We start from the raw sequence: 72,089 nt of genomic DNA, 5'->3' as shown, positions 1-72,089 counted from the left end.
CGATTACGCTAATCGTTGATACGAATATGATGAATTTTAATAGAACTTTATTGCAAACTGCAGTAAGTGTTGGGCGATATCTATGAGTGAATCAGGGAGAGAAATAAATTCCGATACTCGCTTGGATTTTAAATTGATCAATTGAATGTGTAAGTAGGCTGTTTATGTTTTCTTTATGTAAGTTTGCTGTTTATGTTTTTTATTGGCAACGTTACATAGCACTCTATATGAAAATCACTGGCTGTGCTGTGTGCAGTATGTGGCTAGTTTGCATTGTTGCCTGCCATTGTTGTCATGAACTGCTATAGCTGGATGCGAACAGCGCGTAGCGCTGGGCAGTTGGAGGTGAGCCGCCAGCAGTGGTGGACGTGGGGAGAGAGATGGCCGAGTTTTGATAATCTGTAAGACTGGATGTCAATTATGAATATTAAGGTAAATACATTGTTTGTTCTCTATTAATATCTTTCATTTGCTAACTATCCCTATCAGTAGTTAGTACCTTCAGTAGTTTGAATCTTTTATTTAGCTGGCAGTAAAAATCTTCGCTGCTCGAACTACTGCAATACAGCGAGTGCCACTACTGCCAGCTAAATAAAAGATTCAAACTACTGAAGGCACTAACTACTGATAGGGATAGTTAGCAAATGAAAGATTTTAATAGAGAACAAACACTGTATTTACCTTAATATTCATAATTCACATCCAGTATTACAAAACTCCGCCATCTCTCTCCCCACATCCACCACTGAAGTTGCTGCTGTTTTCCAGGCATAGTGTTACTGAATTTGACTTTGTGTTACTCTTCTAAGCTAGTTTTTCTTGTTTCCTGCATTGCCTTATATTAGTTGTAATATTGCACTTGCTTTGCTAATTTATGCTGCTTGCTTTGCCATTTCTATATTTTGTCATTGATGTTTGTGTTAATTATTTTTTTTTTTGCTGCATTGCCTCGTCCCTTGGTATATATATCTGAGCTCAGTAGATTTAAGTTAGCTTAAGAGGGGGTAGACTATATAAGAAACTGACTATGGAGAATAGGTAAAGAATGCATTGCGAAGAAAGATTTGGGCCCCAATGAGTATTGTACAATCAGAAATAATTATTTTGAAAGAAATATGAATGGAATACAGGAAGGAGGTATAGGTAGGATTATCTTGGAAATAGATGATGAGGTAAGATAATGGAAAATAAATAATGAGGTAAGAAATATGTGAACATATAAATACAGAAAGCATGCTTGGATAGGATTTTTTTGGTGGAAGCAAAGGTTGAAATAAGACGAACGATCTATGGAATGAAGGGAGATCTCCAAGCAAAATACTGCAGTAAAACAAACCCTGTCCTTTCCTCTTTGCTGCTTTTTCCAAATATGTAATTGTGTGTTGTCCTTTCCTTTTGGTGTTATCCCACTATGTGTTTGTGTACCCTTGTGTATTTGTGTTTTTCCTGTCTTTATGTGTTTAGCTGATGAGAGCTATGCTGTAGAATTTTTCTAATACTCTGTTATTTTCTTTGTAAAGATGCTTAGACATTATTTATTCTGTGTTGTTTTCATGCTCATGTGTGAAGTTGACGTTTCAAAAGTGATTCTGATCTTTTATTTTTGTACTCATGTCATCATTCCTGTAACACTGATGTATATGTTTATTTCTATTCTTTTGTAAAGCCCCTATTACTACAAATATTATCTGTATTGTCATGTTTTTAATGATTTTTTTTGTACCTTTGTTATTGTATTCTTATGTTATATAATTGTAATTGACGCCAGTTAATCAAATTAAGTAACTTGTAAGCATTCATTTCACTGCACACATTCTGTTGGTCATAGTATATGGACAATATGTGAGAAATAGGGACTGATAATGTTTGCACGTGTGTTAATAATTCAGCAAGGGACTGGATAACAGCATTGCTGGTTCTAAGGAAAATTCCAAAAACTTTGTGAGTGCACAAGTGGTGGTTATGGACTTGCTCTATTATCCGCAAGACTCTTCAATGGTGATTGTGCACCTGCACAGTCGCAACAGATGGCTGCTGGCCATCTCTACAAGGACTACAGTGGGTCTGCATCTCTGGTGGCCCACCAATACTCTCTACCAGGACTGCAGTGGGTCTGCTCTGTGATGACCTACCTACCAATATTCGTCAGAACTTCGAATGACGCTGCTGTGGGTTTGCTCTGTTGTGGCCCATTACCTGTCAGCATGTCAAGAGTCAGCACTGTCTTTCTGTTAGAAGGACAACACTACTTCTTCAAGACTGCATGGACATCCACTACTTCCGTGTGCATTGTCTTTTATTGCTCAGACTTTGATAAAAGAAACGGTAGTTTTACTGTGGTGAATGATCAGGACTGTCTTTATTGACTGTGAGAAAATTTTAGCTTTTGACCAACATTGTATCAATAAGTGTGTGCATTTGATATCTTTGTTATTGTAATTATGAAAAATTTTATCAAATCTTTATTGGCCACTGCCCAAAAATATTTTGTAAAATTTTTTGTGGGGAGCATGGGGGCTATGTAAGTAGGCTGTTTATGTTTTCTTTATGTAAGTTTGCTGTTTATGTTTTTTATTGGCAACGTTACATAGCACTCTATATGAAAATCACTGGCTGTGCTGTGTGCAGTATGTGGCTAGTTTGCATTGTTGCCTGCCATTGTTGTCATGAACTGCTATAGCTGGATGCGAACAGCGCGTAGCGCTGGGCAGTTGGAGGTGAGCCGCCAGCAGTGGTGGACGTGGGGAGAGAGATGGCCGAGTTTTGATAATCTGTAAGACTGGATGTCAATTATGAATATTAAGGTAAATACATTGTTTGTTCTCTATTAATATCTTTCATTTGCTAACTATCCCTATCAGTAGTTAGTACCTTCAGTAGTTTGAATCTTTTATTTAGCTGGCAGTAGTGGCGCTCGCTGTTTTGCAGTAGCTTGAGTAGCGAAGATTTTTGTGAGGTAAGTGATTTGTAAAAGGTATAGGTTAAAGTTAGTCAGGGCCATTGCTTTGTAGGGGTTATTGAAAGTCAGATTGCGTTGCGCTAAATAATATTGTGTGTCAGGTTAAGCACAGGCTTGTATAATTGTTCTAAGTGGACGTTTCACATGTAAAATTGTTCTAAGGGGACGTTTCAAATGTACTAATCGTTCAAGATCCTCCGCACTGATTTAGTAGTAAATAAGACAGCTACGCTACCCATATTGTGTCTCGTATTTCAGGGAGTCTCACCATTAGAAATATATTATCGTGGTAAGCAACATGGCTGATATTTGGAAAATTCAGACCTTGAAATTAATGGGAAATGTAATAATAACATTCATCTACTACACTTTCAATATAGTTTCCTGTATTCTGTGTCTTTAGAAGCCACAGCAACATCATCAGAGCTTCACTTTCTATATAAGGACGATGCCAACAGTCTAGAAAATCGTATCTGTTAAATTTGTAGATTTTATTTTTATGTGGCGTCACAAGTAACTGCCACAGATTGTTTACAAGCGTTATATGCGTTACACGCGCATACATAACAACTGAGACCTCATTATGAAGCTGTGATTTCGAAATGTACAGTGGCATATTGGGAAAGCTATTAAATTCTAAGCTATTAAATTCCGACTAACCACCGTTTCTAAGGGCAACCTCCACGTGAGACGTCAGTGGAAGGAACAATAAATTGGTCATAGTTATTAATACAATATTACTCATAGTTTTTAAATAATGCTGCTATGTCAAAACAGTTGATTGATTTCACGCAAATCTGTATTTCCTATTTAGTCATCTTTTGTCATCAGCCACAAGTTGTTAATTTTCAGAAAAAGCATCGCGACCGGTTGAAATAAAATCTGAGGTTTACCTCTGTAACTGAAATAAAAAAATTGTCACGACTTGTGACTCTGCAGGAAATGAAATAAATCTGTACACAGTTGTTTCGATATCATGGATGAAAGACTAGACACTATATTCTAGAAGAAACTAACTAACCGCGAGCATCACAGATCTGCATGTCCGCCTGACCCTTCATCTTATACGTAATTGGGAAGAATATCTGTTTTAATTATACATATATCAATGCATCATATATTCATTTATGGGAGAAGACCGTCATTTATTGTTATCAATAATTTTTATATATTCAAGCGTTATGCAGAAAAGATGTATTTATAATGTGGCGTACACTGAAAGGACTATGTTAATGTAATGCGAGAGAAAGTAAGTAATTAGTGCCCAAACATGTCCATTCTCGCAGAATAACTGAACTACAGGTAAGCAAAGATCCTGCGAATTTACGGGTGGAAATTCAAAGCTTGTCATCGCCATTATTTATTCACTGAAATAACTATCTGTATCATTACACACGGTTATCATTCTGCCCTATATAATTATTTCACACATTTTTTCCCTCACGCTGCACTGCCACCCGAACTTTCAAGCAGCACACGTGACTTGACTAGGGCTTCCTAATAACTGCGCTGGTGTTGCGGTATAGCAATGACAAAAGCACGGCTATAATTGATATTTTCTCGATGCAAGTGTGTAAACATAAAAGGGCAAATGTTTCTTATTGTAGCAGAAGATAATTACGTTTAAAGTTAAATATTTACGGACATTAATTCAATATGTTAAACGCCAAGGACGTTTGTCTTCCTAATCATTTGAACTGTTGATTAGATATAATCGAAATTGGCTTGCGGTAGCGGCTCCGTTTAGGTTACGAAAAAGTGGTACAACCATCGTAGAATTGTTAGACCTTCATATTCGTTCAGTTCTCCGTCGTTCATAGACCAGCGAAGACAAATATCTGGAAATGAAAACGTCAGTCTAGGTGCGTTAAATCAATTGTAATGAAACTATTTGCCTTAAAAACCACTTAGAATGTTATCAAAGAAAGAGGAAGAGAGTGTTGAAGAATGGCATTATCTGAGAGGCTAACAGCTGAGCCTTATAGCCTTAGCAGTTCTTCTTGGTTAAGAACTGAAAGTTTGATCAGTTGTAGTTATGAACTTGTGCTGGAAAAAAATTGTTCGATGAAATCTCCGAACAAACAAGTTTACACGCATAGCAGCAATGAGAAGATGGATATACACATTGCTTGGGTAAATGGAAAATGACAAATAAAACGTTTTTTGGGCAAATTTTATGGATGAAGTTAGTTAGACCACCATTGTTGCATTTATATTGTTCCCACGATCCTGCATACACGTGAAAGTTTCCGAAAAATCCTGCCCAAAAAAAATTTATGTGTTATTGGACAGTGATACATTTGAAATTTCATGAGAAGGCAGCATGTAGAACATGTTGGACTACAATCTAAAACAGAAATATAGAAACCTGATCGTATGAAAGTCATGTTTTAAGAGAAGTTCTTTAATCCTGCACTTGAACAGGACACAGTTTCGTGGGAGGACTAAGGACAGGCCATGGACATTTTAAGAAACACCCACACACAATGGATGTACAGAGAGCAGACACTAAATGTTGTCTGTGTAGTGATGGTGAAGCAACCGTACCACACCTACTAGTCCAGTGCTATGCATTGAAGATCAAAAGACTGAGAATATTCGGGTCATCAAGTTCTTAAAAATTGTGTGAAACAAGGAACTAGCAAAGAGCCTCCAACTACTTTTCAGAGGTGCTTGTTGGTTTTACTAGAAACGCCGAGAGTAAACTTCACAATAAACCCTGTGTCGGTGCGAGCAATAGTGGGCCAAGACTGCTGTTACATTCATTTCCCTGTCCAAATCAAATTAAACCAAACATCTTGCATTTTGCATACAACAGAATCTTTTATCCAAAAGGCAACAACTTTTAGGTAATTTGGAAGTAGTTTTGAAAAAATTTTACAGTGCAACAGAAAATACAAGTGCTGATGAATCTCTGATTCTGTTTCAAGGTAGCATTATATTTAAATAACAGTACGACATACATTGAAGTAACATAATTTACTTGTGCTGCCGATCTAATTATGCATATGCGCATCGAGTATGTACAAGAAAACTCGGGAAAGGGAAAACTTCAGGTACACGAAAATCGTAAGACTTTGACGACGACTACCGCCCCAGACGCCATAACACATCAATTACTGACAACTTTGTGAAATAAGTAAATAGTACTGGAAAATCGCCGATTCTCCATCAGAGATGTTGCCGGTGATGAGGAAATATCGCTTGGCTACTTCCAAGAGATTTTTTCAGGCGTTTTGACCATGGAAGGTGTAGCAGCAAAGATTGATCTGGTATTGTTGAATTTCGAACAAAAACGACGTCACGTAGACATCTGTCAGGAATCGTTGAATAAGGTCGAAAAGAATCCAAAACATCTAAAATAGGGTATAATAGGTAACTAAACGTGGATATACGGATATGACATTGGAACCCAGGCCAAATCGTCCTAGTGGAAACTGGGTGAAGAGTCAAGATCGAAAAAATTCAAGTTCGATCACGTGTGAGGGCTGTTCTCACTGTTTTCTTCGATTACAATACAATAGAGTATTATGATTTCTTCACCAATTACAACAAATTTAATTTGAAGAAATGAACACATAACAACATGTAGAATCTATTCTAACAAAGGTAACTTGTTCACATCTTCATTTCTTGCCTGTTCCAGTCCATTATTATTGATAGTTACAACAAATTTTAAAATTCGGTTATCTTCTAGACTACTATCTCATAAAATTATCCCACTATCTACTAAAACATCAAAACGTAAAGAAGGGGAAGGAACAAATAGGATGGTGGCTTTAATTCAATTGTAAACGAGCCACTCGTCGGTTCACCTGATGTTGTTCCTAACATTATAACAAACACTCAATATACACTTCTGTTTTCAACTCTTCAACTGAAATTCCTTTTAGTGCCTAATATCTTGCATATGGAAACAATATATAACATCTGTTTTGATTAGCCTTTTTAAGTGTTGTTCCACTACATCGTCTATGACCCTGATAGGAAATCATAATAACCTACAGTTATACATAATTACGAAACACACCCTGTTATGTAAACTTCCTACCCTCCAACAATTCTATCACAATTATAAGAGCAAGATATTACCAGCTCGTTCCATCAAATTTTTGGTGTCCAGCTATGTAAAAAGATGAAAATGTCCCAAAAAACTTAGTCTTTTTCTGCAGCTATGGCAGTTGTCGTCAAAAATATAAGAGAAACTGTTTTCCTATGAACGTTAAGTACAAATGGATTTTATAATTAATACGATCCTGAGGGGTTACATGTCTTCTACTGTGTCCTGTTTCATCAAACTCATGTTCGTGTGTCTGAGTCGAAGCAAGGCCCTGGGAGTAGACAACATTCCATTAGAACTACTGATGGCCTTGGGAGAGCCAGTCCTGACAAAATTCTACCATCTTGTGAGCAAGATTTATGAGTCAGGCGAAATACCCTCAGACTTCAAGAAGAATATAATAATTCTAATACCAAAGAAAACAGATGTCGACATATGTGAAAATTACCGAACTATCAGTTTAATAAGCACCGACTGCAAAATACTAACACGAATTCTTTACAGACGAATGAAAATATTGACAGAAGCCGACCTCGGTGAAGATCAGTTTGGATTCCGTAGAAATGTTGGAACACGTGAGGAAATACTGACCCTACGACTTATCTTAGAAAATAGATTAAGGAAAGGCAAACCTGCGTTTCTAGCATTTGTAGACTTAGAGAAAGCTTTTGACAATATTGACTGGAATACTGTCTTTCAAATTCTGAAGGTGGCAGGGGTAAAATACAGGGAGCGAAAGGCCATTTACAGTTTGTACAGAAACCAGATGGCAGTTATAAGAGTCGAGGCAGTGGTTGGGAAGGAAGTGAGACAGGGTTGTAGCCTATCCTCGATGTTATTCAATCTGTATATTGAGCAAGCAGTAAAGGAAACAAAAGAAAAATTCGGAGTAGGAATTAAAATCCATGGAGAAGAGATAAAAACTTTGAGGTTTGCCGATGACTTTGTAATTCTGTCAGAGACAGCAAAGGATCTGGAAGAGCAGCTGAACAGAATGGACAGTGTCTTGAAAGGAGGATATAAGATGAATATCAACAAAAGCAAAACGAGGGTAATGGACTGTAGTCGAATTAAATGGGCGATGCTGAGGGAATTAGATTAGGAAATGAGAGGCTTAAAGAAGTAAATTAGTTTTGCTATTTGGGGAGCAAAAGAACTGATGATGGTCGAAGTAGAGAGGATATAAAATGTAGAATGGTAGTGGCAAGGGAAGCGCTTCTGAAGAAGAGAAATTTGTTAACATCGAGTACTGATTTAAGTTCCAGGAAGTGGTTTCTGAAAGTACTTGTATGGAGTGTAGCCATGTATGGAAGTGAAATGTGGACGATAAATAGTTTAGACAAGAAGAGAATGGAAGCTTTCGAATTGTGGTGCTACAGAAGAATGCTGAAGATTAGATGGATAGACCACATACCTAATGAGAAGGTATTGAATAGAAGTGGGGAGAAGAGACATTTGTGGCACAACTTGACCAGGAGAAGGGATCGTTTGGTAGGACATATTATGAGGCATCAAGTAATCACCAATTTAGTATTGGAGGGCAGCGTGGAGGGTAAAATCTTAGGGGAAGACAAAGAGATGAATACATTAGACAGATTCAAAAGCATGTAGGTTGCAGTAGGTACTGGGAGATGAAGAAGCGTGCACGGATAGAGTGGCGTGGAGAGCTGCAGCAAGACAGTCTCTGGACTGAAGGCCACAACAACAACAACACGATTTCACCAAATCAGATTGTACCAAACCTAGAAAAATTAAGGCAATCCAAAATTTTCCTTCTCCTACCACTTAGACCCCCTTATAGGCAAATTTAGGTTCGCTTATTTCTTTTGACATTTCGTGCCTAAACAGCTGTTGAATAGCAATCGACTGTTAAACTTATGATACAAGAATACCATCTGCCCAAGAGTTATACTTCAAAGTATAGATGTTGAAAGACCCGACACATATGCAGTATTATAAGATATGCGTAATATGGAGGTGATGCGAGATGCAGACCAGAAATGGAAGACATTGAAGCAACCTCTATATCAGCAGCCACCACATAAACTGGCATGATATTATAAGATGCATGACAATGCCTTGCTTCATAGGCATACTGCAGATTCTAATTTGTGGTTTCTAGGTGTGTGTATTTCAGTTTGTAGTAAAACAATCTTACGTGGTATACGCATTAAGCATGGGGGGCTGACGTTTTGAGTAAAGTAAAAGAAATTTTGCACTGCTTTCCTACCTTCCCAACATACATTGGCATTTACAAACTATTAATTACATACCTGTACTATCTGCTGAAAGGTAAAGCCTTAAATCAGCCTAATAAAATAGAATTACATCCCATTTTACCCAAAAAAATTACATGAAATGTTAATTGTTGGCATATCAGCACAATTCACCAAAGGCCAGAGGAGGCATAACATATCTTGTTACTCTTTATGATCTTTTCTCAAAGTATCGTAGACTGTATGCCACTAATACCACAACAGCCTCTCCAGTAACAAAAGAGTTAGTAAGTAATTATAACCTTGGTTTGATAATCTTGAGGCGATTTTGGTGACACAATCCGACAATGCATCAAATTTCAAAGGTAAAGCATGGAAATCTTTTCTACAGGAACAGGAAATCTGACACATACTAACATCAGAATGTCGTACAGAATCAAGTCCTACTAAAAGAGTTTGTCAAGAAAGTAGCGATTTCAGGAAACATGCAACAGACTCCTATACAGTTTACCCCACACATCCTAACAGCACACTTCAGAGAAGATCATATATGGTGTGGGTTCCTGTAGTCATGTCCTAGTTCATGAACCACGGGCAACGTATGAGTGCCCAAGCAAGTGGTCCCGACAGTCGGGATACAAGTTACTTTGGAATAAGGCTGGGCATCTCAGACATATTCTGAGTCGTGGTCACCTTTGTGCTCATACGGCAAAGACTACCAAATCCACCGGTAAGTCCCTCAACCGTTAGGGGTAAAACTCAATGGGACTCGGGGCAAGTAAGGCTAGCAACCTGCTTCCCTGGTACTTTAAATACGATGCTGGCAACAATGAGAGCAAAATGCCTCGGACCTTTGGAGGTGACGGAGTCCCACCTCTAACTGACAAACCAGGGACTCCTAAGATACGACTTGGCAAACAAATGGTAATGATATGGGGAGCTATTAATATCAATGGGGGCTACTCTGGGAAGAAGGTAGAGCTGGCAGAGGCTGCAAGTAAGATGGGGCTGGACGTTTTAGCTGTTAGTGACATTCGGGTAAGGGGTGAGAAAGAAGAGGAAGTGGGAGAATACAAGGTCTACCTGTCAGGAGTCAAAGCAGGAATAGCACAATGGGGTGCAGGGCTTGACATCAGGAAAGAAATGGAACCCAGCGTAGTTGCAATAGGGTATGTAAACGAACGACTAATGTGGATAGATTTCACAGTGTCTAGCAAGAAAATTAGGATTGTGTCAGTATATTCGCATTGTGAAGGGACAGATCAAGATAAGATGGATAGTTTTTATGATTCACTCAGTGATGTAGTTGTTAGAGTAAAGGACAAGGACAGTGTTCTGCTCATGGGTGATTTTAATGCCAGGATTGGAAATCGAACAGAAGGGTATGAAAAGGTTATGGGTAAATTTGGAGAGGATATGGAGGCCAACAGGAATGGGAAACAACTCATGGATTTCTGTGCCAGTATGGGCTTAGTAATCACAAACTCCCTTTTTAAACATAAGAACATTCACCGGTATACTTGGGAAGGCAGGGGAACCAGATCTGTCATTGAATATATAATAACATATCAGGAATTCAGGAAGGCTGTGAGGGACACATGTGTATTCACGGGTTTCTTTGATGACACTGATCATTATTTAATCTGCAGTTAAATTGGTATTTTGAGGCCGAAAGTGCAGGAGGTCAGGTCCATATGTAGGAGGATAAGAGTGGAGAAACTTCAGGATAAGGAAATCAGGTACAAGTATATAACAGTGATCTCAGAAAGATACCAGTTAGTTGAATGTAGTCAATTACAATCATTGGAAAAGGAATGGTCAAGGTACAGGGACACAGTAATAGAAGTGGCTAAAGAATATCTTGGAACAGTAGTGTGTAAAGGTAGGATGAAGCAAACAGCTTGGTGGAATGACAGAGTCAAGGCAGCCTGTAAAAGGAAAAAGAAGGCGTATCAAAAATGGCTACATACTAGAACTCAGGTAGACAGAGAAAGTTATGTTGAAGAAAGAAACAAAGCCAAGCAGATAATTGCAGCATCCAAGAAGAAATCTTGGGAAGACTTTGGAAACAGGTTGGAGACTTTGGGTCAAGCTGCTGGAAAACCATTTTGGAGTGTAATTATCAGTCTTCGAAACGGAGGTAAGAAGGAAATGACAAGTATTTAGGACAAGTCAGGAAAACTGCTGGTGAATCCTGTGGATTCCTTGGGCAGATGGAGGGAATATTTTGAAGAGTTGCTCAATGTAGGTGAAAATACGATCAGTAATGTGTCAGACTTCGATGTACAATGGGATAGGAATGATGATGGTAATAGGATCACATTTGAGGAAGTGGAGAAAATGGTCAATAGATTGCAGTGCAATAAAGCAGCTGGGGTGGATGAAATTAAGTCGGAACTCATAAAATACAGTGGAATGTCAGGTCTTAAATGGCTACACAGGATAATTGAAATGGCTTGGGAGTCGGGACAGGTTCCTTCAGACTGGACAAAAGCAGTAATCACACCAATCTTTAAACATGGAAACAGAAAAGATTGTAACAACTACAGAGGTATCTCTTTAATCAGCATTGTGGGTAAAATCTTCTCAGGTATTGTTGAAAGGAAAGTGCGAGTATTAGTTGAGGACCAATTGGATGAAAATCAGTGTGGGTTTAGGCCTCTTAGAGGTTGTCAGGACCAGATCTTTAGCTTAAGGCAAATAATGGAGAAGTGTTATGAGTGGAACAGGGAATTGTATCTATGCTTTATAGATCTAGAAAAGGCATATGACCGGGTTCCTAGGAGGAAGTTATTGTCTGTTCTACGAGATTATGGAATAGGAGGCAAACTTTTGCAAGCAATTAAAGTTCTTTACATGGATAGTCAGGCAGCAGTTAGATTTGACAGTAAATTGAGTTCATGGTTCAGAGTAGTTTCAGGGGTAAAACAAGGCTGAAACCTGTCTCCACTGTTGTTCATATTATTTATGGATCATATGTTGGAAACAATAGACTGGCTGGGTGAGATTAAGATATGTGAACACAAAATAAGCAGTCTTTCATATGCGGATGACTTAGTTGTGATGGCAGATTCGATTGAAAGTTTACAAAGTAATATTTCAGAGCTAGATCAGAAATGTTAGGACTATGGTATGAAGATTAGCATCTCCAAAACGAAAGTAATGTCAGTGGGAAAGAGATATAAACGGATTGAGTGCCAAATAGGAGGAACAAAGTTAGAACAGGTGGACGATTTCAAGTACTTAGGATGCATATTCTCACAGGATGGCAACATAGTGAAAGAAGTGGAAGCGAGGTGTAGCAAAGCTAACGCAGTGAGTGCTCAGCTACGATCTGCTCTCTTCTGCAAGAAGGAAGTCAGTACCAAGACTAAGTTATCTGTGCACTGTTCAATCTTTCAATCAACTTCGTTGTATGGGAGCGAAAGCTGGGTGGATTCAGGTTACCTTATCAATGAGGTTCAGGTTACGGATATGAAAGTAGCTAGGATGATTGCAGGTACTAGTAGATGGGAACAATGGCAGGAGGGTGTCCACAATGAGGAAATCAAAGAATAACTTTGAAAGAACTCTATAGATGTAGCAGTCACGGCGAACAGGCTTAGATGGTGGGGTCATGTTATACGCATGGGAGAAGCAAGGTTACCCAAGAGACTCATGGATTCAGCAGTAGAGGGTAGGAGGAGTCGGGGCAGACCAAGGAGAAGGTACCTGGATTCGGTTAAGAATGATTTTGAAGTAATAGGCTCAACATCAGAAGAGGCACCAATGTTAGCACTGAATAGGGGATCATGGAGGAATTTTATAAGGGGGACTATGCTCCAGACTGAACGCTGAAAGGCATAATCAGTCTTAAATGATGATGATGATGATGATGATGATGTGGAAAGAGAAAGAAATTAAACTGTCGATCACCTTCTTCATATGCCAAGTAATGAAGAAACGTGGAAAGATGAAGTTACACAAAATATTGTTTCATTAACAGACACTGTACCTATAAGAAAATTGGCCTACAACAAGAGTTTAAAAAGCATGTGACTGATGAAATATTCTTTGAGATCCAACCAAAACCATCCCTGCTTCAAATAAATAAGAAGTGGCAACTCTTGTACTCTGGGCCATACAGAATAATTAAGAATCATCTCAAGAGAAGTTATTTCCCAGCATGTCCAGAATCTGACAAAATCTATGGCTATATGTCCATAAAGATATAAAGGCGTATGTTGAGTGGTAACAACATCTTAGATATGCTTTTCACTTTTATCTATCATTTCCTCTTCTATATATTTTTAAATATTTATGTTGTATGTTTATGAATTGAATGTCCAGAATCTGACAAAATCTATGGCTATATGTCCATAAAGATATAAAGGCGTATGTTGAGTGGTAACAACATCTTAGATATGCTTTTCACTTTTCTCTGTCATTTCCTCTTCTATATATTTTTAAATATTTATGTTGTATGTTTATGAAATGAACCAACATATTTAGATCTATGTCAGAACTTTTCTTTGTGTGGTCAAAACAAGAAATTCTCTCTCTCTCTCTCTCTCTCTCTCTCTCTCTCTCTCTCTCTCTCTCTCTCTCTCTCTCTCTATATATATATATATATATATATATATATATATATATATATATATATATACATATATATGTGTGTGTGTGTGTGTGTGTGTGTGTGTGTCTGGTTCAGCAGGTCATGAGTTCATAATTGTGAAGGGAATTATATTTCAAAGTGGTCAATTATTTTACAATAGTTGTCGTGGAATTACTGTGACAGTGAGAACTGTTAATTGCAGATTACTAACCTTATGTATGTTCATACTTATATGAATTTATGAAGAACATAGATCCTGTTCTATACTTAAACGTAATGATATGTCACACTGTTTGCACTGTGGAGTACTGAACATTGTGTACTAGAAACAAGTGCACATAGTAAATGTAAGCCACTGAGTGATGAACATTTCTAGTGGAGTAATATTCAGTGCATAAGTAAACATTTTGTAATGTACAAAATTCAATGGACTAAACTGTGTGGTCATGGAACAGAAGTCTTATGCCTGTAGGACCTCTAATGCAAGACATAATTTAAAGGACTTCATTTTAGAATTAAGAGAGTGCACATACTTGTATCTTCTGAATTTGTAGATGAGTTTAATCTTCTGTATTCAGTATTATCTAAGACTCATGATTTATGCCATACACAGTTACTAATGATCATTAGTTTTCTTTTTATTTTGTAGAAGAATCTATATCATGCTTCTACATTCAGTACTGGGCAATGAATTATCTAGTCAATTTTTAACTGTAGTTTTCAGCCACCATTTTCCTTGTGTCCTTGAGTGCAAACGCTTTTTGAGTAATTGCTGACTTTTTCTGTTTTTTGTGTTCTGTTTAACTTGGGGAGATGCTAGCATTCTTGGTTATTAAGTGAGACAATGTTGTGCACAATATCAGTATGAGTGTTTAACAGCTAAAAAAATACTTTTATCTGTGAGTGTCAGGCCATTGTGTTCAATACATAACCCGACACACTGATAGGAATAAGAATTACGAAAGGCTTTGTACATGTGTGAATTTTGTAAAAGTATGCAATGTTACTTTAACCTCTGATTAACAAAAATTTACAATCCATAGTGTAAGGAAAGGCAGTGTTCGATCTCATTTGGAAGTAGATACTAAAGAAATACGCATGTGGAAATGAGTGTTAAGTGAATGCTGCTACATAAAAGTAAATGCGAGATAGGAGCTCATGTGAACTCGGTACTAGAGAACAAATGCTTACATTTACAGAAGCTCATTACACCACACACTCATGAGAGGTCTGTGAGTCAAGCTTGACGACAAAGGGTTGAAAACATAAGAACGCATTTGAAACTACTGTAGGGAAGCAGCCTACTCATGCCATAGAGAATTCATATGCTTTCTGACAGCTATAGTCAGCCTGTAAATAAATATAGATGTGTCAGGAATGTAGCCAGCATTGGATCAGTGTTCCGGCCCAGAAATAATAATTTGGGATTTAAAGGTACCATGACTGTATGCCTTAGGCATAAATTTTTCTTTAGTACGTGATTAACGGCGTATTGAGCCATTTATTTATCAACTTAGTTACAGTAAAGTAGAGAGTTGCGTATACATCCCCATTTCATTGTGACCCTCCGTTAGCTTTCAAGTGAATGGAGTCTGAGGCACTCTTTTGTTTGTTCTACAGGAAAAACCAGATAATGGCAGCCTGGTAGGTGCGTGAAAGCGTTGAGTAACTTGGACACAACTCACAGTGACGCTCCTATTTCCTTCAAGGACGCACACCATAGCAACTTCCTCCCTGTACCCTTGTGAATCGAAATGCAGACCAGGCAAAGTAATATATGTAAAAGTGAATGTGTTATTATTCGTGAAATTGTCTTTCAGGTGTAGAAAAGACTGCCAAGATTTCATTATTTATTTATGTAAAAGAATAACCATGTCATTTTCCTTCTACCTACGTATGTACAAATATCTACAGACAATGTAATAGTTTAAGACTTTCACCTAATTAATTGAAACGTGAGCCAGACTTTTCATAATTTTGCCTGTTTATGTGTTTATGAATTTGAAAAAAAATATGTATGCCAAATTGTTTCATTGATTTTTGAAAGTACTTAAAATTTTGAGTGATTTTGTAGACAGTATCATGCCATCCGTTTAATACCTGTGTCGTGAATAATTTAATATGCAAAGCATTAGTGCCATGAAATTTTCAGACTTGCAGTTTACGTATTTTATATATATTCTTATCAGTATTGCAATTTTGTTTTTGAGGCAGTGAACAGTAACAAGTTTCTTTTAATATTTCTAAATGTTTAAGTTTTAATTTTTTCATTTTTGTAGGAAGTTAAGTGGTACTCTTGCTTCCCCTTTTGTAAATAATTTTTTTTCATTCACGTTCAGAGAAAATTAAGTAGAGGTGATGTAAGGAGGCAGCCTGCTCATGCCATATAGAAGTCATATGCTTTCAATGGTGTGCCAGCCTAGTCCGCTGTAGATAGCTATGATGTCACGAATGTTATGCAATACCTTAAAAGTAAAACAAATAATCTGAAAAGTTAATAGCATGTTAGGAGTGATGCTAAAATGATTTGTTAATTTTAGTTTAGTAACTTTAACAGTTTTCGAAATTTGGACGTTTTACATAAAAATCATCGGCGCAACAGGAAGGAGCTAGAAATTTCAAAATTTATATTCGGATTCCTTTTTCATATTAATTTAATGGAACCAGCATGCTGGATCTCACAAAGTAATATTTTGGTTTAAATTCATGATTTTCTGCTTTTGTGTCCTAAAAGTACGGAAGCAAGATACATTAAGTAAATGATTAGATAAAGCTAGGATGTTTAGATTTAGGTGGAATGGAGATACGCTATAATAACAAAGATGTGGGAAGTTTCCAAAAGGTAGCTATCTATGGCAGTAGCGTCACTCCAAAGGGCAAGTTCGCAGCTCATCTATTGCGTGCAGTGCAACTAAAATAATTCTCTCCCCAAAAGTATTTATCTAGCTACATTAGAGTTTTATTGAAGATACTTACCTGTGTGGTGATTGTACAATTAAATTGAGAGCTTCATCAGCTTTCAGCGAATGAAGCAATTAATTATTTAGTAACTGGAAGTGGTAGCCCCAGCGGCTTGTCAGGAAGGCAAATTTTGTCGGCTGCGCCTTCGGCGGTCCGCACCGCGGCTATTTAAATAAGAGCGCTGCGAGCTGGATTCATGCCCCAGTTCCCTCTAGATTCGTATCAGCACGCACTCCGTGTCGCAGCCGCGTCGCGTCTGTGAAGTTGCAAGGAACAGCCTTGGATGTCGTATTACGTAACTCAGTATGCACGTAACAATGAGTTTGCATTGTGGTAAAGTGTTAATTGCAGAACCACCTCAGTGATTTATTCTCAGTATGCGTATCTCGTATTTTCACGTGTCGCCACAGGACAGACCTTCTACCATTACTAGCGTGGTGTTTGATGAGTATTAACATCAAATTTTCGCGAGCATTCACTTTGAACATTTAGATCGATAACGATTATTGAACAGTTTTGTTATCTAGGGATAATATGATCCTCGCAATATACTCTGAACAGCTCTGATAGTACAAGAGCTGATAGTAGCATTGCTTGGGTAAACATGTGTCTAGAACCTTACGCTTTATCGTTTTCAGAATATAGTTGAAATTGTTATAGTAAACTGCATTTTTTATGAATCACAGACATCATCCTAAATCCTCAGCGAAATGAACTTTATTTCTCCATCAGAGTGGGCACAGTGAACTTTACTTACAGGCATCATATTTTTGCTAATCACTTTCTGGTTGCCGACATTGTAGTTAGAGAGCTTGTGTTGAGAACGGCAACAATAGTATTTTTTTCCACCCGCCGACCCACACTACACTTGCCACAGCCAAATTGCAAATTTAATATCGTGAAGCTAATCCTCGGACATTGGAACACATGAGGGAGGACGCAGTTACTTCAGTCATAATCGAATGACTGTATGGCTACGCACAACACGATGATCACTGTATTATATCTGTTTGTCATCCCATGTTACACTGTACACGTAACTAGTGAAATTTTAAACATTCCATCTTACAACTGTCCAATAACATGACAAAAATATCCTACAAAGGATCTGATTCAGTCGTTGTAGTGCACTTTTATGGAAATGAACTCGTACTGGCGAAGTGTACAATAGAATATGAACTATGAGTGGCAGTTAAACTACTGAAATAATGTGAAAGGTTATCACTCGTAATCAGACTTACCAACTAACAATAAAACTGAGACAAAAGCCCCAGTACATATGGATCACCTTAATATTCTGTAAATAACCAATCATTGTGATGTTATTACCATGTTAACAAGAACTTTATTTCAGGGCAATGAAGAACAGTTCAATTATTAGTCAACTCTGATACTGCCAAATTCACTCTTGGTGAGCTGCCTGAAACGTTCCTGAGAATATCTGCAAACCCAATCTGATGTATCCAACTGCCAGCTGCCCCACCTGTTTTGCTTCAGTGTTCCTGCCACTTCGCAGAGGCGTCTTCTTCCATCGACGTCCTTCAAATCTCATTGCAATGTTCGCCACGCACAAATGTCAATGATGTACTCTTTGTAAATGAAATTATCCAGTAAATGATCTTACAAATCAACCTTTTGTCACACAAGAAAATGGAAAACGTAGCTATCCATAAATCCATAACTCATACTGAATACAGCACATGAATCCGAAATTATAAAAGAAATCCTTTTAACAGTAATTACCATACTATAAAAAATTATATTAAAATATGAATCCACCACTGTCAAAGTAAAATTACGGGGCCAGCTCAACTTTTTTTATTTCTAACACTGTATGAATGTAGGCCATAAATGTCGAGTAATGGAGTTACAGTAGGCACATTTATTTCAAAGGATGATGCAGAATGATTTTCATGGAGAAGATCCCGCGCACACAGAAAATTTTGAGACAGATGCAGAAGCAACTGTAAAAATAAGGCAGAAGGAAGTCATAGCAAACAAGTAGCATTGTTGCTTATGCAGGTGTAGAGAAAACAAGTAAGGGAATTTTAGATCCCACACGTGATGTCAGGGTTCAACTGTGTCAGCCACCAGTCCTGTTTTGTTTCAACATTGGAATCTCCTTGTGGCCTAGATAAGTTTGATAGTCTAGAATAGTGTCTAGGTAAAATGAGAGAACAATCTAAGAAAGATTTACAGGAAATAACATAGGAGTTGAAGAAGCAGCTACAGGAAATCAAACGGTAATTAACAAAGATGACATAAATGCATAAGAAAATTAGAGACGTTTTGGGCAAACAGAAGGAGCAGTTTAAACTGTGTGCGGATTCGGAAAGGGAGGATATTACCTGTGGAGATGTTATTAGGCGAGGTGGAATGAAAGCCAGAACAGATTTTGACGGTAGAGAAAGACATGGACCACATGGGCCAATGAACAGCGGAGCAGCAAAGGCAGATCAATCGAGTCGAGACAGGTTTAGATGTAGCGGAAGAAAATACCAGCAGAATTCCAGAATAAAAACAGAAACTGATGGAGGGAGATGAAAGGCATCCTCTTCGTAACTCAGAAGCAATCAAACAAGAAGTATATATGTGAGAGAGGGCTTGGCAGATATGCAACAGGTTTCTATTGTGTGAACTAAGAAAGTAAGACCCCTTCTTCATTTCGGAAGAATCAGATGATAAACGGCAACGCAAGAACAATACTTTCAAAGCAAAGGTTACTAGGGTGTTTTGCTAGTGGGATAGTGAGAATGCTAGCTATCGTGGAGCTCCAGAGAGAGAAAAGTTAGTGCTTTGACTGTGATATGCAAGTAGAGAGATGCTCCACTATTGACAGTATTCTACTTCTCATCACTTAATGCTGGGAAGTGGATGGAGGGAGAGGAAGTCTTCTTCGCTGCGTCTTATGCTAGGCGTCTTGTACGGTAAACCACTTGGTGTGCAAGAGTGCAGAGGTGCCACACAGTGCTTGCATATGCTATTTGTAAGGTGTGGTGCACTGTGAGGAAAGCTGTTTTTGAGCAATGTTGTCCGGTAACTTTTTGCAGTACTTGCATTGGAGATTTCTGCCAACGAAGGTTTAAACTTGGCTGCAGATCGCTCAGGCATTTTCTCTGGTAATGTACAGTCATTTCATCCGTGCAGCAGGATTGTATTGGATCAATCAATTGGTGGATTCGAAACTTGTAAGGCATACACACCACCTATCGAGATCAAAGCTTATTTAGGTTTTTGATTGGGTCGCCTTGTAACGCAGAAGCTGAATTTGAACCGTTATTTCTTTTTAAATCTGTCTATCAATTCATTAGTAAGCAGTGATTTAAGGCAGTAATTTAAGTGTGTTATCTTAACCTTTTATTGGTTTTAAAACTGGTATAATAACTGCAAATGCATAGGTCAGACTGAAACCTTAAGGGTAACGATTTTTGAAATATTTATCTTATTTATTTTCAATTGATGGTTGGTTAAGAGAGTTTCTTTTGAACTGGATAAAACTAGGTGGTATATGTCTTTTAAGTGACTGCCAGATCTCGTATGTGGAGACTTCTGGAAAGTAAAACTAATTATTATATTAAAACCTTACTCTGCTGGAACCCATGAAATGTGCTCTCTCGATAGAGGAAGTCCTATAGAGGAACAATTCTCCACGTAAGCAACATTAAAAAATGCAAATAATTCTACAATGTCTCATGCATGTTTTATCGCATCAAGAAGGCACACTTCAATGGCAATGGGTTTATGCATTGACCTTATGCGCAAGATTGATATGTTTCGTAATCAGTTATTGGTGATCTGAAAAGAATAAGAGATATCATTAATAGTGCCCATCGCTAAACCACAAAATATTTCTGTCTCAGGCCAGCCCAATTTTGTTGTCTGCCGTCATTGTTCAAGTTGACCGTGAAACTATATAAATTTCTTAACTGATAATATGTCAGAATATAGATGATCATACTTTGATAATGGCAAACATAGGTTCTTTCCCTATTAAGAGAATAGTTAAGGAAAGACAACAGATGAAGCTCATATGGATTGGTCACTGAATAACCCGGATCCAATCATTTTGGTGAAGGCCTCTGAAAAGTTGTACATATAACCCAAAATGCACTTTTTGATTCTTTCCTCTGATGCTATTAAGTAAGGTACATCTGGGTAGTTAACTTTTAAACTGTTAATGTGTACGCAGGCATTACATTACACTTACTTGTTACTTCTACCACGTTCAAGCAGAAAAAATCAAGTAAGTAGTGACAAGATAAATGAACATAAAGCATCGGTTTTTTGAAACAAGGTACAGTAGAAAGTGTGTGACCTTTGTGGCTCGACTTATTCGTAATATACGTACATTGGTACTCAGAGCTCATAAGATCAGTGCTTCTTTTATAGTTTTGAATTTTATTACCAGAAAAAATATGTCTCCCGAATTTCGTTTGTGATTAAAAAGTAATACCAATTCACCTTTTGAATCCTACAAGTTAAGAGCTTCAAAAGCACTCATTTAACGCATTCAGCCACATATATAGGTTTTGTTTAGTGCTAGATTGCCATTTACAGCTTACTTGGCAGGTTCATCAAAGCATTTTAGCACATGATTGGAACTGAAAATGAAGTAGATGTGCATGGACCAATAGACACCCCCATTGCAAGTTTTGCCTTCCCATTCGGGTACGGTTCATGGGAAACCATGCTAAATCCCTAAGATGACCTTCAACTTTGAATATTTTCACTTGTAAAACTGAAACTTTCGATAGACTTAGATACAATAAGGGGTCAAATGGCTAACAAACATAAATGAATTACTTGAATTTATATGATTTTTGCTTTATAAATTTTCCGTAATGTAAATGTAATATAACAATACAGACTGAGAAAGTAGACGACCAAAAGGGAACTAGTGTATGGGTGCAGTAGCACATTAAGCAGAATAAGATTCTAGCAGTATATCGCTAACAGTTCAAACATGTAAGTGCACAATATAGTATGAAACCCACCAAAAACTGCAATGTCGCTACAGCGCTACAGACCAAAGATTCAACAAAGAGTAACACAAGAAAATGTAAAAATTGCAAATAATGTGAAAATGAGTCAGTGCCTTTAAACATGAGACGTATTTTAAGAAAATAATCGTTGGAAGAAACGCAAAATTACGGAGTGAGTTATAATGAAACAAAATATTTTTTTTATATTCCCCCCCCCCCCCCAAAGGAATGTACCCCTGTTCTGTTACCTGTCTACATAACATTATGAAGCCGTATGTAACCATCAACCAGCATTGGCATATTATGCAAGAAGATGGAAAAAAATAAAGGGGAACCACACGTACTACTCACCACAAAGAACTACATGAAACATCGTCTCCTACCACGTGCAATCAGTCACCAAGATAAGTAGACCTATTTATGAAAATTATGTTCACAAACTATTGGAAAAGCTAGATCAATATTGGTTAAGCAAAATATGTTGAATAATTAGCACTGTAAGATCCTTTCTGAAAGAACCAGACCTAACAAAGGTGTATATGCACTATGTGATCAAAAGTATGTGCACACCCACAAAAACATACCTTTTTCATATTAGGTGCATTGTGCGGACACCCTTTATCAGGTACTCCATATCAGCGACCTCACTACTCATTAGACATCATGAGAGAGCAGAAATGGGTGCTCTGCGAAACTCACGGACTTCGAACGTGGTCAGGTGATTGGGTGTCACTTGTGTCATACACGTGTCGTACACGTGATTTCCCCACTCCTGCACTTACCTAGGGCCACTGTTTCCTATGTGGTAGTGAAGTGGAAATGTGAAGGGACACGTACAGCACAAAAGCGTACAGGCCGACCTCATCTTTTGACTGACAGAGACCACCGACACTTGAAGAGGGTTGAAATGTACACTCCTGGAAATGGAAAAAAGAACACATTGACACCGGTGTGTCAGACCCACCATACTTGCTCCGGACACTGCGAGAGGGCTGTACAAGCAATGATCACACGCACGGCACAGCGGACACACCAGGAACCGCGGTGTTGGCCGTCGAATGGCGCTAGCTGCGCAGCATTTGTGCACCGCCGCCGTCAGTGTCAGCCAGTTTGCCGTGGCATACGGAGCTCCATCGCAGTCTTTAACACTGGTAGCATGCCGCAACAGCGTGGACGTGAACCGTATGTGCAGTTGACGGACTTTGAGCGAGGGCGTATAGCGGGCATGCGGGAGGCCGGGTGGACGTACCGCCGAATTGCTCAACACGTGGGGCGTGAGGTCTCCACAGTACATCGATGTTGTCGCCAGTGGTCGGCGGAAGGTGCACGTGCCCGTCGACCTGGGACCGGACCGCAGCGACGCACGGATGCACGCCAAGACCGTAGGATCCTACGCAGTGCCGTAGGGGACCGCACCGCCACTTCCCAGCAAATTAGGGACACTGTTGCTCCTGGGGTATCGGCGAGGACCATTCGCAACCGTCTCCATGAAGCTGGGCTACGGTCCCGCACACCGTTAGGCCTTCTTCCGCTCACGCCCCAACATCGTGCAGCCCGCCTCCAGTGGTGTCGCGACAGGCGTGAATGGAGGGACGAATGGAGACGTGTCGTCTTCAGCGATGAGAGTCGCTTCTGCCTTGGTGCCAATGATGGTCGTATGCGTGTTTGGCGCCGTGCAGGTGAGCGCCACAATCAGGACTGCATACGACCGAGGCACACAGGGCCAACACCCGGCATCATGGTGTGGGGAGCGATCTCCTACACTGGCCGTACACCACTGGTGATCGTCGAGGGGACACTGAATAGTGCACGGTACATCCAAACCGTCATCGAACCCATCGTTCTACCATTCCTAGACCGGCAAGGGAACTTGCTGTTCCAACAGGACAATGCACGTCCGCATGTATCCCGTGCCACCCAACGTGCTCTAGAAGGTGTAAGTCAACTACCCTGGCCAGCAAGATCTCCGGATCTGTCCCCCATTGAGCATGTTTGGGACTGGATGAAGCGTCGTCTCACGCGGTCTGCACGTCCAGCACGAACGCTGGTCCAACTGAGGCGCCAGGTGGAAATGGCATGGCAAGCCGTTCCACAGGACTACATCCAGCATCTCTACGATCGTCTCCATGGGAGAATAGCAGCCTGCATTGCTGCGAAAGGTGAATATACACTGTACTAGTGCCGACATTGTGCATGCTCTGTTGCCTGTGTCTATGTGCCTGTGGTTCTGTCAGTGTGATCATGTGATATATCTGACCCCAGGAATGTGTCAATAAAGTTTCCCCTTCCTGGGACAATGAATTCACGGTGTTCTTATTTCAATTTCCAGGAGTGTATAATAGGTAGACATCTATCCAGACCATCACACAGGAATTCCAAACTGCATCAGTACTGCAAGTACTTTGGCACTTATACGGGAGGTGAGAAAACTTGGATTTCATGGTCGAGCGGCTGCTCATGAGCCACACATCACGTCTGTAAATGCCTAACGACGCATCGGTTGGTTAAGGAGCGTAAACATGGGACAACTGAACAGTGGAAAACCGTTGTGCGGAGTGACGAATCACGGCACACAATGAAGCGATCCAATGGCAGGGTGTGGCTGTGGCGAATGCCCGGTGAAGGTCATCTGCCAGCTTTTGTAGTGCCAACAGTAAAATTTGGAGGCGGTGGTGTTATGATGCGGTCGTGCTTATCATGGAGGGGCTTGCACACCTTGTTGTTTTGCATGGCACTATCACAGCACAGACCTACATTCATGTTTTAAGCACTCTCTTGCTTCCCACTGTTGAAGAACAATTCGAGAATGGCGATTGCGTCTTTCAACACGATTGAGCACCTGTTCATAATGCACGGCCTATGGCGGAGTGGTTACACGACGATAACATAGCAGTAATGAATTCGCCTGCACGAAGTCTTGACCGGAATACTATAGAACACCTTTGGGATGTTTCGGAACCTTGACTTCGTGCCAGGCCTTACAGACCGACATCGATACCTCTCCTCAGTGCAGCAGTCCGTGAAGAATGGGCTGCCATTCTCTAAGAAACCTTCCAGTAACTGATTGAACATATGCCTGTGAGAGTGGAAGCTGTCATCAACGCTAAGGGTGGGTCAACACCAAATTGCATTCCAGCATTACCGATGGAGGGCGCCACGAAATTTAAGTCATTTTCAGCCACGTGTCCGGATACTTTTGATCACATGTGAGGACGTTATCACAAAGAGAAATCATTCAATTTAAGGGATTAAAAATAAGAAAACGTTGGAAATCCCGAAAGGCACCATTTAAACAAACTGATCTCAGAAGAGACTGGAAGGTCTTCAGTTACACCAAACGAGTCTCAGTATTCTAGGTGCCCTGAACACCAGTCGTCAGGCACAGCGCAGTAGAAGAAACTTACACCGGTGGTCTTGCTCCGACAGTCCCAGCAAGAGTAGCCCTTTTTCTTCGTGGTGCATTTCTCCCCCCTCCCCCCGCCCCTCACTCACCGCAACACATACGTCCCGCCGAAACGCAACGTTCACTGCAAAATACGTAACGACGTGCCATCGTCTAAAGCTGCTTGGCCTCTCTGGCCAGTAGTGCCCATGGCTGTTCATAGAGCCAAAGATATCGCGCGAACGTCATTTGAAAACCTGGGTGAGTATGAAAGTTGCTAGGCGACTGCTACCACTACAGTTACTATGTAAAGCGAGAAGGAAAAGGGGTAAACATGACAACGAGCTACTGGTGCCAGCCATTTCTCTTATTATCTCTCTCATTTTGTTCAGTTGAAGCAAAGGCTGATTTCAATATCTGTTGTCTTATATAACTATAATGCTCAGTACTCGGCTGACTCGTTTCGTGTGATCTGGAAGATCTAATGGAAGACCCGATAAAACATGTTAAATAAACACATCCATGCACTTGCGGGCTCGACAGCTCACACACACACACACACACACACACACACACACACACATTGACACGCCAGTAGTACTCTACTACATATGGTTTTCATTAAAGTGTGCAATGGTGGAATGGACTGTGGGTAAGGACACGAGTCAGTACGTCACTTCTGGTTCTAAGTTTTCTCTGCGATGTATTGCCTTCCTAGGATTTTAGCTCTTCGTATTAGAATATTAGATTTCCCTGTAGGGGATGGGAAAATACGGTTCATTTATGGATTTGCGCTGCCAGTTGTTAGCTGTGCCGCCATATTTTGAAAATATAGTATTCCTAACAATAAAAGGGAACTGCTGTTACGATTTTATTACTGCTTGAGACGACATTCTTCAAATTTCTAAACGACTCATACTGGACATACAAAATTAAAACACTTTTTTCGATGTTCTTTAAACGCTAAGATACTCACTATTGTCACACACTAACTTCAGATGACTTTCTCTGTAATGGAATTGTAATTTAACAATAAAGACTGAGAAAGTAGACTACCAGAAGGGAGGTAGTGTGTGGACGCAATACAGCTTCCTTTTCTTGACGGTTTCTCATCATATCAGCTTATCGTAAGTAAGTAATGAACAGTGTTTTTGCAGTAAGTAAAAGATAAGTTTCCCACAACAGTAAAGCAAGAGCCACCCTATCTAGGCTGCTTACATAATAACTGTAACAAAAAATACTTGAAGGATCAGCATTATTCGGAAGTCTTCTGTTGCTGAAAAAAGGTAATATTATGTATATAGAAGAAACAAGCAAAAACTATTAATAAAATGTCGAGGTAAAGAAGTTCTGTGTTTTATTAAAAGAATAAAGCTCCGAAATCTGTTTAGTAGGAAATTTTCTGACGGCGTTATGTTGTTCTTCATCTCTGAGTTTAGTAGCCACTACTTACGTGAATATTAGAAATCAGTTTGTAGATGAGATTTGCATATCAAAATGTGATCTCCGTGATTCTAAAAGCTTAAAATATACATATTCGGTTAAAAATAAAAACATAGATTTCGTAAAGTACAAATTAAAAAAATGTCACAACTATGGTTCTTGAGGTAGCTAACCTATTTGATCAGCCGTCAGGCAGTGCACGGTAGAAGTTATGCAAGAATGAATTCCCAGTCTGCCCTCTGCTGTCGACTGTTCAACCGAGGCAAGCTCTAATACTGGCAAACATCGCAGTGAGATCACAATGGTTACGTATGTTTCTCCACACAGTCGTCACTGCAGCTGCGAGCAGAGATGTCGTGGGCACACCCAGAGTTGAGAGGAGCGCTGAATAGAGCGATGGATGTGGTGGATCGCTGTTCGGACGAGCCTGCTCAGTCAGCGGGCCAATCCGGCCACCCCACTGATGACGACTGGAGATGCTGGCGTGGCACACCGCCGTCCAAAGGAGCATGATCCCCCGGCGGCCCCACCTGACCCACCGCCTAGAACGACCTGGCCACCGTCCAAGGACCTCGACTTGCTTGGACGACGATTCTTGTGAAGACGATGTCATGGTGCATGACGCGACGAGAGGGCGCAAAGGATGAAGGCCATCGCGCTGCGGCGCCCAGACGGCTAGCGGCGCAAACGGCCAACCTCCGCAGCACCAACCGGCGCCAAAAAGACGCCCAAAGACAAGAGGCAGCTTGCTGTCTCAACTACCGGCGGCAGAAGACGCGACATACCAGACGACTGCGTGGGAGGCGCAACATGGACTACCGTCAAATCCCGGCAGGCGGCCAGACACCGGACGACGCCTTACCCGCTGCCCACGGCTACTGCTAACCCGCTACGGCGTGCTAGCAGATGAGGAGAAATCGGAGCAGCCAACAGCACCCAAGCAGACGGAGACCACGGCCGCTACCGACTCTGGTCGCTCGGCAGAAGAAGAAGCTACCGCTTCGCGATCGGACACCACCGCCGGACGGTCGCAGCGACGGTCACCACCCATAGTCTTTAAGGTGGCCAATGACTACAAAAATTTCCTGCAACTCCTGAAGCAGTGGACGACTGCAGACTTCAGGGTGCGAGCTGCAGCAGGAAACCTCTTGTGACTGCAAGTCGCAAATACGGAGGTTTTCATAAAGGTGACGAACGAGGCATCGAACCTAGGCATGCACTGGTACACGCACGCCGCCGTCCCCGAGAGACTTCTGAAAATCGTTGTGTAGGGCTTCCCCAAGGCGGCGGAACCTGAACTACTGAAAGAACAAATGGCGCGGCTTGACTTTGGTGTGCGCAACGTGAGGCGCGTCAAGTCACACATCACGCACAAGGAGTCGCCCTCTCTGCTGGTGATCGCCACCGCCACTCCAGAGAACAAGCGGCTCTCCCAGCTGCAACGGGTGACCAGCACCATGGTCACCGTGGAAAATCTCAAGCAGAAGTGGAGCTTGGTGCAGTGCTTCCGCTACCAGGGGATGGGCCACGTGGCTCACTACTGCTCCTTTCCCGAGGCGTGCGTGAAGCGCGCAGGCACCCATGCAAGCAGAAACTGTCGGCTACCGAGGATGCACGCACTGGAATATGCGAACTGTGGCGGCCCACACGTGGCGAGTTACTGCCGCTGTGAAGTTATTAAAGACGCAGTTTCTCGCCAAAGCGGGCAGCAGACGCAGAAGACTGCCGACCGCTCCCTACGCCGTCAGCTCCCAAATGGACATGCGTCCGGCAAATCCGAGGTCGACGCCGGCGTCCGATGCCGCTACGGAAAACGACGCGCCCGCGTCGGAAAACGTGCTCGGGAGGGCACAACTGAAGATTTGCGTTTCGATCCCCCCCTCCTCCCCCAGGAGTAAAACGTGCAAGGAAGAAGCTACATCGGCGGGAGGCGGCAGGAGTGGCAACACACCAGCCGTCACTTACAGCCTAGCTGCTCACAGCCACAGCGCAGCGTCCGGTGTGCAAGAAGGAAATCTGTCTGCAGTCGTCTCTGCGCTCTCTGCACTAATCGAAAAGGTCTCCCACTTGGCCGAAACACTGCAGAGAGCTGCAGTGGCAGTGCTGACCGCCACCCAGGCGGCTTCCCAGCAGCCGTCGCAGTAGAGCGCTCCCTCCACAATCCGCGCCGGGAGCAAGGAAGAAGGACTGTAATGGGTCGCCACAGCTGCCCGCAATCAAAGAGCTGCTCGCTACCGTCCGGTGAGGAGCTCAGAGATGGCTCACCGTGCTGAACATGACGCTGAAGGGAAGGGTGTGGTGGATTGCCGATCGGGAGAGGTTGCTCTATTGACGGCCCCCCCCCCCCCCCCCCAACTAAGATGGATCGGCTGTGTGGGCAGGAAGTCGAGGTGGCTGATTTCCTGGGACTAGAAGACGAGCGCAGTGGCGGATCGCCGCCCGGCGGAGCTTGCTCCGTAGGCGGCCCAACCTGACCCTCTGCTTACGACGGACCGGCCAATGAAGATCCAAGGGGAGTAAGGAAGGGAGATGAGGCGGCGATATGCGGCCAATGCCTCGGCGGAGGCTGCAAGTAGCGGGGAAAGTCGCCCCCCGGCGGATACGGCCTGGCCGCTACCTACGACGTCTCGCTCCAAGAAGACGACGGAAGATGAAGACACAAAACCAAGAGACAACGCCGATGGATCGGGTAGCTGTTATGCGACTTCGACCTCGGTCGAGGAAACTAGTTGCGGGGGGAATCACCGACCGGTAGGTAACACATTACCGACGGCCACACCCTATGCGCAACCTACAGGAACCCGTTCCCAGAAAGGGAACAAGGAGAAGCAGAAACGCACCATTACTATCGCAGGAGGCATGCCCTCATACGCAGTAACGCGCGCACTCGACGTGGTTGGACCAAAGAATGCCACTGCCAAGATCAAGACACCCGAAACGGTAGCATTGCCCACTGAAGACCCAGTCTGCTGGCCTGAAGTCGGGTCACGAAAGCAGACAACGTTCAACGAACGGCCCAGTTCATGCTGGGGAGCGACGGAGAGGAAGCTGAAGAAACGGACATGGAGGTGGAGGAAAGTCGCACTAAGAAGCGCCCGGCAGAAACGAGTCCGGAAAGCTGCCGGAAACGTGCGACTACCGTCAATTCCACCGACGCTGCAAACGCGAAAAAAAAGCGTCTTCGAAAGTGTGCAAAGCCCCTAAGACGAACACTGATGCGGATGGGTTTCAAAATACCCAAAAGCAAGAAGATTGGAAGAGCTGTACAGATGGCCACTGCTGTAGGCGTGGTCGATAAAAATGGTTCAAATGGCTCTGAGCACTATGGGACTCAACTTCTGAGGTCATCAGTCCCCTAGAACTTAGAACTACTTAAACCTAACTAATCTAAGGACATCACACACATCCATGCCCGAGGCAGGATTCGAACCTGCGACCGTAGTGGTCTCGCGGTTCCAGACTGTAGCGCCTAGAACCGCATAGCAATTCCGGCCTGCCTGGTCGTTAAAAATCGGTTTGCTGAGGTGAAAGGGAAGGAGAAGGCGACAGCAGACCAACAGCAGAGAAGCAAGGGGCCCCCGCTGCCACCGATCATGGTGAAATGGCCGGGCTCCTTTAATGAATTGATCTTCGCTGTCGTCAAGAACAACTTTACTACGAAGACAGCAAGTCACGATATGTACAGAATCGTGACGCAAACCACGGAAGACTACAAAAGCGTTACTAATCTCTATGTCAGCGGTGGTCTAAACTGGTTCACGTACTCGTCGGAACCTACAAAGACGCTCAAAGTAGGCTTCCGACGCCTGCCCTTCGGTATGGATCCCGAATACCTCAAGGAGTTTCTTGAGGTCAAGGGGTACACCATAAGGACAGTATCCCGGATGAAGTCGCCGAAAGACAACGCAGACATACCGCTCTTCCAGGTCATACTGGACAACACATCGGAGCATAAAAGGATCTTCCAAGAAACGAGACTGGGAAGTGTCAGCGCGGTCACAGTTGAAATACTGAGGAGGTGGAGAGGTCTTCTACAATGCTTCAACTGCCAGGGAATCGACCACCTGGCAAAATACTGCAAAATGTTCCCACGCTGCGTAAAGTGTGCTGGGGAGCACCTGAGCTGGGAATGTCCGTTCACGATCGAGGAGACACCCACGAGCTGTAACTGCAATGAAGAACACGTCGCCAACTTCCACGGCTGCAAAGCCTTCAAAAAAGCAGCTGCAAAATGGCGGCAGGCACCAGCGGGGAGAGTTCAGCCGGGAAGAAACTACGCTACTGCAGCAGCAGCGGCGACCGTGGCAATGGTCGCAAGGGATACGCCTGCAATATGGACACTGCAACACGCCGTGCAGTCGTGACAGGCGGAGCGGCCTAACCACGCAGCGGAAGGCGTTTCCCGACCGCCACGAGAGAAGCACGTACCGCCGAGCTGTGCCGGCCGGACTCGTGGGCGCGAAGAAGGGAGGCCGCCACCTACGCCCGCCCCACCACCTCCGACCACTGAAACCACCGAGGCCGCAGAACTATGAGAGATGCTGCCGGAGTTCACACAGCTGCTACTCCAACTACCGCAGATGATCGTATCTGCACTGATTGCGGCCAACGAACACCACAATAGACGCCAACTACATCCATGATGCCTAATCACATGCCTAATCACGTCAATGGTCTCACCGTCTGCGTATGGGATGCAAACAGCATAAGGCAGCAGGGGGGTGAATTTAGGCAGTTTTTACACGACGAGGCCGTGGATGTGTGCCTCGTGTGTGACATGCCTAAAACCCGGCGTAAACGCGAGCACACCTAACTATAGGTTCTACTGCGACGATAGATCAACAGCAGGCGGTCTACGCAACTAGAAGTAACAAGCGTCGCAGTCAGCACCTCAGTAGGTCAAATGACCTTCATCGCCACGTACCGACAGCCTAGAGGACTCCTACGACAATAGGACTTCGAGACGCTGCTGTCAATGCGTGGCAACATCTTTATCGGCGGTGACTTCAACGCCAAGCACCTGGTGTGGAACTCCAGAGTCACCAAACCCAGCTGCAGTAGGCTTTTTAAGGTGGCCACAGATAATGACGCGATGGTGCTGGGGCCTTACGAGGCCGCTCGGATGTCCTGGACATCGCGATTATCAAAGGGGTGACCCACGACGCAGTCCCAACGACTCACGTGGCCCTGTCCTCTGATCACCTGCCAGTGATCTTCGATATGAGCGCGGAAAGGGCCGCACCATCTGAAGGATGCGCAAGACCTATTTCAACACCGACTGGGAACACTTCTGAGTGCACTTGGCAGAGACGTTCGCCGCGGTACCGGATCCTGATGTTGATGGCGTGGACGCCACACTCGCAGCGATGTCACATCTCGCGATCAGAGTGGCTGATGCAGCAACGCATCACAGACCCCAGAAGGCGCCGGACATCCTGCAGATGACCAGGGAGAAGAACCAGCTGGTCCGAGAGTGGCACGTCACTCGCCAGGCGGCGATGAAGAATCAGATCAACCGAATGCGCCGCGCCATACAGTACGCGCTCGTGGAACTCAGGAACAGGGACTGGGCTGGGAGAATAGCGACCCTGAACATCGCAGACGGCACTGCTTGGCGAGAAACCAAGCAGTTCCTTCGCAGGAGGCAACGAATCCCGCCGCTACACATCGGACAGCATGCAGTGGCCGAGCCTGACGCGAAAGCAGGGGTACTGGCCGATACCTTCCCGGCCAACTTCATGCTAGTTGAAGAAGATGTAGACAACGACCACATCCGAATGGTGGAAGATAGGCCCCGTGTATACCTCGCGGCAGAAGACCATATGGACTCCATCGAACCCACAACGGAAGAAGATGTTCAACGGCAGCTACGTCACCTCGAGCCGCGCAAAGCGGGTGGGTGCGATAACGTCGCGGGCACAATCCTGAAGAAGCCCCCAGAGCCTGTGAAACTACTCACGAAGATATTCAACGCCATCCTTAGGAGTGACCAATCCTCCCCCCCCCCCCCCGTTCCCCGTCCCCGCCTGCAAACATAGGGAGGCGGTGGCGATCCCTAAGGATGGCAAAGTGGCAAAGACAACAGGCTAGCGCAAAATTACCGGCCTATCAGCCTGCTACCTTCAGTTTCAAAGGTATTTGAGCGAATATATGTCAGTAGACTGCACCGTCAATGTTATTTGCAATAGCTTACTCTGAATTAGTGTAACAGACCAGTCTTCTGCTACTTTTCGTTATTATATGTTGCGAGAAGGATTGCTTATGTTCCATTTTTACTGATTATTATTTTTGGGTTTCACATCAACAACGTGTTTTTCTTTTCTCTGTCCTCACTTTGCTTGTTCGTGTCTGGAAACCATATCACAGTGAAAATCTCATTCTGGAGGCATATCACAGTGTTTAAGCCCATATTAGGCCGCTTTCAGAGTTCTTTCTCGTATAGCGACAGATTGTCGAGGCTGCATCTGTAGGGACGGTTCTGATAAGCCAGGAGGTGTTAATTATCACAATAACGCATTCACAAGTATGGTCATCCATGTTACCACGAGCCCTCCTTATCATATTTGTTTTCTCTGGGGCCACTCCCTTTCTAATGCGGTTCGTGATCTTCGATGTTTTCCACTTTGTGGTCGAGTCATCAGGGAGCACCCGTGCTGGTGGTTGGTGGTTCTTCATTTTCGTGTTTAAGGATGTTGTATTGGATCTCAGTCACCCAGGCTTGCTCTCAATGCCTAAGAAAGGATGTTGATCAGCGACGGTTTGTCTGTTAATTCGTGAGATATTCCTTGGGAGCTGAGACTCGCAAGAACTGCAGCTCTGTAAAACTTCGGCAGAGGTGTGTGTTTCATACATCTCGTTGTTATTCGACATGTTTCATTGGCCTTATGTCGTCTTTCTTCATGTGTTTTGATCTGATCCGTAAAAGGCAGGTGCATTCAGCCATAGAGAAGCGTAGTGCTTGTTCGTTGGTTCTCAAGAAAGCAGGTTTCGTTCCCCATAGGCTATTTACGAATTTTCACAAAATATTATTTCCGGTGGCCACCTCCTGAAGAATATTTTCACTTTGGTATCTATATGCATGGATAGAACTTCACTGAGACAGGCTGGTTTAGCTGTATTGTTCCAGGAAACTTTAAACTTCCGCTTTGCTAACCTAGATGGAAAGTGGCAAGCGGAAGTGTTTCAAGGATTCAGTTTAACGGAGTTATTTTGGTAGAGTTCTGACATGTCTCTGAGTGCTATCTCCAGCTTCTGCTCTACGTTCTCGAAAATCGTCTCCTAATCTGAGATTGCCAGATCGTCTGCATATAGAAAATGCCTAGTATGATTAGGTGTTGGCTAGTCGACAATATAAAGATTAGAGAGAAATTGGTCTAGGATTCTTCCTTGAGTCAGTCCAATTGTTTGGTTTCTCCATCGCCTATATTCTCCATCGAAAACTACTTAAAATTGTCTATTTAGTAAGAAAGACTCGATGATCTCGACATAGTGGTAATCTCTGGTTCTTGTTATTGAATTTCTGGAAGAGCATCATATAGTTCATTGTATAATGTACTGAGCTGAGGTCGCCCAATCTTTCTAATTCGTATCCTTTTTATATAGGTTTTGTGAGGTACAGAATTTGGCTGGTGCCAGATCTAAAACCAGCTTGCTGAGGGATATATTTCAGGTCAATACAGTCTGCCATAAGGTTCAAAATTATGGTTTCTGCAGGTAACGAAAAAGTGGTATTGGTTGGTAGCTGTTTTGCGAGGCTGGTTTCTTAGCTAGGCTTCAGCAACGCCCCTATCCTTGCCTTCCTTCACATGTTTAGGAACATAGGTTTCGTGGCGGTGGTTGAAGAGCCGCAGGATCCATTTTATGGCGCCCGGGCTGAAGTATTTGATCTGCTCCGTGCACATATCAGCCGCCCCAGCCACTTACCTTTGTCATAGTATTGGGGGGCAGGTAGAGTTCTTCCACCGTAATTGGCACTTGGAGAGTATTGGCTTTTCATTGTAGGTCCTTGCTGATTTCTACTTTTTATTGTTTTGCATTGGGCTTTCCACTCAAGAGTAGCTAATTGGTCACAGCAGCCTTCCTGCGGCCTTTCGGATCACCGTTGAGATTCCCGGATATTTCTTGCTGTGTGTCTCAGTCCATATAGTTTGCCTTGCTTCACTTAGCATTTCCATCAATACTGTACCACATGTTATAGTTTCTTACTTAAAGGGGTCGTTCTGATACAGCTTCTCATATTTAACGAGGACTACTTTAGATCCCTGTGGGAGACTTGGGATGAACAGCTGTCTGCAACCTCGAGCTATGTAATGCATCTAGATTCGTTGAAATATCTTAACGAGAGCGTTGAAATTCTCAGATGTGGGGGTCCAGGTCCACAGTGGCTTTATCAGGTTCCTCCTGGAAAGAAGACTTCCATTTGATTTTCCTAAACTCAAATTTTGTGCAGAACGGAACGATAGTGGTCTCAACAGCGGCATACGCCTGTAACTCAACTGGGCGGTGCTGTGTTCTAGGAATGGGCTGACAAACCACTTTTACACAGCAGACTTCTATTCTAGAGCGGGTGATACCGTTATCGGGGTTGTAGCCACCTTTCAATATTTTGCTCGTAAGGCCAGGGAAATTTTGGGTCACAAAGGACGGAGAGACCATTTGGATCTGCCCGTTCTTCCAGCTGGTGTCTACTCGTATCTGTTTCGTTTTAGCCCCAATTGAAGCTGGGGTAACTGAAATCTCCTACTATGACTTTGGTAGTTTGGTTGCTAAAATGTTTTGGTGGCGAGAAAGAGAATTTTCCTCTTGGATGTTTGTACATGGATGTCAGGATTCCATAATTTGAATAAACAAGATTCTGTGACTGCTAGATTAAATTTGAATCACTGAATAAAAGGGGTTAAGAACTTATCAGAAATTTAGGCATGCCAGGTAACGAACAAATAAAAGCGATAATGTCTGTGTCTACTTAAAGCCAAAAGATAAAAGGTTCTATTAAAACGGATAAAGCCATACCCAAACTTTAATCCAGGTTTTTAAAACTTCTGATTCACGAATGTGCGAGGGTCCATGATAAAATGTATTGGGGTCTAAGGCCATTCTCAAGCTAAAAAATAACTCAGAAAAAACGTGAAAGTGAGAACGTAGTAGGTATTAGAATAATTTATAATAAGAAATAATTAAAATACTTAGCAAAAACGCTACGTTTGTGACATTAAAAGAAGAACAGTTGTTAGTTATGTTACACTTCACCTCCTCCTGGAGAACGAAGCGTTGCTGTTGCCGGCGCCAAATAACCGCTATGTGTAGCGACGCCTCCGCAGAAAGACGCGCATGCGCAGTGTGGCTGGCAGCACCACTGTTCATGTTCTCCAATAAAGAATTCTAACAGTTGCAGCGGTCTTGTTTAGTTCAAATCATGGAATATTCTACTGTGGTTGCCCTACATGTACAGCAGGGTGTTAGGATTCCGCTTTTGTTACTAGTGCAGTGCCATTACTTTTTTATCGTCAGAAGTCAAGATGTTTTATGGTCTAGTGAATATGGCACCGCCATGTTTGGGGTGTGGTGCTCCCACAGCTAGTCACATTCCTTGTATTTCAGGTGTTTTTCCTTGTTCCACTCTATGAGTTTCTTGAATGCAAAATGTATTCCATTTACATGTCTGACAGAGTGTTCTTAAGAGGTCTTGCTTTTTCTCTGTAATTTCCAAGACATTTGCTCTCATAATCGTCATAATTGGCTCTGAGAAGTGCGTTTCGGTTCTGGTTTGTCTTGAAGAAGAGTTTGTGGCAGCAGGGAAGGCTGGCCGTTATCTTGATGGATAAAATTTCCATAGGACGACGGAACTTTCATATTCATTTTCTGTCATCCCACTTCGAGACTGTTCTCTTGGAGGATGCTTCCTTGTAATCCCTCTCCTGAATAAACACTGAAATGTGTGGATGTCGAGTAATCGGATGTACATATGTACCAGTAGTGATCAGCGCGGTTTTTCTTATTTCTTTTGCAGAGTATTGGGAAGTTAAAGGAAATTTGTTGAGACATGGCTTGAGACCTGATGTCACCAAGGACAATGGACGTCTTTTTTTCTAACAGTTTCGACTGGTCAAGAAAGTGAAGTCGTGGAAATTTTCCACTGAACTATCTTCAAAATTTCGTCCAGAACAACAGTCTGCTGACTTGGCGGCTACCTTCAGAAGCTAGAATGCTTCTACGAGACACTATTTCTTGTGATGACATGGTGAATGGACCATGCTTGTCGGACTATGCTTAATATAAGCTTCAGTTATGGTCAAGATCTGTTAAACGTTTTGCCTCTCGATGAAGTAGTCATCGCTTCTACTTACACCATTAAGAAAGAGAATTAACTTTCTTCGGTGTTGTGTGAAGTGCGTATTTATTTAGAATTGTTATTTTCTGTTTTCGAACTATGAGTTCGATCTCTGCACTAAATTATCATCCCAATAACCAATGATTACTTTTATCATCAAGTGTAACGAACGCCTGGATATATATCAAAATTGCCTCTGCCGAATTTTATCAATCTTGATATGTTTTTGGTGGGTTGACTTGAAGTTAGCGTTCATCGACAGTGGGCCGGAGTGGCCGGGAGGTTCTAGGCGCTTCAGTCTGGAAACTTGCGACCGCGACGGTCGCAGGTTCGAATCCTGCCTCAGGCATGGATGTGTGTGATGTCCTTAGGTTAGTTAGGTTTAAGTAGTTCTAAGTTCTAGGGGACTGATGACTTCAGCAGTTAAGTCCCATAGTGCTTAGAGCCAGCTAGTGGGACCATACAGTCGTCCTTCTCAATTTTTTGATGAGTATTCATAACCCAGAGAATAGGCTGAAACGTTGACATCTATTGGAATTACTAGATCTTTAATCAGAATGGTGGACGTAGCTTCTTGTTTTCTTTGAGATACATCTGAAGTGATACAGCATGCTGGTACGCAAATCCTGTGCAAACTCTTGTAGTAGCTTCTCTTTATTTTTGGTTTGTGCAAGTGTTGTGAGTTGCGATGCTCAGAAGTTATCCATATCCTATCATCTTTGAACCATGATCCTTTGCTGATATTGTATGTAACAAATGTTTAAGGAAAGTACACCATCCTGCTGCCGAAGGAAAAACCTGTCTAACTAGTAAATGTTTATTTATTCTTTTCATGGCTATGGGAAGATATCTTCCCACATACTTTAATGTCCTCCAGGGGCCAAGGGACTTGGCATTCCATCGTCGAATTGGTGTTGCCATCCGTAGACGAGAATTAGAAACATGTGAAAATTCCCGCCTCTCTAGAAACAATTGATGGAGTATTATATGTCTCTTGTGCACAATCATATTAACGCACGAAAGAAATTTTCTAATCGATTCTAACACATGAGAAACATGTTATAAACATGTGGGAATATTTGCTCCCGCAGCCCAAGTTGGCCACGCGTCTAGCACTATTTCAAACTTTTAGTGTAGACAATAGGCCTGTTCACTGATGTGTTACTAGGCATATTCATTTAGATTAGGTATTTATCATTGTAGAATTATTTTACCATTTTAGAATATCTCTTCTCACTTCCTGAGAGTGAGTCAGTTTCCGACATTGAACCAGACGATGTTTCAACAGATGAGGAAAGTAATATACTGAGCGTCCACCCACAGTCTCCTGCTACTTTTTAACAACTAGTGCTTTCAGTACGAGACAATGTTTCAGTCCATGGAGTGTTCAGTCTCCGCAGGTTCTCCGACAGATTCGAAAAAAATTCCAGCTTTGAATGATAGTGATGAGAGTGCTGAAACTGAGTGGGATGAAACACTGCCTCAGTGTTTAGACATAGATTCTGTTAGAGTAGGCTTAGCACTGCCAAAGAAAGCGTTCTCTAAAACGAATCGTCCGTATGAGTATTTTCTTGACACCTACAATGAAAATATAATTCTGAATATTGCCGAACAAACAAACTCGTATGAATCCCAAGAGCGACACAATTTTCGTCTGAGCCCTGAACCACCTGTAAGAACAAAGAACTGGGTGGACTCGACATACTCTGAAATAAAAGCGTTGATTGGGTTGCTTATAATTACGGGCATTCACAAATTGCCACGATTAGCAAATTACTGGAGTTCAGATACCCTTCTACATGTTGAATCAGTGTCCAAGGTGATGATTCTAAAACAGATTAAAAAATTTAGAAAACCTTCATCTGAATGATAATTCGAAGGCAGTGGGGAACAGTGTTGATGGACTTGAAACTATTTAAAGTGAGGCTCCTGACTGACGGCCTAAATGCTAATTTCTTAGAGGCATATAATCATTCAGGCAAATTATCTGTTGATGAAGCTATGATACCTTCCAAGGGAAGATAGAGCATAAAAGAATATATGCCCATGAAGTCTATAAGAAGAGGGTACAAGGTCTGGTGCCTGGCTGCTGATAAGACAGGCTATCTACTGAAGTTCCAGATCTATTGTGGAAAAGGTGAAGACAGTATTACCAACATTCCTCTTGGTGAGAGGATTGCACTTGGATTGTGCTCATCTTCGAAAAGCATTAAAGTTATTGTTGCATTTAACAACTATTTCAATTCATAAACCCTAATGAAAAGACTTCTGTATAAGGGATTCATGTAGGTACTGCCAGACTCAACAGAAAAAGTCCTCCAGAAATGATTAAGAAAAATGACAAACTTTCAGTAAGTGAGTTCAAGGCGCAGATAAAAGATACATTCGTTGCGATAAAGTGGCAAGAGACAAGGACAGTAACAGTTTTGTCTACAGTAGCGTCTCCCAATGATGTAACGTTCGTTTCCAGAAAAGGAAGAGATGGTTCCATATGTAGCATTGCTTATTCAAGTGCCGTAAGTCTGTACAACAGTGTAATGGGCGGGGTGGATCTCTTCGACCAGAAGCGAGAACGGTATGGAGATGGGTGGCCATCGCTAAAATGGTGGCGCAGAATTTTTTATTTTCTGGTTGATGCTGCCATTGTGAATGCGTTTCTAATGCACGCAGCACGCACAGGAAATGGAGAGCAGCTAACATTCCATTTACAGTTGGAAAGAGAACTACCGTCCGGATTCTCATCAGGGAAACGACGTGAACCTCCATCTGCATTTATTAAAAAAAATGAGAGAGCATTGGTGTTCCTGATGAACTCAGACTTTCAAATATGGGTGAACATCTATCAAAGAAAATTGTGATGTACCGACGTTGTCGTATGTGTAGTACAAGAAAAGAAGAAAAAAGAATGAGAATAATGTTCTGCAATTGCAGACTGTAACTGAGCTTTTATTGATATTTTGTGAGTAAAATACAATTTAGAAATGATGTAAAATTTTTACTTTGTTTTGCAGTGTCAATATTTACGATAAAAAATTCCTAAAAATTTGATAGTATCATCTCGTAGTCCGTGGGAAGCCATCCTTCCACATAAATTTTCAAAAAAAGTGGGTGCCTAAATTTTTTTTGTTTTTGCATGGTATGGCATAGGTGGTTCATAGCAAGTCACTGCAGCCGGCCGGTGTGGCAGTGCGGTTCTAGGCGCTTCAGTCTGGAACCGCGTGACCGCTACGGTCGCAGGTTCGAATCCTGCCTCGGGCATGGATGTGTGTGATGTCCTTAGGTTCGTTAGGTTTAAGTAGTTCTAAGTTCTAGGGGACTGATGACCACAGATGTTAAGTCCTATAGTGCTCAGAGCCAGAGCAAGTCACTGAACTACAAACTGTCTCCTGTAATAAGCTCAGATAAATGTGTCCACGAATTGGTTATGTAACATAATGCATTCTTTGTTATCCCCTCACCCAACGCCCCTCAATCATTCCACCGTTTTGCAACACCCCCCGTGAGAAAATTGATCGAAGACCTACTTCAGAAATGACTATCAAATGTTTAATAAAATCCGTTCCTATTGTCACTGTAGATAAGAGTCATAGTACTTTTCCGAAATTCCATGGCATATGACAAAAAATGTGACCCAAAATAAAATATTAAAAAGATTCACGAATAGCAGAAGTATTTGAAACAGGATACGGACGCTTTTTGTTTCAGTTGTAATGTATGGACAAGAAACTCACCATCACTCGTTGATCGTTTGTTCGAGTTATAGACTCAACAGCAACGGAGAAAGACTATAGCCCCGTCTTACACGCTTTTTAATCCGAATTTCGTTCTTCGTCCTCCAGCCTTAGTGTTTCCTCTTGGTTCCTATACAAGACGTATATTACTCCTGTTTCCCTATAGCTTACACCTATTTTTGTCAGAATCTCGAACATGTTGCAAAATTTGACATTTTCTAGCGATTTTTCCAGGTAACAAATCCTATGATGTCTCCATTTTTGTTCCATCTTGCTTCCTCTATCAACCGCAACGTCAGAACTGCCTGTTCATTTATCTTCCCCAAAAACAAACAGCTCTTCATTTAACAAATCCTCAACTCTTTCCCTTATTCTCTATATTATGGAAGCTGATTGTGCGATAGTCCTCTCACTTCTCGATGCTTGTTATCTTTGGAATTGTATCAATGATGTTTTTCCAAAAGTCTGATATTATGCAGCCGGATACGTACATTCTACACACCAGCGTGAACAGTCGTTTTGTTGCCATTTCCCCATATGACTACAGAAATTCCAGTGGAATGTTATGTATCCATTCTACCTCATTTGATCTTAAGTCTTCCAAAGCTGTTTTAAATCCCGCATCTAGTACTAGATCCCCTATCTCTTCACTGTAGGCTCCTGTTTTCTCTTCTGTTAAGTCATCAGACACGTCTTCCCCTAGTAAAGATCTGCAATGCACTCTTTCCACTTATCCGCAATCTCCTCTGCACTTAACAATGGTATTTCCATTTCGCTCTTAGCGTTGCTGCCCTTGCTTTTAATTACACTGAAAGTTGTGTGGACTTTTCCGTATGCTGAGTCCACCCTTCCGAAAAAAATTTCTTTTTCTATTTCTTCAAGTTTTTCATTCAGCCATTTCGCATTAGCTCCCTTGCACTTCCTATTTATTTCTTTCATGAGTGATTTGTATTTCTGTATTCCTGACGTTGAATGAAGTTTTGTGAGAATAAACATTATCTCTTTCACATCTCAGTTGAAATGTTCTGCGTAACTACCTCCAGAGCCCCTGTAGAAATGTTGACCTTAGTTAGATCTAGGGCTGGCGCCCATGCAAAGATCTGAAATGGGACAACAGAGAGATTGTTAAAAGCTTATAATATACTGATGGCAAGTGTTACTTCCCTTAGGCATCCGCTATCATTAACAACTTATTGAATTTAGCCATTCTTAAATTTTGATAACCATGGCTGAGAAATGTAGTACTGATGCAATATGTCGTAACGTACGACGTACATCAGAGCTAAGAGGGATGACGTGGGACCAGGATGCTACACACTTTACGACGACCTTATGGAAAATGACATTGCGCAAAACACGCAAACGGAGCTCCTCTTGGATTAAAGTTCTTCATCGAAAGAGGCAAAACACATGTGGGGAAAAATAGCGTGTGCTAAGAAATGTATTTAACGTTTCTATAAGCAACTGTTCTGCCAGCAGTAGTGTCCCATCATGAGTAATAATGAAGAATTAAAAAAGAACAAAGTAGTGTTAAGATTAAGTCGACCAGTCGAGAAGATGCCTGGAAATAAGAGCGCCACACCAGCCTCGGCACTTCTTATACTGAACTGTTCATACATAGCGTCTCAGTGGCTGTTGTTCACTTGGCCAGTGCCGCGCCAGCTGTTTAAGTGCAGTAAAGCTTCCCTTGATCTCTGTGCAGTAGCTCTTGATTACAGTGCCCCCTAGCGATCTTGCCATATCGACGGCATCTTGATCAACTGTACCTGCGCGCTGCAAAGCGCTCACAGCTTAGAGAGAGAGATCTCCTGCCATCCCATCGCCAGTTATCCAGCCGACCTGAATTCCGTACAGGCCCACTACCTCGGAATTGTGGCACAATTTGCTCTTAAATGTGGTCATTAACCTTCAGTATCATCACATGATTACGAAGATCATCCATGCCGCCATCGACATCTTGAACTCTTGATATCATCAATCAGTCAGTTATTGGAAATCTAAAGCCCTCTTCTTGCCTTTTCTCCAGCCAATCATAAAGTAGTATTAAAAATCCAGAATAGCGGAAATAACACACTTGCGTTAATGGGGAAATTAAAAACCCTCTCCCCCTCTCCACCTCCTAATCTACAGACACTCATAGTTCAATATTAAGAGTCCAACACCAATAGTGTGATTTTATATTTATTGTTTGAGTGATCACTCTTCTGGCTGGTTTGGACGGCCGGTGTGCCGAGCGGTTGACGGTCGCAGGTTCGAATCCTGCCTCGGGCATGGATGTGTGCGATGTCCTTAGGTTAGATAGGTTTAAGTAGCTCTAAGTTCTAGGGAACTGATGATCTCAGAGGTTAAGTCCCACAGTGCTCAGAGCCATTTTAACATTTTTTTGACTGGTTTGATACGGACCGCCACGAGTTCCTCTTCTGTGTCAATCTCTTCATCTCAGAGCAGCACTTGCAACTTATGTCCTCAGTTATTTAATGATGAATTCTACTCTCTCCATTTCCCTACAGTTCTTATCCTCTTCAGCTGCTTCTAGTACAACGGAAGTTATTCCGTGATGTATTAACAGATGCCCTATCATCTTGTTTCCTATTATTGTCAGTGATTTTCAAATACTTCTTTATTCGCCAATTCTTTGGAGAATCTCCTCATTCATTATCTTGTCAGTTCAATTAATTTTCAACGTTCTTCTGTAGCACCACATATCAAATGCTTCGATTCTCTTCTATTCCGGATTTCCCGCAGTCCATGTTTCACTACCATATAATGCTTTGCGCCAACTGTACATTGTCAGATATTTCTTGCTGAGATTAAGGCTCATACTTGATACTACCATTCTTCTCTTGGCCAGCAAAGTTCATTTTGCTAGTGCTTGTCTGCTTTTGTAGTCCTTCCTGCACCGTCCATCACGGGTCATTTTACTGCCTAGGTAGCAAAATTCCTTAACATGATCTACGTCAGGACCATCAATCCTGACGTTAAGTTTATCGCTGTTCTCATTTCTGCTACGTATCATTACTTTTGTCTCTCTTCGATTACTTTCAGTCCATATTCTGTACTTAATAGACAGACTGTTCATTCTATTCAGCAGATCCTGTAAATTTTCTTCACATTTACCGAGGATAGCAATGTCATCAGCGAATCGGAACATTGATATCCTTTGAACTAGAATTTTAATTCCATTCTTGAACTTTTCTTTCATTCTCAACAATGCTGCCTCGACGTATACATTCAACAGTAGGAGTGAAATACTACATCCCTATCTTACACCATTTGCAATCCGAGCATTTCTTTCTTGGTCTTCCACTCGTATTACTCCCTTTTGCTCTTGTACATGTTGCAGATTACCCGTCTCTCCCTGTAGCTGACACCTATTTTCCTCAGAATTTCCAACATCTTTCACTATTTTACATTATCGAACGCTTAATCCAGGTCGACAAACCTATTAACTTGTATTGATTTTTCTTTACTCTTGCTTCCATTATCAACTACAACGTCAGCACTACCTTTTTGGTACGTTTACCGTTCCTAAAGCAGAACTGATCGTCTTGTAACAAATACTCAATCGTTTTTTCCGTTCTTCTGTGCATTATTCTTGTTAGCAAATTGGATGCATAAGCTGTTAGGCTGACTGTGCGAAAATTCTCAGACTTGTCAACTTTAGCAGCCTTTGAACTTTGTGAAAGATATTTTTCCAAAAGTCAGATGGTATATCGCCTGACTCACATGACCAATCTCTGCAATATCGACTACTGTTTCTCATTTTATCATTTCATCAGACAATTCCTCCTCCCTCAGAGGTCGTAAATGTACTCTTTCAACCTATCCTATCTCTCCTCTGCATTTAACAGCGGAACTACCACTGCACTCTTAATGTTGCTACCCTTGCTTTTAATTTCACCGAAGGTTGTCAGACTTTTGTATATGCTGAACCAGTTCTCCCTACAATCATTTCTTTTTTTGATATCTTCACATTTTTCATGCAGCCATTTCACTTTAGCTTCTTTACGCTTCCCACTTATTTCGTTCCTAACGACATGTATTTCCCTATATCTGCACATCCCCGAACATTTTTATACTTTCGTCTTTCATCGATCAACTGAAGTATTTCATGCGTTATACGTGGTTTCCTCAAAGTCACATTGCTTCTATCTACGCTTTCCTATCCAACTTCTGTAGTTGTCTGAACTTTCTACTGAGCTATTTCTTATCGCAGTATCTATAGCCGAGAACTTCAAACGCATTTCTCCATCCATAAATATTTCCGTTATCCACTTCTTTGTGCATTGATTCTTCCTGGCTAGCTTCTTAAGCTTCAGTCTACTCTTCTTCACTACTAATCTGCTATATGAGGGTATAAATTTATTCCTGGAGACGCCTTACAATCCTGTATCTGATTTCGGAATCTCTGTCCGACCATGATGTACTCTAACTGAAATCTTCCCGTATCACTTGGACTTTACCAAGTATACCTACTTCTCTTGCGATTTTTGAACAGAATATTCGCTACTACAAGCTGAAATTTGTTGCTGAACTCAATTAGTCTTTGTCCTTTCTCATTTCTTGTCCCAAGATCGTATTCTCCTGTAAACCTTTCATCCACTCCTTCCCCTACAACTGTCCAGGCTCCTGTGTAGTTTCGTTGATACTTCCCCAATGATTTCATAAATTCTGATGTAATATATTTCTAGCCCTTCTGCTTTATTTGAGATTAAGTTTTCTAGAGCTCTTCTATATTCCGATTCTAACAGTGGATGACCAATCTCTGCAATATCGACTACGCTCAATATCCACATACATGTCCTGTATCTTTTCATCTTCAGCCTGTGATGTATACTTGAATTATTGTTTCGGGTGTCGGTTTGCTGTCGATTCTAATGATACCAACCCTATCACTGAACAGTTCATAGTAACACACTCTCTGCCCTACCTTCCTATTCATAACGAATCCTACTCCCGTTATACTACTTTCTGCTGCTGTTAATATTACCCTGTAGTCATCTGACCGGAAATTCTTGTCTTCTTTCCATTTCACTTCACTGACCCCATTATATCTAGATTGAGCCTTTGTGCTTCCGTTTTCAAATTTATTACCTTTACTGCTACGTTCAAACATCTCACATTCCACACTCCGACTCGTAAAACGTTATCTTCTCATTGATTATTGTATCTTTTTCTCACGGTCACCTCCCTCTGGGCGGTCCCCCACCCATAAATCTGAATGAATGTCTATTCCGGAATCATTTGCTAATGGAGCGATCAACATGTCACTTTTTCAATTACAGCTCACATGTCGATACACATTATGTATCTTTAATTCAGAGGTTTCCGTTGCCTTCTGCATCAACATACCAATGATCACTGCTGATCCTTCTGTCTTTAAGGGCAGTTTCCCACCACAAGGTAACAGAATGCTCTGAACCTCTATCTGCTCCTCCGCCCTTTTTGACAAGACCGTTCGCAGATGGAGGGTAATTTCTTATGCTGGAAGTCTTCGCCGCAAAAGCTGACGATTTTTGTTCAAAATGTAAGGAGTAGCGGGGTTCTAACTCGGGACATAGGACATTTTCATTACTAATCAAAGATACTACCCCTAGTCTGCGGGTGCTTTACGTAGCTTCTATCCAGTCAGACGATAATGTTAGGAAAGAGCTCAATTATGCTCCTGGTAAATTCAAAGTATTCCCCTTCCCCACCCCTCGCCTTCCCTATCTTCAAACCATGAAAAAATTCCAAGATTATGGTAATAAACCAATCATGCTTTATACAACATGTCCCCTCCTATCTATTTGCAACCAATCTGAGTGCTGCATTAATAAGTAACTCAACAGCATTAATGGCCCATTAAACACCATCTCTCCCCCATTTACTCTTGATCATATCAAATAAATCATAGTGCAGTATTAAGCATCCGAGACTTCGGAAACAGCCCGACGGAGTTAGGGGGCAAATTAAAATCCGCAATAGTCAGTGTTTAGTAAAAACAATGTGTAAAAGTGGTATCAGATTACGTTATTTCTCATGTGCACATCAAGTCACACTCTTCTCTGTCCTCCCCCCTTCCTCCTTGTCACCTGCCAATGAAAAGTCCATGATGATGGGAACAGAGATGATGGAAACAGCACAGTTACGTGCTTTACACTCCATTTCCCTCCTCCTTCCAACCACGATGTATATTTTTAAATGGTATGTGGGAAAATATGTAGCAAAAATTACACAACTCTTAGTTTAGAGACGAAGATATTCATTATTTCCGTGAAAGTCGTATTCTTTTGATTTATTATCCAAGTGGAGCTAATGTCAAACTTTAGCTTTATTTACCTACACATACCTACCAGTGGTAAAATATTATACGGATTTCAAGCTCAAAGATGGGCGTAGCATAAGCACACATTCATCTATCTGTATACAATACGTCAAATTCTGTGACCTCCAGTAATTATTTCACTCTGTATTTCATACGTCTTATTCTATACTCCTTACAAACACGTAATCTCTAGTAATCATTCACAAAATGGTAAAAGCGGGCAGTAAACGCTAAACGCTAAAGGAAAACGCTAAACAGTAAATGATAGTTGCTACGTACTAAACACTGCACGCTACACGCTGTAGTGATATCTGTATGAGATTTTATGACGCATAGAAATGGTGTCACAATAATTTCTGTGGCAGTCACAGATGACTGCGTCCATAAACATACCTCTGGCGTAATATACATAAATGACTTAGTTGACAACATCGGTAGCTCCGTGAGGCTATTTGCAGATGACACGGTTGTCTACAAGAAAGTAGCAACATCAGAAGACTCGTACGTACTCCAGGAAGACCTGCAGAGGATTAATGCATGGTGCGACAGCTGGCAGCTTTCCCTAAACGTAGATAAATGTAATATAATGCGCATACATAGGGGCAGAAATCCATTCCAGTACGATTATGCCATAGGTGGTAAATCATTGGAAGCGGTAACGACCGTAAAATACTTAGGAGTTACTATCCGGAGCGATCTAAAGTGGAATGATCACATAAAACAAATAGTGGGAAAAGCAGGCGCCAGGTTGAGATTCATAGGAAGAATTCTAAGAAAATGTGACTCATCGACGAAAGAAGTAGCTTACAAAACGCTTGTTCGTCCGATTCTTGAGTATTGCTCATCAGTATGGGACCCTTACCAGGTTGGATTAATAGAAGAGATAGACATGATCCAGCGAAAAGCAGCGCGATTCGTCATGGGGACATTTAGTCAGCGCGAGAGCGTTACGGAGATGCTGAACAAGCTCCAGTGGCGGACACTTCAAGAAAGGCGTTACGCAATACGGAGAGGTTTATTATCGAAATTACGAGAGAGCACATTCCGGGAAGAGATGGGCAACATATTACTACCGCCCACATATATCTCGCGTAATGATCACAACGAAAAGATCCGAGAAATTAGAGCAAATACGGAGACTTACAAGCAGTCGTTCTTCCCACGCACAATTCGTGAATGGAACAGGGAAGGGGGGATCAGATAGTGGTACAATAAGTACCCTCCGCCACACACCGTAAGGTGGCTCGCGGAGTAGTAGATGTAGATGTAGATATTAAAATGATTCCCAAAGTCAAAGTTACACAGTAATTGCTTAAACACATGTCTGTATTTTATACTGTATGCCTTACAGTAATATTCTATCTCTTTATTTACTTCAGTGTAATCGTTTTCTCTCTCTGTCTCCCTCTCTCTTTGCACCTAACACGTAACGTCTCCAGGTAAAAACACTATAATCTGTTACAGTAGGCGTACGGTTCAAACCTCAAGTAGCTAATATCTGACTGGTGTTATAACGCTATTTAAAATCCAGTAATACCTAAATCATAATGCCACTAGGAGTAATATAAATTAAATCCTCCGCTTGTAACTGGTTTAGCTGTCAACATGTCCCTCAGTCTGATAGGATGGAGGAGTAGTTTTAAGAGTCAGACAGTTTCCTTCATAGGTATCCACCATTTTCCCTAAGCATCACCATCTCCCATAGGTTTCCACCTAGCAGCATTGAACACCTAACAGCTAACACACAACACCAAACACTTAACACATAATGACTAATAGCTAATGCCTAATTCCTCAGGCTAACAGCTATTAGCTGATGTTTAGCACCTAATCGTTAATTCCTAGCATCTAATGGTTAATGCCTAATGCCTAAATCTAATGCCTTACACCTAATGGCTAATACCTAATGTCTAATGATTAACAGTTAATGACAGATGGCTAAAACCTAATGCTGTGAGGAATGGTATAAATTGAAACGTTTGCCCGTAATTGATTCAGTTGTAGTTCAGCACTGCATTTTTAAACATGTCTCTCAGTTTGATTGTACAGTAGAGAAGCCTTAAGGGTCGGACCATTTCCCTCCTAGGTGTCCACCAGTTACACTAGTTCTCACCATTCCCCTAGGCTTTCTCCTAGTTACATCTAACACCTACCAGCCGACACATAGTAATAAATGCTTAGAACGTAATGCTTAAAGGCTCATAGTTTGCTCCTAACAGCTAACTTGTAACACAATGGTTACTGCTATCATCTAATGCCTAATGGCTAAAAGCTAACAACTAACAGCTAACACCTAAGGCTATGAGGAATGGCATAACTTGAAACATTTGGCTCATAGTGGTTCAGCTGTGAATGAGCGCTGCAGCTGTCAACTTGTCTTTCAGTTCGATCAGAAGTGGTCTCCAATCCCCCTATGTTCCTTCTCAGTAACACCTAACAGCTAACATGTAGCTTACAAACCCTAATGCATAGTACCTAATGCCTAGTATGTAATTCCGAAAGCTTCAGAGTTAATAGCTAACAGCTAATCCATTATGCTTAACAGCTAACAAGTAATAGCTAATGGCTAATCTCTAATACCTAACAGCTAATGAGTAATGGCTAATGCCTGATGACTGACAGAAAACGCCTACTGGTTAACACTTCATGCTGTAAGATGCTGTATAGGTCAAGACTTCGCTTGTAAGCGGTTGACCTGTGGTTGAGCACTGCAGTGTTGTCTACAGCTCACAATTCAACTGGATAGAAGAACAGGCTTAACAGTCAGCCCATTCTTCTTCAATGTGTCCATAATTTGCACTCCTCTAGGTGTCCACTCAGCGTAACAGCTAATGCAAATGCCTAGCACTTAACATCTACAGTCAAATGGGTAACATTTAATACCTGACAAAGAATGCTTAATACTAATGGCTAACATCTAACAGCTAACAGCTAATGGAGGAGGAGGAGGAGGAGATTTGTGTTTAACGTCCCGTCGACAACGAGGTCATTAGAGACGGAGCGCAAGCTCGGGTGAGGGAAGGGTGGGGAAGGAAATCGGCCGTGCCCTTTCAAAGGAACCATCCCGGCATTTGCCTGAAGCGATTTAGGGAAATCACGGAAAACCTAAATCAGGATGACCGGAGACGGGATTGAACCGTCGTCCTCCCGAATGCGAGTCCAGTATGCTAACCACTGCGCCACCTCGCTCGGTACAACATCTAATGCCTAATAGCTAATGCCTAATGCTGTAGGAATGGTATAAATTTATGCATTTGCTTGTAATTGGTTCAATTATGATTGAGCACTGTAGTTGTCAGCATATTTCGTCACTATTTCAGTAACTGAATTGAGAGCAATTCAATTGCTGAAATCGTGAGGAAATATACGGCACTACTGTCAAAAAGGAGAAAAAACAAGCTGAAGTTCCTAATTCTTCAATGAAAAATGTATTTAAACCCGTTTCTCAATCTCTACAGAGATTACGACGTTTACTCCAACATAAGAGAGACCAAGATGAAGCTAATGAAAACGTGGTATTTATGAAAGCAGAAGGCAATGATATTGTAGGAGCAAAAGAAGAAGAAGATGAATATGATGTGGAAGATGGTGATGGTGGTGAAGAATAGACAGAGGGTCAACTAGTAACATCTTTTTTTGTTGACTAAACAGACAAAATGCGTGGTACTTCATTAGATCTGAAAGAACAGAAAGGGTGTGGATGATTGATGATTCACCAGTAGACGTCGACGGAGATGATTGAATAATTCACACTGTAAGACATATGGGAATGATAGCATTAAATATTCTATTGTTTAAAATCAAACCCCCTGAAAACAGTTAGACAACACAAGATCTTACAAATTATGGTTAAATGCTCAAGGCTACCAATGTTCACAAGCACAGCTGTCACACTTTGAAGAAGTAAATTCTAAGAGAGGTTATAAATACTGGAATACTCTTATCCTTCCGACAGCATTAGACCAAATTGGTGGATCAATACTGAGACATGAAGATATACGTGTCACTGGACACAACGCAATTGCAGATCCTAATCCGGCTGTGCCTAATGTTGGATAGAAAAAAATATCACTGTGTTTTGTGAGAGGACTAGAAGAAGTAGAGTGAGACGCAATTCAAAAACCTTGCCTTTCAACTTCCCATCTATCCTACTACTCAGAGATCTGGGAGAACTATACTGAAAGGACACAGATCAAGATGATGAAGTTAAAAGCGAAGCAGGTGGAGCAGAAGGAGGGGATGATTATAATTAGGATGATAAGAAGACGATGACAATCACGACTAGAAGACGATGATCTTCAACAAAACACCAGCAGAAGTAGTGGGTAATAATTCATACGATAAGAAATACTATATATTGAAGAGAAGCTTCACGAATTATCTACTATATCCTGGGGTTGTAGAAAATAAAGTAAACTTCGCTATTGTAGAGTGTAACGTATAATCGAAGTAAATTGGATCACAGCTTGACATTATTTATATTATTCGCAAAAGCTGTGAAATTCAAGACAGCCATGATTCTATCATGGGAAAAAAGTGCCGGTAGCGTATTTGGGAAAATAATGTTGCCCTGCCTGTCATTCACTATGGTGAGCGCAGTGGTCTACTGTGTTCAAGAGTCATAATGTGAGCTATCTTGTCAGTTGTTGTTTGGATCTCGAGCGAGTAACAGTGCTAGCATGGATCGCAAATAAACTTTCTCATACTGCTAATTACACACAGCTTCTAGGTAAGTCCTGCTCCTTGTATCACATAACTGTTGAATCAAATCAGTCATTGCGCACGTTATTTATGTTTCCGGTAGTATCACACTAAAAACAACTGTCAAATAAGTGGTGTGGAGTGGTGTGCGATTGTTGACACACTTATCCAGCCAGCACTAAGCAGAAATTGAAGTGGCATAAACAGCGACGCCACTGGACAGTGCACGACTGAGAATGAACAATTTGTAGTGCTGTACGATGCCTGTCGTCAGTGAAGAATGGAGGTGACGGTGTTGTACAGTACCGAGCTGTTTCCTGTTGTTAGGACTTGGTCTCACTATTGCACCTAAGAAGATGCCAAATGCGGATGGATCGAAGACTTTTCTACAGTATTGTGTACTGCGCACAGTGGAGGAGAAATTTTATCAAAATGGTAATACATCCTATAATAGGATAATGGAATGTAGTCGAATTAAGTCGGGCGATGCTGAGGCAATTAGATTAGAAAATGAGACACTTAAAGTAGTAAAGGAGTTTTGCTATTTGGGGAGCAAAATAACTGATGATGGTCGAAGAAGAGAGGATATTAAATGTAGACTGGCAATGGCAAGGAAAGCGTTTCTGAAGAAGAGAAATTTGTTAACATCGAGTATAGATTTAAGAGTCAGGAAGTCATTTCTGAAAGTATTTGTATGGAGTGTAGCCATGTATGGAAGTGAAACATGGACGGTAAATAGTTTGGACAAGAAGAGAATAGAAGCTTTTGAAATGTGGTGCTACAGAAGAATGCTGAAGATTAGATGGGTAGATCACGTAACTAATGAGGAAGTATTGAATAGGATTGAGGAGAAGAGAAGTTTGTGGCACAACTTGACCAGAAGAAGGGATCGGTTGGTAGGACATGTTCTGAGGCATCAAGGGATCACCAATTTAGTATTGGAGGGCAGCGTGGAGGGTAAAAATCGTAGGGGGAGACCAAGAGATGAATACACTAAGCAGATTCAGAAGGATGTAGGTTGCAGTAGGTACTGGGAGATGAAGAAGCTTGCACAGGATAGAGTAGCATGGAGAGCTGCATCAAACCAGTCTCAGGACTGAAGACCACAACAACAACAACATCCTATAATAAAGCAGCGTCTATGATACAATGGTTTTTGGACAGCAGTATTCCTGAAAAGAACTGGCCTTGCTTGATTGCCAAACTGAACCTAATGGAACACCTGCGGGATGAGTTAGAACGCCAAATTCTCTCCAGATATTTCGAAAGAATGAGCTGCCATTTCCCCACAGACATTGAGATCGCTATCTGAAAGTCTTTCCAACACAATTCAGGCCATCATAAAGGTAAAGGTTGTACATATCTTCTATTACTTTTTAAAATGTTGCAATTATGTTTTACGAGTACAATTTGCTGTAAATTCAACTAATCGAATTTATTGATTATTTGGAGCATCCCATCACATGAAAAATGTCCATTGAAAGAAAAAAAGTTCATTTGACAACAGCCGATTAATGATTGATTTGTACAGAACAGCATGCACTGGATTATGGGCTTCTGTAGAAGAATTAATAATATTAGAGCCAGTACTAATCCGAGAGAGTGGAACGAGGCAACTAAAGCACGATGACATCCTACAAGGTAGATGTGCCGTCTCTTATCTCTCGTAAACGTGACAGTATGGCTGCCATCACTACTGAGAAACGAGCTGCTCTGTTGAATCATGATGCGGACATCAAAGGCGATTCTCTCTCGGTAATACAAATAAATATTAACGCTTTAAAATCGCTTCGCCTGTTTCTTTCATTTTAATGCAAAACATCTACCCTCCTTCTAGAGTATTGCTATTTGAAGACGCTGAGTGCAGAAAACCACAGCAAACCTGGGAGAGCAAATTTCACCAAGGTTTTTCTTGTCCTGGAAAATCGAGTCTCAGCTTGCTTAGGTTCAGTGGCGTTCCCACGTTTGACGTTTGCAGGAACTGGGTGTTTCCAGGCATGTTATTCGGCAAATGGGATAAGTAATTCCTACTGAATAGCAGGGAGGCTTGCTGTAAAAGCGGAAAACTCACTAGGAAGCTTTCAGTTAATGCTGACCCATTGGAGAATCAAAACTGTCATTGTAGTCACTGTCTTCGAAACAAAAATAAGTGCAACAGGTGCTGCTTCAAATAAAAATCCACATGTTTTGCTTATCAGTTACTTGTTCTAACATAAGAAATCTAGATTTTCATGTTACAGAATTTGGAGAGTATGGGGAAAGCCGTTCGCACTGAGGAAGATTGAGAATACCTGACATTGAGCGCGTCGCACCAAATTTGGAGCAATGGTGCTGGTTCATGTGAAGGGCTGCTGTCCCACAGTACTGTACTTCCTCAACAGTGGTAATGTGTGCAAAGTATACCGTGAAAGTGAGGATAAACAGTCCAGTCGATTTTCAAAATACTGATACGTAATTTTTGTGTGTATAAATAAGCCATTATCACAGAGTGGAAGGATAAGAGATGCTAATATTATATCTCTGAAAGAAAACAGTTACGACTCTCATTTCATTCACAAGACTGTTTAGTTCTAATGGAGTTGTCCCAAATAGATCCTCCGACTGCAACAATTTGCTGTATAAAACAGAAAATGCTCCAATACATTTGAACCGCATGTAACATGACAAAATTTATGGGACACTTCCTAATATCGTGTCAGACATCATTTCGCCCGGCTTAGTGCAACAACTCGAAGTGGATGGCGTTGGAAATCCCCTGCACAAGTATTGAGTCAAGCTGACTTTATGGCTGTCGATAATTACGAAGGTGTTGCCGGTATAGGATTTGTGCACGAACTGACCTCTCGATTATGTCCCATAAATATTCTATGGGATGAATGTCGGGTGATGTACATGGCCAAATGATTTGCTCGAATTTCCTATAATGTTCTTCAAAGCAATTGCGAACAATTGTGGCCCGGTGACATGGGACAGTCAACCACAAAAATTCCGTCGTTGCTTCGGAACATAAAGTCAATGAATGGCTGAAAATGGTTCCCAAGTAGCCGAACACAAACATTTCCAGTCAATGGTGGTTCAGTTGGACCAGAGAACCCATTCCATTCCATGTAAACACAGTCCGCACCTTTATGGAGCCACCCCCAGCTTCCACAGTGTCTTGTTGACACCTTGGGTTCATGATTCCATTGTGTCTGCGCCACACTCGAATCCTACCCTCAGATCTTACCAACTGAAAACGGGACCCATCCGACCAGACTAGGATTTTCTAGTGGTCTAGGATTCAACCGATATGGTCAGAAGCCCAGGAGAAGCGCCGCAGCGATATCGTGCTATTGGCAAAGGGCACTCACGTCGTTGTCTGCTGCCTCATTCCATTAAGGCCAAATTTCGTCGCACTGTCTTAACGGAAACGTTAGACGAACGTCCCTCACTGATTTCAGCTGTTATTTCAAGAAACGTTGCTTGTGTGTTAACTATGACAATTCTACGCAAACTTCACTGTTCTCGCTTGTTAAGTGAAGGCCTTCGGCCACTGCGTAGTTCGTCGTGAGAGGCCTGATATTTGGTATCCTAGGCATACGCTTGGCACTGTGGATTCCGGAATGCCTCGCGGGATTAGCCGAGCGGTCTGAGGCGCTGCAGTCATGGAATGTGCGGCTGGTCCCGGCGGAGGTTCGAGTCCTCCCTCGAGCATGGGTGTGTGTGTTTGTCCTTAGGATAATTTAGGTTAAGTAGTGTGTAAGCTTAAGGATTGATGGCCTTAGCAGTTAAGTTCCATAAAATTTCACACACATTTGAACATTTTTTGTGTGAAGTTATTACTAATGTATAGATCAAATTTTCCGCTAAGAAATCCAGTAATGAAGCAAAAGCACCTTTGTGTCATTTTTAAACTGTATATTAATACACATTAAACAATTTGTGGTTCCTGGCAAACTACTAAATATTTGTTAAATAATAATAGGGATATTTTTGGAGCATATTAAGCTGTTTTAACTTCTGTACATGTTATTTCTACGTGTGTTACTTAACATTAGTGAAATGAGTTGTTGACTGACGAAAGAGATATATTGTTTACAACAAATTTAATCTATCAATAAATAATTTGAGAAGCAGTAGTCAGTATACTGCTCCCTATGTGGAATGTCTGTCCCTAGTAGGCCATGCATATGCTGTATGTGCTAAGGGTAGTAACAATGGTCATGGAAAACGTTCCACGCGGTCGTCTGGATTACTCTGTACTGGCGGGCCAACTGCCTGGTATTGACACGGGCGTCGCCTTCCGCTGTGATGATCACATTTTCCTTAAAGCCTGGCATCCGAGCATTTCAGGTACGTCCTTCATGATTTCCTGTTTCTTGAGACGACCCTGTCTCAGACAGACGCCGAAACAATGTTGCAAATATTGAATGCTGTGGTTGTTGTCGTCAGGGATGGGTCTCCTAAACTACCTTGTTGCCCGCCGCCCGTTGCCACGTGCCTTTTCGTAAGTAAACACCATGTTGGCAAGCTCTCGATTCGAATAGGAACCATTGTGTACAACGCTGTATCACATCCACTACAAAGAGAGTCGGCCAGAGATGTGAACTGCACACAGCATTACCAATTACTACGGCAGGAGAGCGTCCTAGGGCATGACGTATATGGAACAGCACCACGCTTTAAGAGGAAAGTATGCATACTGTAACTGTGGCTGCATGATACAGCCCCTATTAGACCACGGTCTCTGTAGCAATGTATGATTGAATAAATGGTCCCTAGCACGGAAATCACGCATTTTCGGACATAAGTTCATTAGACGTTTTTGTTCCATATCCTCTCATCGATCAAACCCTAGAGTTTGTACACAGTGGAAAAAATCACCCTGCATAATCCTGGTATGTAAACAGCGTTCCCAAAATCACATCCATTTAGAAATCCAGTCACGTTAAGCTGAGACACTTTCAATTGCAGAAAGGCACTATTAAAAGATGATTACATAAAGATGTCTGCCGCAGCCTTCATCGGTGAAAGAGAGAGATACACCATTCATACACACAAGCAGAACTCTCTCATCTCGGGCCAGAATGCTTCGGGAATTCTGGCCCGGGATGCTGGAGTTGGCGGTAACATGTGCATGGGATGTGCTTGCTTGTATGTATAAATGGTCTTTGTCTCTTTTTTACTGATGATAGCTGTACCCGAAATCTTTATGTAGGGGTCTTTTAATTGCGCCTGTTTGGAATATTACGTGCCTTCTATATACGTGCCAGTGTGTGAGTGTGTGAGTGTGCAAGTGCGCGATTGGGTGGCGTCTCATTTATGGTGTCTCTCCAACTATATTACAATAGAATTTCCCACTTCTTGCGTCTCTTAGTTTCTTCTCTTAGTTTTGTGTTTACTGTTATGCTTTATGCAGAGGGTATTTCCAACATTTTCAGAAATATTTGTGATTCACATGTACTACTGTACCTAATTAACGGTCTGTCTCCATTGGGGGTTAGGGAAATGATGCTCTCATTTCATATGAACACACTCTTCCATTTAAAGGACGAAAAGTAAATATCGTACTCTAGTTTTCCTACTAACGGGAATAAGTAATGAAACCAGCCTTTACGTATGTATCGAACAGGAAGTGGACGAGGAAAGAGGTGAAGTATAGTGGTCTGAGCTAGTCTAGTATCTGGACAATACGTTGTTGGATGACTGGTTGCACTGATACACTCGAACGGAGCTCTTTTCTTCGAGTATCTTGTCGAACGAGCCTGAAGCTGTTCGTCACGACATAATGACTGCGGCTTCACATTTTTAACATAATCAAACAGATGACAGAAACACAGCCTAACGAGTGCGCTACAAACAGATCACCATTCTTCACGCTGCTTTCTTTTCACTAACATGCTACATAATTTAAATGTCACGAGATTATCAATATTTGTCGCATCTTAGAAATTATACCGGTTTGCCATCTTTTCCTAAGACAAAGTAAATTCTTAAGAACGAAAGTGCTTGAAAACAACGAAAAGAAACTAATCTCACAAGCTTGAGAACAGATGGCGGGCTGTATGTGCCAAGAAAAGATTTTATTTCTTGGATCTGTTCTGGTAATGGGAAAAGTTCAGACGTTCCGAGAATGGAAGGCGACATGTTTTCCGCTGCTCCAGAGCGATGTTACTTCCTCTAAGTGTTTCGCTTTAAGCAAGTGCCTGCAGCCTTTTTCTGTCTCTGGGCTATGAATTCAGTAACTTAATCGAGCTCGCTACTGCACGCTTATCTTTTCTCCTAAAGTTTCTAACTTCCGTGTAGCAGTGCCCCAGTCCGTCTCAGGAAGAATACTGTACTATTTTTGGAAATTCGACATTAGCTCTGGAAGTATTCCCTTAGTCATAGCTCTCATCCCGTCTACCATGATGTCCGTGCATGTCCGAAAGGAACACAATGTTTAAGTAAGACTTGTTTCTCTTTCTCCCATTTGTTACTTTTAAGTTGCCTGTCTGCAAAGTGCGCGCTTCCCGCGCCCGGTTTCCCGGGTTCGATTCCCGGCGGGGTAAGGGATTTTCTCTCCCTCGTGATGACTGGGTGTTGTGTGATGTCCTTAGGTTATTTAGGTTTAAGTAGTTCTAAGCTCTAGGGGACTGATGACCATAGATGTTAAGTCCCATAGTGCTCAGAGCCATTTGAACCATTTTGCAAAGTGCGCTTTCTTCACTGGTTTCTGTTAATGGAGATTTTCTCTTTAATGGGCGAAATTATTTCTTAAATGATAACGGAAGTGGCAGATGAAGCTTCGGTGCAACAACATCTCAAAAATTTTAGAGCCCCGCTACCATGGTAACGATGAAATAGTACGAATAACTTATGATTTAAAACTTGGCTGGTGAGGGAATCAAATATTTTGCATTAATAATTCATTGTTAGTTACTCAGAATTAATTTTATATTTTACAGCCTGGTTACAAAGATTCACCATCGCTTGGCGTACCCTCCACTGTGTAAGGAAATACACATTAACTTAGGATGAAACTTAATGACAGGTTAAAATTACGAACGCCACTGTTCTTATAGACCGTATTACAGTTCACTTATAACAGAAAAACGAAGGAAGGAAGATTAAGCTATAGCGTCCTGAAGATCATACGTTTATTAGTTGTGGAACACCAGCTCGATCGTGGGAAAGGAAGCGGGTGGATACTGGACGTGTTCCTTGAAAAGGAGGCATCCCAGTATTGCCTTATTCTTACATCCGAATCAGCGTACTAGGATTTCAGTCGTGGTCTTCAGAACTGAGAAATACCATTGAGCTATCTTACTTTTTCTTCTCTCTTTTATTCTTTTTATTTTCTTTTTAATTTCCCAGTGTCCCACAGAAAAAGTCAACAGTGTCAGACCATCAGTGCCTGATGTAACCCACTTAATGTACTGTACGTATCTACATGACGTGTGGTTCGGAGACCCTGTTAAACTGTTAGCTGCGAAAGTCAGTTCAAAAGGCGGAGGAAGGCAAGTGCACACGACCTCCAGTAGAAACCAGTCTAGAAAAGCTCAGTTGTGTTCAAATGAAGCTTCTGGCTGTGGACAACTTCACCTCATGTATAACATAGTATTTCCAACGCAATGTAACTTCTACATACGGGCAACAGTACTCTGAGTGTATTATTTGGCTTCTTATGTGTAATTCAAATATGTTTGCGTAATGAATTTTCTGTTTTTCGCCATTCTCATTGGCAACAGGACACCTGTTGCGTGGAACCCGTTGAAAGTGCGGGCAGCTACAAGTAGGCCGGAGAGTAATTAACTTAAATCTGTCACCCACTGCCTACCAGAGTTACTACATCTCCTTTATACCCACAATCTTACCAGTTTCACCTACTTTCTTACCCCATACATTACAAGCAAATCTTAATAGTTATTGTCTGTAAACCCATACCTACATAATGCCTTTTCAACCATCAATTTGTACATAAAAATACTGGTTGTTTACTGGACTAAGAACAAAAAATCTAACATCTTCTAACACAGTATTAATTCCTACAGGAGCGAAATGATTAACCCATCCTTTAATGTACAAAATTAGATAAATTCTCAGCTTCAGTCAATGTTGGCTACAAAACAGTGTTCCGTAGTTGAGGTTCCAATTACACGCTACCATTTTCAAGTGGGCGTATATTGTGTCGTACAAAGTTCTTCACTTTGCCTTCGCACGACAGCTAAATTACATGGTGTAACATAGTGACACATTGTCACCTTTCTCTGAGAGGTTAAAGATAAAATATTTCGTCATATAACAACTTACACCAATAAAAATTACTACACAACATCAAGTACCAACAACACGTGCAGATCATGATTGCTGCTGGTTGTTGAATCTCATCATGCCAAACATCTGCAGTTTGTTTGCTGGCACGGTAGCTCAGCGTGTTCGGTCAGAGGGTAAGCTACCCTCTGTAATAAAAAAAACTGAGTGAACAGGTCAACGAAGAACCTGAACGGGTGTCATCGGACGTCCACCCCTAACAAATTCAACCAACAATGTAGAACAAAGTGAGATCAACTAAAAAAAATGAAAAAAAGAGGCTAACATTGCCGTCTCTGGATCACGGGGTCCTGGGTTCGATCCGTGGTCGGGTTGGGGATTTTCTCTGCCGGGGAATGAGTGTTTGTGTTGTCTTCATCATCATCATCATCATCATTCGTGACTGTGGCTGGATTGGACGGTGTAACAATTGGGTGGGACTTTGTACAGGTGCTGATGAGCACGCTGTTTAGCCCCCCACAAACCAAACATAATCATCATCCTCATCATGCCAAACTATGTTTGTGTCCTAGGAAATCTGCACCTGCATAATGCGCTCCTAACCACTGAATAGCTTGGCAAAGAGTGCTTAGCATTTACAATATGTTAAGGTTTCTTGCCGCTCCAAACCACGTGTGGAGCAGTGAAAGAGTAATTGCTTAAATGATTATGCACGACGTAGTTTTTATTTATTTATTTATTTATTTACTGGTCAAGTTCAGTAGGACCAAATTGAGGAGCAAATCTCTAAGGTCATGGAACGTGTCAGTACATGAACTTACAACATAAAAATTAATGTTCATGAACCTGAAAAAATGTCTGTCCATAAGTTTAAGTAAATGCTATCAGAAATACAATAAGAATCAGCTTAATTTTTTAAGGAACACCTCGTCAGAATAGAAGGGGTGACCCATGAGGGCCCGCATCTCGTGGTCGTGCGGTAGTGTTCTCGCTTCCCACGCCCGGGTTCCCGGGTTCGATTCCCGGCGGGGTCAGGAATTTTCTCTGCCTCGTGATGGCTGGGTGTTGTGTGCTGTCCTTAGGTTAGTTAGGTTTAAGTAGTTCTAAGTTCTAGGGGACTTATGACCACAGCAGTTGAGTCCCATAGTGCTCAGAGCCATTTGAACCATTTTGACCCATGAGGAAACTCTTCAGTTTCGATTTGAAAGCCCGTGGATTACTGCTACGTTTTTTCAATTCGAATGGCAGCTTATTGAAAATGGATGCAGCAGTATACTGCACACTTTTTGCACAAGAGTTAAGGAAGTTCGATCCAAATGGAGGTTTGATTTCTGCCGAGTATTAACCGAGTAAAAGCTGTTTATTCTTGGGAATAAACTAATATTGGTAACAAGAAACGACAATAAGGAATATACATATTGAGAGGCCAATGTCAAAATACCCAGACTCGTGAACAGGGGTCAACAAGAGGTTCGTGAACTCACACCACTTATTGCCCGAACCACCCGTTTCTGAGCCAAAAATATCCTTCTAGAATGGGAATAGTTACCCCAAAACATAATACCATACGACATAAGTGAATGAAAATAAGCAAAGTAGACTAATTTACGTGTCGAAGTATCACTCACTTGATTCCGTTAGAATACTAAAAATGGCAGTATGAAGTCTTTGAACAAGATCCTGAGCATGGGCTTTCCACGACAGCTTACTATCTATCTGAACACCTAGAAATTTAAACTGTTCAGTTTCACTAATCATATGCCCGTTCTGTGATATTAAAACGTCAGGTTTTGTTTAATTGTGTGTAAAAACTGAGTCTTACTGTGATTTAACGTTAGTTTATTTTCTACAAGCCATGAACTGAACTCATGTACTGCACCATTTGAAACCGAGTCAATGTTGCACAACATCCTTTACTACCAAGCTAGTGTCATCAGCAAACAGAAATATTTTAGAGTTACCCATAATAGAATTAGGCTGATGTCATCTCCGAGTTTCGTACGGGAGCGATACGTAGACGGATGGAGTATATTTCTAAATTCTTCGCTTACAACTGGTCTTAAATCTTTGTAAGTAGGAGTTTACTGGGAGATCGGCGTCTATTTTCATGAGTCTGTCAATTAAGGCGTTTCAGCATGTCCGTGAGTGATGCAAGCAATACGTACAGTCCTCCTTAGACTGCGTTTAATATTGTCCCGTTAGTACTATTTGAGTGAGTCCCATATCCATGAGCAGTATTGCACAGTGGAAGCAGAAATGTTTTGTGAGCAATCTCCTTTAAAGACTAGTTGCGTTTTCCTTATAGCCTGCCATCGAACCGGTCCGCCAGCTGCTTTACCTATGGCTGAGCCAGTGTCATCACTCCATTACATATCCATGAGTATTGTTACACACATCTATTTGTATGAACTTACAGGTTACAGATGTCTCAGTAATACTGTAATCACTGTATCTTATTTCATTCTGTTGTGTGAAGTACACACTTTTACATTTCTGTACATTTAAGACAAATTGCAAATCTTTGGATCCCTTTGAAATGTTTTCGGGATACGGATAGATGATCGTGCAGCCTTTCTCAGATAGTACCTCTTTATACATAACTGCATCATCTGAGCTAAACACACAATACTAATTGAGCGCATCTAATATTGTCAACGTAATTCAAGTACATCTTTTGTCAACCTTGGATGCACAAGCCCAGTATATAGGTGCCTGGTTCAAAATATTCTGTAATTAAGGAGGCTGTACAAATAAGAATCACAGCGGATATACGAGTAGTGGTGCATGGAAGCGAGTTCTCGATGTAGCTTCTACAGTCGCGGGATCTAAAGTTACCCCAGAGTTAGAAGACTGTTTTAAATGGAGAAGGAGAATATTTTATTAATGACTAAAGTTTCTGTTAAGTGTATCTGTTGTGTTTATTAAACTTACGGAAAAACGCTAAAAACTTAGGCACCAACCTAGTCAATGGTATACTAGTCTTGGGTACTTGCACAGAATTTCCCTTCCACTTAACAACGTATGCAAAATACAAGTGCGGACGACTATTAATTACACAAACTGTACAAGAATTAAACAGAGACACTGCCTATGTGCACAGTAATATGCTTCTCAAATACAGTAATTGCAATTACTAAGTGTGCAGACAGCTCTGAAGTATAACTTAGCCTGGGTAGTACTTTACATTCACAAAAGTTTTATCGCGAATTGCGCAGTTCCTGGTTCTGCCGCAGGCGTTATACGAATATGAGCCCCTCTAGGAGGTTAAGATGTGATTGAATCAATTATCGTTGGACAGTCGTTTCCACTTCCACCAATATTAACCAAAGCATCAGTTGCAATCCCACATAGTTATGTGGCCAAGTAACCAGGCTTTATACTGAGCCGAAAACAACACACTTTCCTAATACCGGCTCGGAAACTCAGAGCGCACATTAGAAATGCCTACCCAACCATTCCTTTCTCGGCTCACCACCGACTGCCTCGCTCAGGGCTAACACCACCTCAGCACCGCCTGCAGGTAGACCACTGTTGTAACAAACAATCTCAATTAAACAGACGTGCAAACAGTCGGCACAACAACGAATGTTATCAGTTATGTGATCATGGCCAACGTCCTTCAGTTACTAATATTGATTCTAGGAGTTTCCAGTTTTGTGCTGGATATTTTGGGGAAGATGAAACGTCGCAATTGTTAAATTAGTTAGGTCGATTCCCAGATTTTCTGGCAGACAAGTTGGGTGTAACTGACAAAAATGAGATGCAGCTCACGGATTACGTTCCTGTGTTTCATTCTCTTTACTGGCTAGCACCACCGAAGGAGCTAAGAAAGATTGTTGAAAAGTTGTTTCCAGGAGGGGTGATTAGACCCTCTAATTCCCAATATGCCTCGCCAATATTTTTGGTCCCCAAACACGATGGCGATGGAAGTAGAGATTCGTGCTTCTATGAAAAGTTCTATTCGCTATGCATGCAACAACTACCACCGTCATATCTCAGCAAATAATATGGCCGAGAAAATTCTGGTCCTATGCAAACTCGGTAATCAGGTGTAAGCCTCCCACCGTGTCACAGTTTGACCAGTCTGGTGTGGCAGTAGAAGATAGTGAAAGCAAAGACAAAGTTATAAATTTAGCTTTTAAGAAACTGTTCGCTCATGAGAGTCGTACAACTGTATCATCGTTTGACTCTCTCAAAGACTCACATATGGAGGACATAGTAACAAACATCACTGGTTAAACAACTGAGAGAGTTGAATGGAAGTAACACACTAGGACCGTACGGAACCCTATTTCAGTTTTACAAAGAGTACTGCACGGCGTTGGCCCCTTTTATAGGGAGGTGGCCACACCCGCCGGAGGTTCGAGTCCTCCCTCGGGCATTGGTGGGTGTGTGTTGTCCTTAGCTAAGTAAGTTTAAGTAGTGTGTAAGTCTAGGGACCGATGACCTCCGAACTTTTGTCTCATGAGAATTCACATACATTTGAACATTTTCATAGGGAGGTTAGCGCGCATGTGCAGGCTCGTGCGTGCACACACACACACACACACACACACACACACACACAGTATTTAAGCAACAAACTTACAGGTTACAAAGCACAAGTGCATGTGCAAAGTTTTATTTCTGCATCACACATTATGTAAAGCGCAATGGGCTCTCAAGTATTTTCCACGTCCAAATTGTTCTATGTTGCTGTTAAGTGTCACAATATTAATTCAATACATAAAACGATGGAAGAACTACGTCAGTAACACAGAGATGCAATGTTTCTGTCAGGAGTCACAATATTATTTTTCACACACGACTATCAGTCAAAATTAGTGCCTAAAATTTGATTGCAATTTCGTACATTAAGTGTCCCATTGCTGTTTCCATGCTTAAACCCATGTGGCTATAAACTGACGTGCTAAACCGGCAAATCAATTAAACTTTATGTTTAGCGTAAGTATGCACAATGAAGCCTCAAATTATACACTACTGGTCACTAAAATCGCCCCACCAAGAAGAAATGCAGACGATAAACGGGTACTCATTCGACAAATATATTATACTAGAACTGACGTGTGATTACATTTTCACGCAATTTGGGTGCATAGATCCTAAATAATCAGTACCCGGAACAACCACCTCTGGCCGTAATAACGGCCTTGAGACACCTGGGCATTGAGACAAACAGAGCTTGAATGGCGTGTACAGGTACAGCTACCCATACAGCTTCAACACGATACCACAGTTCATCAAGAGTAGTGACTGGCGTATTGTGACGAGACATTTGCTCGGCCACCATTGACCAGACATTGGTGAGACATCTGGAGAATGTGCTGGCCAGGGCAGCAGTGGAACATTTTCTGTACCAGACTTGCAACATGCGGTCGTGCATTATCCTGCTGAAATGTAGGATTTCGCAGGGATCGAATGATGAGTAGAGCCGAGGGTCTAAACACATCTGAAATGTAACGTCCACTGTTCAAAGTGCTGTCAATGCGAACAATAGGGGACCTAAACGTGTAACCAGTGGCACCCCATACCATCACGCTGGGTGATACGCCAGTATGGCGATGGCGAATACACGCTTCCAATGTGTGTTCACCGCGATGTCGCCAAACACGGATGCGACCATCATGATGCTGTATACAGAACCTGGATTCATCCGAAAAAATGAAGTTTTGCCATTCGTGCACCCAGGTTCGTCGTTGAGTACACCATCGCAGGCGCTCCTGTCTGTGATGCAGCGTCAAGGGTAACCGCAGCCATGGTATCCGAGCTGATAGTCCATGCTGCTGCAAACGTCGTCGAACTGTTCATGCAGGTGGTTGTTGTCTTCCAAACGTCCCCATCTGTTGACTCAAGGATCGAGACGTGGCTGCACGATCCGTTACACCCATGCAGATAAGATGCCTGTCAACTCGACTGCTAGTGATACGAGGCCGTTGGGATCCAGCATGGCGCTCTGTATTACCCTCCTGAACACACCAATTCCATATTCTGCTAACAGTCGTTGGATCTCGACCAACGCGAGCAGCAATGTCGCGATACGATAAACCGCAATCGGGATAAGCTACAATCCGACCTTTATCAAAGTCGGAAACGTGATGGTACGCGTTTCTCCTACTTACACGAGTCATCACAACAACGTTTCACCAGGGAACGCCGGTCAACTGCTGTTTGTGTATGAGAAATCGGCTGGAAACTTCCCCACAGATGTCGCCACCGGCGCCAACCTTGAGTGAATGCTCTGAAAAGCTAATCATTTGCATATCACAGCATCTTATTCCTGTCGGTTAAATTTCGCGTCTGTAGCACGTCATCTTCGTGATGTAGCAGTTTTAATGGCCAGTAGTGTATATTTTACACACCCATGGTCCTGCTGCTTATCAAGGGTTACACTGGTATTTCCAAATATAAAATATATAAAAGGGGTCACCATTTCAGTATGAGGTTATTCGTGATTCATGGTACACCATCACCTGAATTTTTACACGATATTCTGTTATGTTTAAACTTAACGCTTTAAGGGGGGGAAATAACACGTCATGTTCTACACTAGAAAAATAGAATTAACGATATTGGTTCGGAATTACTGCTTTTTACTACAAACTAGCGAATCTAGCAATGCTTTACAATTGCTTAATACGTACAGTAATTGAATATACATTCTAAATTCCTTTCTCCCCTCTCTCTGCCGCTCTCCCCAAAGTCCACTTTTTTCAGTGCATCTCCTCCTCACCCCCATCAGTGTCCATCTCCATCTGAAAGTTAAGTTTCTCCATATGTTTCACCCACTCCTCACCTCTCTGCGCATAGCCTGCTCCCCTGCCCCCCTCCCACCCTGTCCATCGCCTCCTACACCTGTAACATAGCAAGTTATTCCGTTACAACATAGGTCCTGTAAAGTATGGATTCTTGAGCGCCTCCAGTCCAGTAGCTGCAGGAGATTAATTCGTTTAGTTTCTTTACACACTATCAGTTGTTCATTTTACTTTACAAGAAAATGAACAACTGATAGTGCGTAATTTTAAACTCGCGAAATTGAAGTAAATGATTGGAATCGTTGCTTTTGCACAGGCCTGCTGCAGCATCCAAACTGCTGTCGAGATTGTACTACTGTAGTAACTGAAGATCCATGTAATTTGCCAGCTGAAGATGGGTGCAAATCCGAAATGCATATTGGCATAAATAAAACGCATTTAAAAGTGGCTGGTTGCTGTATTTTTACAGTGAAATAAACTTAAGGAAGTGTCGCACAATATGTATGAATGCCATCACTATAACTGTGCTTTTATTAAAATTAAAAGAAAAGAATGAAAACCCTTTACATTATATTTATAAAACATAAGATCCAAACACTCACTATTTATGTAACAATGTGTTTTTCGCTCTCCCTGTCCTTTGCAGAGAAGTCTACGATTCATGTGTAGTGCCATTTCACTGTCGAGTCTGAATCGGTAGCAAGGACATCAACATAACTAAGGTGATCCTGGTATTGTGATTCCTACAAGAAATTGTATGTCTTACAGCAAGGTTCTCCAGCGAAACTGGAAGCGGGGTGCTCAAAAACATTTGATCTACATACAAATTTGAGTAGATATTCTATAAGTAGCTACCTTATAGAGGTATTGTACAACTTCAGAACAGCGGCTACATCAGTGACTACTGTTTGTAATTACTTACAACATTTAATCTTTCAGGAATTTTATCCAAAATTGCAGTCATAAAAGATGTCTCAAAAGTATACAGTGCATCTGGCTCTAGATTTCAACAAAGATTTTTCATTTTCATTTCCAATGATTGACAACAGTACTCTGACAATTGCTTCACCACTTTTGCTCAAGCTTCTGGAAGCTTCTTCTGTAGAAGACCATTAGCTTATACAGAGAGGTTTAACAATAAAGTTGTCTTTACTGATAAGTATGCTTAAATAAAATGATACCATCGCTGTCACGGACCATGGTTTTTCCTCAGTTTCCACGGAATATTTCGATCCCCTTTGGTCAAACTATTGCATACTTAGTCTGGCTGTCATATGCCCATACAGTGCTAGCTGTTGATTCCTTTCGTTCACAGTACTTTCAGGAGAATACAGGGTGATTAACTCTGGTGCAGAATGTTTTGAAGCAAACACTTCGTTGAGTGCTTCATATGACCACAGTTAACAGTTCTTTCACGTCATTTATCTGGCCATGTTGTTGCAGGATTCTTTGCCTTTGGCTGTGTTTTTGCGATGACTATATGTCCCCAGTCATTGAAAAGAATAAGGCTGTTTTTTAATTCATTAAACATTAGGGTTATAACATCCTCTGCTGTTACTGGGTTTCAGAAAGTTCTTTCATGTAAGGCTGGTGGCCCCTTTAGTTGTCATGACGAACCTAAAGTGTCTGGAGGCATTGTTTAATTCATGTTTCTGGTGCTTATTATTCTGTGTTTGACATATTCCTTTTATTCTGTACGTCTTATCTATTTACATGTTCCATAACAGTTTTCTAAGCCTTGCAGTAGCCCTGTAGAGCAAACTCATACGCTCTAGACTTGGTGAATGAGCCCATCTATTTATTTCGTATTGCATGCATTAATGCACAATTTTGTAAATATGTTTTGGTGCGCTATAAACATGAGGTACTTGTCTGTATATCTGATCAAAGCCTCATAGCAATATGATTGTTTAAATTTCATTGTTCTGGTGCAGTAATGGTCGTAACTGCTTTATGAGTTAATAAATTACTTTATTTTTTGGGTGTTTGTCTTATCCACTCCCACTGCTCACTCTCTATCCTTCCAATGGTTGCAGAATACGTTTGCACTGGTACTTCAACAAAACTGTTAAAAATTAAAATTTGATTTGTTTTATGAAAATATTTTCATACCTCTTGTGCTTTGTTAGATTTATTTTCTACTTCTGAGTTCATATTATAGATTTGTTGTCATCAATTACGGAGCCAAGAGGTGTGCTGGTGACACTGTGTCTTAATGAAGAAGAACTGCATTGTACATTGAAATCTGTGGATAACCAGTGGAAGCTTGTGCCACCATGCTATGAGCATGGTTACGTGGTGCATTGCCACTGATCATTACAAATCACAATAGTCGATGTTGGCGAGGCTCTTGCTGCCATATGTGTTAGTTTAACCTTGTACCCCCTGATGTGCAGGAAAGATTAAGTTTTAAGTATCATTCTGTTAATCTGGCTAGACATGTAGTTTGATAATAATAGAGACTATTTTCTGGCTGAGGTAGAAAACCAAGGGTCAGCAGCTGTCTTGTTGAATGATGGTAGTACAGAAATGGTAGACATTTCAATAAATTTTCTAAATTAGTGTTGCCCAAGATTCAGCGCATTAGTAATTAGTTATGGGTACGGTTCAATAAATGTTTAAATTGATGTAGTTCTCTGTACTATTACATCAACATTCCAATAATCTTCAACTCTGTCATTCTTTAACTTAAGTTAGTGTGAGCAGAGCTATTGTTGTTGTTAGAATAATGGTTGCACACTAAAAGAGTTGCGTGGAGAGGTCATTCAGGAGAAATAATCTAACAGTGTTAGGAATGAGCTGTCGAAAAGATGTATTTTGCTGATACAGGCTAGGAATGAGATATTTATCCCATATTCAGAACAAATTACAACCGCGACCTCGGCGTTGTGTTTAAGGCTTACTGAAGCAGTTCTGTCACCTTGCTGTTCAGAAAACGTTTTCTGCTGTTAATCCTGGATGGCAAAGAAATAAGCTTTTCCTCATCTGCAAAGGACGTGATGATAATCCTGGACCGTCATTCATACAGGATTGAACACAGAGCTACCGACTGTAAGAAGGTGTATGCGACGTATCATTGACTACGGAAATATAAAGAAGTACTTCTTTTCGAGCTTGAAAAGAAACTTGGAGAATCACGAACATTCCTCATACTTAATTGTGGTGATCCTATCGTCCAAGAACTTTCATATGAGAGCTCAGATCAGCAGAAACTGGCGACGAATGCATGTATATGATACATATTTGAAATACGCTTTTTCGACTATTTTTCCTGCTTACTAACAATTATCACAGCTATACGACGATGAGTGTAGCAGACAAGGTCTCCTTTGTCTGCTGTATCGTCTCCTCCATCATGGTATTCACTGTTCCTTACCTTCATGTCTTTCACTACTATCTGAACGGTACAGCAGAAATACGCGTCTTCAACAAAGTAAAATCCTCTACGATCATTACATAATGCTCCCATGTCCTCAAAATCATTTTCTTTATCGTGAACCCGACTTTGGAACGACCTTCATCAAAACAACAGAGAACTTAAATTCGTTTCAAACTTTAAAAGAGAGCTAGTTGTCCACCTTCTATCACAATAGCTATATCTTCCGTATACTTGTCTGCAACTTACTCTTACCAGCCCCATTCAGCCACAATTTTTCACTCTAATGATCAACAGCTTTCTTTATTTGCACTCCATTCGTCTCAGAAGACAATGTTACTGTCATTTCAGTTCTTTCCTGTTTCATCATCCCTTCCATTTTTGATACTCTAAGTAAAGCTTCAAATATACTAAACTAATCAGTATGACCTTTAATGCACCATACTATACTTTATCTTCTTCTTCTCATTATTATTATTATTATTATTATTATTATTACTGTTCTTTGAATTTTATGTAATACATTTGATATTTGTCGCTCCTTGTCAGATGTAAGAAAGGGCATTAAGGTCCTAATCTAGTCAGGCTTATTAAGCAACAAATAATTAAAAATATAGCCAAGTTCGACGATACGAATTATTCTCTTGAAAGTAAAATATATTTACGCACACAAACGTATCTCTTATGTGTTATTGAAATGATACGTAAAAATGTTGTTAGGTTACATTATTTCCGTAATATTTACATAAAATTGGGTAAGCGTACACACTGGACAACGTACCTCTCATACCCTCCAACTATCGGCGCCATTCAATTTGGAGACCCAGTTACTGTGTAGCCTCACTGTGACTGTGCTCAACAATGTCCGAATCATTTATAAAATAAAATTAATACGCAAGGTCTCCACATCTAATGTATGTAACCCCACCTTCATTCCGAAATTTGACATCAAAAGCATCGTCAACTATTTTTTCCATTACTAACAACAAAAGTCGTTTATGGAGCTCCTCACCAGTCGCTTCCGCGAATTTCACTGGAAGCTGTTTATCATTCTCTAAGGAATAGCCGAGGGCGTATAAAACATAATGTCCATAAGTAATGGAAAAGCAACTTTTTACTGCTTTGGTCTTTCTTTCAGATGTCACAAATATTCTAAAATGTCTGAATACATCCACCAGCATCACAAAAAAGTGGGATATTAATGTCGACTATTACAGTGTTTATGTCAAGTGTTAGGATGTTATTTTGCTCATGTACTTGTCAAATTGGTGTCTAAGGCATAACAATCATAAATATTGTTCGTTAGTGAGTTTTTAAAAAGTCATTACTCCTAGTAATCTCTTTTTATGGGCTGTAAGCCATCTTTTCAATTTGTGTAACCTACGGCTGAGGAGCGGTATTACTCACTGCTAAACCGTCTATTTGTGGCGAAATAACAAAAACAGAAATAAAGTATAAACATGACTGCAAACTCTATACTATCCTCTTTCCATGCCTAACCAAACGCCAGTTAAGATAAGTAACACACAGTTAGCCTACAGAATCAAAACTAATCAGACCAAGATAAAATACCAGACGAACACCAAAGCAAATAGCTGTTCTAAATGTAATTCTTTACGCATAACCTTGGTGCACTCTGTGTTTCACCATCATTTGAGGACAAGGAAAAGATAATGTATGTGTGAAAAAAATATAATCGATGATACTCATCGGCAAGTATCATAAGTGGTAGGACTTGGCCAATGTTAAGTACGAAAAACTGCTCCAATTAGAGATATGGCTCTTTAAAACGTTCAACAATCAAAACTAAACCTCTCAAGAACGGTTACAGACTGTATTTCCTATAGTGAAAACAAAAAGAATTAAAAATAACACCACACTTACACCATACCCACACAAGATTTTTGGAAGGTAAAGTCTGTTTATTATTAAAACTGGTACACGACACCTACTGTCGGTCTGCAAGGCTCAATATTACACGTGTTTGTAACGTATCTACAAATGTGGTGCTTGTCACCATCATGTACGGTCTGATGCAATTTTAATCAGGTACCAGCAAC

The sequence above is a fragment of the Schistocerca cancellata genome, chromosome 1 (assembly GCF_023864275.1).
Source record: "Schistocerca cancellata isolate TAMUIC-IGC-003103 chromosome 1, iqSchCanc2.1, whole genome shotgun sequence".
Lineage (NCBI taxonomy): Eukaryota > Metazoa > Arthropoda > Insecta > Orthoptera > Acrididae > Schistocerca > Schistocerca cancellata.
The sequence above is the reverse complement of the archived record's forward strand: the minus strand, read 5'-3'. Positions refer to the sequence as shown.